The sequence below is a fragment of the Anabas testudineus genome, chromosome 11, assembly GCF_900324465.2.
Source record: "Anabas testudineus chromosome 11, fAnaTes1.2, whole genome shotgun sequence".
NCBI classification, from domain to species: domain Eukaryota; kingdom Metazoa; phylum Chordata; class Actinopteri; order Anabantiformes; family Anabantidae; genus Anabas; species Anabas testudineus.
Genome location: NC_046620.1, coordinates 6,367,091 through 6,435,735, shown reverse-complemented (window position 1 = coordinate 6,435,735; position 68,645 = coordinate 6,367,091). Strand labels below are relative to the sequence as shown.

Here is a 68,645-nt window from a genome sequence, read left to right as displayed (position 1 = left end):
CAAGTCACAGAAATAAGTGAGTCGTTTGAGAGGTCAATTGAAATGAGAGGGCAGGTGTGTAGATTGCACCTCACCTAGCGTCATATGAATCATATTTATCTTCCTTTATGACGCAGAATAAAATGTTAAACTTTTCATGTTGCGCTTTAATCAAAAAATACTCTACTGCTTCTAACTCTGCTAAGAATTTAGGCCATAGGTTGTTTTGAAATCCACAAAATTGTCAGACTTTAAAGGTTTTTTTTTTTTTTCTAAAATGAGGAACAGTGGCTCGCAACAATGAGGGAAGAAAATTAGTGTTTTGGAGGGAGAGAAGAGGCTGGAAGCGTAGAAGACGTAATTTAAAAAGAGATGAGGGGGGAGGCTGGGGCAAGAGAAACGACTTTAGAAGTTTTTAATGAGCCCTGGCGTTACTCCAGGGCACAGGGTGAAGGCGGCGGAGAGGGGAGGGAGCGAAAGAGGGGATAAAGACGGGAGGGAGGGCGCGATGGAGGGAGCAACAGGGTTGCTGACTCCCAGCAGATGTCACACTGCCAGTGACACCCTGATTCTCCCCTTCACACACAAACACACACACACGTACACACTCCTCGTCTGTCCTGTGACACCTTTTCACCTTTCCTCTCCCTGTGCTGTCACTTCAGCCTCTTGTATGTCTCTCTCTCTCTCTTGCACTGTTGTTCGTGGTGTGTTAATGTTGCCGCTGTGTGTGTCACTCCATGTCTCTCCTCAGCTGAAATATCAAAGTCGATAATTAGGAGCAATTTATTTGAAATATGTTGAGAGAGAAGTTGCACTTTTTGTGAGGAAGTTGCTCTTGTGAACTGGGTACTGAGATAATGTACAGTCTCTGACACTGTTTGAGATTATTTATAATTTTGGAGAATCCCCTGGTAAATTTCTTGATTCCTCTGCCGTGCATATCGACAACAGGGTTTCTAAACGGCTTTTACACACGCACTTGTTCATGACCAATGACTGCAAACAGGGAACGTAGTGGTGTGAAGTAGCTGAATCTACACATTTAAAACAGAAAACAGCACGTACAGGTCTAAATGAGTTGTTTTCCACAGTTTGCATTTTGAAAAGGAGCTACGTTCTGTCTGCCATCCGACACAGACACACAGCAGAAGAAAAATAAATGGAAAACAAATTTAAAACATGAATCCTGAATCGAACACATTGTTAACCAGGTTACTTATAATTGCTCTTTTTTTTTCAGCATATTCATCATACTGATGTATGTGGAAGATGTACATTTCTGTAATACACCTGTCTTGTGTTCATTTCTGATCTGTCATATTCGGCCCAACCACACCCTGGCTACTGTTAGGGAGGCTACGACACTGTTCTGCAAGCTTCTCAAAGAATAAAAAACTATTTAAATTTATGTTTAAATGTGGTGTGTTATATGACGCATACCTCATACCAAGTCGTAGCAGTATTATTTTTGGGTCATGTCAGTTTTATACGCTGTCACTAGTAAATGAAGGTTTCAGTTAATTTGCAATGTGCACAGAGCTTTTAGCAAGAACCAATATTCTGACACATGTTAAGGAATGTTATTGTGGTGGAGTTCACCTGCTGAAGTAAACGGTGACTCAGAAAACCTCCTCAGATTTTTGTCCTCAGTTAACACCTTGTTTCATATGGAGCCTTGTTTATAGATGTGGATATTAATCCTCCACCTCCTCCTCTCTTTCCTCTCCACTCCCTCCCTCCTCTGTCTCCAGACTCCGTACCATGTGAACCTGTTGCTGGCGGGCTACGATGACACAGACGGCCCAGGTCTCTTCTACATGGACTACCTGTCTTCTCTGGCCAAGGCCCCCTTCGCTGCCCACGGCTACGGAGCCTTCCTCACCCTTTCGATTCTTGACCGCTACTACAGACCAGGTCAGTGCAGAGAAATGCCTCATGCGTGTTTTCTGCTGTTCAGTTTTCCTGTGGGACTAAAAGAGAAGGCAACAGAAACAAATGGAAACTACAGTAGAGCAATGCAAGTCTGTCAAATGTGTTGACACAGAAAGTTTAAGTGGAATTAATTTACCTAATAGGATTCACTAAAAAAGAAATGGTTTGTGCTAATTTTATGACGTATGAAAACTACTTGTTTAATCTGACCAAAGCTTTTTTTTTAAATGTAATTTTACTTTTTTGCAATTACTGTTTTGTTGTATTCTGCATCTCACTAATACCAGTATGTTTTTTTTAACACTTATTGCATTTGATTTGTAGATCTGACTAGAGATGAGGCAGTGGACCTGCTGAAGAAGTGTATTGATGAAGTGAGTTGAAGTATTGGTATTTTTTATTTAAGTTGATATAATGTTGTTCGCCTAGCAAAGAGTAACTTCGGACAACTGGAACAACTATGGTTTTCTACTAGAGCTAAAATTTATTTAATAAAAATTATTTACATAATATATAAAAACATTGTTGGTGAGTTATCGTAGATCCGTACGTTTGATAAAATCGCTCCTACATTGGCCTTAAGTCATTTTTCTGTTTCTTCTCTACACGATTCCACGTTCCTTTCTGCTCATGTCATGTCTCTTTCCTCAACCTCCAGCTGAACAGGCGCTTCATCCTGAACCTCCACTCCTTCAATGTCCGCTTGATTGACAAGGAGGGCATCCATGACCTGGAGAAGATCACCCTTGGCACCAAGTGACTGCTCACTGCTTAACTACTGACCCTCACGCCCTGGTTTCTCTTTTCTTTTTCATTTCTTTTTTTTTGTGTTACATTGACCTCCTCGCTCTTACTATTCCAATAAAAAGTGACACACAGTTGAGATACAAGCTCTTTGTCCCTGTGGTGCTTTTTCATTGCTCTCTAGTCTACTCATCTGCACATAGAAAGAGAACAGCCTTCTGGCTGTGTACTTTTGCACTTGTACTCTGTGAGACAGTGTGCGTGAGGGTAATGTACACTTGCTCATACACGTGTAACAAAACACGCAAGCACATATGGTGTTACTTGGAGTAAAAAAAAAAAAAAAAAAGGAGAAGCTGTTTTCTGTTTTGTTGTTTTCAGTGTTTTCCCTGCTGCAGAATGAGCAAACTGCACCTAAGTGTTGGGCAGGATTTACTGGGAAGTCAAATATTCATGGTTGAATTATTGTTTAATGATAAATTGTATAAGTTTACAAGCAGCAACTCACTAATTGAGTTGCAGTATGAGCGAAAAAACCATAAACACTTCAGTTATATACTTGTTTTCTCAGTTTTTAAATAGCTTTTTAGTCTTTTTTTTAATTTAAAGAAATAGCGATCCCTGTCTAAATCATAAACCAAACTGTGAACAGGGTACGGCTACATTTTTCCAAATTTATTTTTCAGTTATTTTAATTTTAAATCAATAATAGTCAATTAAATAATGAGCCTTGATTTGAAATGAAACCATTACTAATTAGGGAATTTAAATAATAAGCATCTTGTGAAATAATTAAAAGGTCTTCCGTTTTTGTATACCAGGTGTGTTACAGTAAATGAGCATACTCATACACAGCTGTAACTGAAAACCAGGCCAAGCTGGTTGTGTGTGTGTGTGTGTGCGAGAGAGAGAGAGAGACAGCCCATGTGCTTGTGCACAAGAGAGCGAGACGGTGTGCATGTGTGTGGCTCTCTCCACCACAGACAGGTGATTAATAAACATTAAACAATCCCTCCTCTCTCCAACACGCCGGAATCTGACGGGAAGAGCAGCATATGTTTGCCTGGAGGCACAGAGAGAGATGGAGAACGGCCCCGCTGAGTGTGAGGTAGAGGGAGAGAATAGGGGAAAGGCACGGGTGAGGAGGAGGAGGGCGGGGGAGTTAGGTTACAGAACAGGAGATAAAGGGATGGTGGGGAATTGACACAGGAGGGTAATGAGATGGGAGGAGTGAAAGGGAGATACGGCAGGTAGAAATGAGTGATGTTTGAGTGTGTGTGTGTGTGTGTGTGTGTTCTGTCCCTGGAAAGCAGTAATTTCACTGAGCGTCTCGTCCTGGTTGAATAAAGTGAAGGACTGTGCGGGAGGTGAGAGGAGGTGGTCGGTGGGAGAGCAGCAGAACAGATGGGTTGGGGGGGAGCGGAGGTGTGTGGCTTGTTGGACACAGGGGGTCACACTGCTGCCACTCTTCTCCCAGGTACAGTGTTCAGGGCTGCAGCTGCCACGCTGCCGTCTCCCTGGGCCCCTGCTGGAGCTGTGCATGCTCATAGAGAGGTCCTGATTTTTATTTTGGAGTGGCCCCTTGAGGTAAATGCAGCAGATTTGTCGTAAGCATTAAACACGTAGTACGAGAGAGAAAGAAACACCATGGTTCAGACTTGGGTCAGCTGAATGATTAGTTGATTGATTAGCCTGGTGCCAGAAAAGTAATAATAATATCAGGTAATTATATTTATCAAGCAAAAGATTAGTTTGGTCCTGTTTTCAGTTGGATGTCTTTGATTTATTGTGTTTTTTAATACAAAAAATATAGGATATGCTGCAACTTTGGGTTATTTGAACAAAAGTAGTTGTAGTTTGAAGATGTACTCTTGGAAACTGAGGTGAAGGTTCGTAAATAGTCTATAAATATTTTATAGACTAGTATAGATTAGAGAAATTACTCTCTAATCTCTTTAAAATAAAAGTGGTCATGCAGTGATGTTGAGTGCACAGGATGAACTGGACCCTGCACTCCCCACAATACAACTCAGTCCCAGTCCTGCTAAATTTGTCTTCCAAATCCAAACAGGCTCTATAAGACAAGACAGAAGCTAATGGGTCTGGACTAAATGCTAACTGATGATGCTGATATTCAGTGTTTGTCAGCGTCTTAATTTAGTCTGTCATCCTGCAAATGGCTGCACAAGACACAAAGCTAAAGCTGATGGGAATCTCATCTGTTTTGCAAATACTCGCCAAATTAAAAGCTTGACCTGAAGATTGTGCTGCATGAAAATTTCAGAGCTACTAAAAGTCAGCAGGATTTATCCTCTGGGAACCCTGAATGTCTGCATAACGATCAGTCACATCAGTTTTTCTGGTTAATGTCAATGTATTTTAAAATCTGTGGTGGTTTTGGACTGATGGAAATAAAAAATAAGACATTTATCACATTTGTTGACATTTTATGGACTAAGCAGTGAATCGTTCAAGGGGGGGAAACTAAAGTGACATTAATCAATAATGAAATTAAGTGTTGGTTGTGGCTGTGACCTTTCTCTTGAAGATAGAATAGACTTTGCCTGCAGGGATTTAAAAAAAATCACCATCAGACAGGAAGAAGAGTGAAAGCATCACAATAAAAACACAAAAAAAGAAAATAAATATCAATTATCACCTTTGAATTCAAAAGTAAGTTAAAGTTCCTCCTGTAGGTGCCATTACATTTTATTGTTCTGATATTTCCGATCAAAATGTTAAAAACACACTCGTGAAACTCAACCAATCACTCCTTAATTCTTTAATAATATATTACATTTATGCCATAACACAATAATAATAATAATAACAGTAATAACATTAATAATAAACATACACAGGAAGTACAAAATGATTTGTGTCATATTCTTAAGTTACCAACACGTAGAACTTCAAAATAAAAGAAAACAAATCTTCTTTAGCTGCCTTTGACTCCTCTTCACCCCATCGCTAGAGAATCCAGAGAACCCGATTTCCCATGACCACCTACTAAGAAGAACTACATACGGAGGTTGTCCAAACAGGTGGAGTTAAAAGTCTCCCAAAGTTTCAGAGGAGCAAAGAGCAGGTCGTTGTCTCGGATATGGCTTACGACGCATCCCAGCTGAGTTCAGTCCAGAAAATGTGTGTTTAAGTGTGTGAGTGTGTGAGATTGATAAAGGCAGGGGCTCCTAAAACACGGACATTAGTGACATGTTTACCAAAATCAATAAAAACAGGAAGGGGGGGATTAAAACCATACTGCCATATGTGGGAACTCATCCTGGTGTTTTGCAGTTTCCATCGTGACACAAACCAGCTACTGAGAAGAGAGGTCCATGCGTCGTTTAGAGTGAGGTGGTTGTGGACACACATTACAGTACAGATATCATCGTAAACCCCCGTCCTCCTCAACGAGAGGGACCGCGGAGCTATCTGGGAGGTAAGAGTCTCAGTTTTTATCCTGAGGGCGAAGGTAAAGACGCAGAGGGGGCACGAGCCAGTCTTTTCCCCTCTTTCTCTTCCTTCCTGCCGCTCATTCATCCTTCAACACATCCATCTCGGCCCCCCCCCCCTCTATTTGCGATGCTTCATCTCCTTGTCGTGGTGGCTCTTCCCTCCACCCTCTCCCTTGTCCAGCATTTTGATCGCCTCCATCAGGTAGCTCTGGAAGGCGGAGAGTGCAGCGCAAATGGCTGGAGTGCCAAAGCCGTGGGTGAGCAGGCTGAAGTGGGTGAGGCTGCCTTGGACACCAGGCTCCAGGCAGGGGGTGGGTCGACTGCCGCCCAGTGGAGAACGGTCCTGGGACATCAGGTCCACAAATTCCTTACAGATCTCCCTGAGACAAGAAGACAGGAGGCTTTAGGACATGATACTACTGTAAGCTTGGTAGGGTGCACTCCCAGCATGCAACACACACTAATTAGTCTTCAAAGTGACGCTTCAGTTTTTACAATTCATGTTTCAAAAAGTGTTACTGACTAAAACGTGTCTAAGTTGTGCAGGAGTGCAGGAGGAGCTACTCACTTGGTGGCGAGCAGCATGCTGCGTCGTGTTGGGAGCTGGTCAGGGTCGCTCTGCCTGCACAGATACTCAGCTGTGGCTCTGGCGGGAAACTCTGTCTCGCACACGTAACCAAAGTCCCGCGCCAGATGGACGGCTTCACCTGGAGGAGGTGGAAGAGGGACGGAAATAGAAAAGCAGTCAGAATAGTACAGCACAAAAAGACATCGTCTGAGACAACAGTTAGCCAAAAAAAGCTACTGCTCCTGTGTGTTTGTAGGAGTCAAAGGTCAGTGCTTCTGTTTCTTATCAAATATGTATCCGTATAAATGCTTTTAAATGATACACAGTCGATTGGGTTCGCGACTCAGGTCAGGTCAGGTCAAGACAAACTCTGCAGCCATTTTTCTCACTTTCACTTCTCAAACGGTTCACTGCTCTTTGGCTTTGTGAGGCAGCCGCAGCTCCAGCTTTTCAAAGACACCCTCCACTCGTGTGTGCATGTACGCACACACACACACGCACGCACGCACACAGCCGTCCGTGCTGTGGCTGTTTATTCATGTCTGCTCATGCGAGGAGATTTCTATGTGAATATGTGTCTCTCTCTGTCGGGATGCATGCAGGTCACTGCATATGTGTGTGTGTGTGTGTGTGTGTGTGTGTGTGTGTGTGTGTGTGTGTGTGTGTGTGTGTGTGTGTGTGTGTGTGTGTGTGTGTGTTTTCCCTACCCTCCACTAGAGATGTTAGCAGAGTGACGTTGGCTGCCTTGCGTCGCCCGGCGGGCAGGTTGAGGCCAATCTTCTCCAGACGCTCTCTCAGACACCGGCCACCATTCTTTGACTTCGCCCTGAGGGGAGACAGGGAGACAGAGAGAGCACTTTTTAGGAGATGCTCATCGTATGTGTGCGTGTGTGCGCCCTTTGTTGTGTATGTTCTGTTCTGTATCTCTGGATTACATTTAATGTGTAAACAAATTTGAAGTTGAAATCTCCCTATGTTCCCTGTCATCAGTGATAGCATCCTGAGTTGTCAGGGTTTTTTGTTTCCCCCATTCATCCTTTACTGATTTCTTTTCCCCTCTCTTCTTTATCTCTTATATATTTCAACATTTAAATATTTTTTAATACAAAATAGTTTTATATAAAGCATTGGCTGCAGAACTGAAATGTAAATAGAAATAGAAATACCACACACCCTGTGTTCCCAAGTGCTAGTCCTCTACATTATTTTAGTTTATAATAATATACTATAGGCAGTGATATTACTTTGGAAGTAACGTTTCACTGGTGCCTAATTTATCTCACTCTGTATTTAATTTGAAACACATTTGGACAATTTATTTACAACAATGTGTCATATTAATATACTGATGATTTATTTTGCAGCAGGTGTTTCATGTATATGTATTCAGTAATTTTAGCTGGAGAATAATTGTAGTAAATGAAAATAAAAGTTTAAAAAAATTAATTGGCAGTGATATGTCTAGGAGAGACTTTTGGTTTGTAACATTTACTACCCTTTGGATCTTTTAATTGTGCCTCCATTCTAAATCATAAAGTTGTTCTCCTGCCCCGAGGCTGTGGCTCATTAAACCACATTGCTTCTCTTGTGATTTAGTCCCATGACCCATTTTGGGTCCCAAGCCCCAGCCCCAGAGTTAAGTTAAAGATATTCTGAATAGCTTCATAGAAAAAAGACAAAAATTGGTTTAAAACAGGAAGAATTTACACCAAGAGTCACACTGCTGACGAAGGATCATAATTTGTTTATAATCTATATATTAACTGTGGTGTCACTTTTCTGAAGGAGATAAATTTAGCAGATTCAAAACAAACGATTTAAAACGTTATAAATGCTGCTGAAGTCAATATTCATTTTAATTATTATGCTAAAGTTAAAGTTGTGATTTCTGACATTTTGTCATCAAAAGTGATTTCTTTAATTTCCCGCAATGACTTTTAGCAACATTGAAAACAGGCTATTGTTTGGAGTGTGAGAGAAAAATCCACTGTACGATATAAGATGTACACTGAAAAATGTAAATCATACATGTTTATTTCATAAACTGTAATTTGTTTTAGGCATCATGGCGTTCATATTATCAACGCTTCTGTCTATGGAAAACACTGTATGTTACCTATATGTTCTGTATTTTCAGTATTTAAATCTTTACTTAATTGGTTTCCAGTTAAGACTCGTGATCCTTCATAAGGAACCAGGCCTGTTCAAGACTCCCTATCACTGTTTTGTTTTACTACAGCTTTTGGAGGCCTGATAATAAAACAGTTCATATGAAGAAAACAAAACAATTCAAGACCAACAAAGCTGAGAAGTCTTCATTTAGGGTGTGTTTTTGTTTTGAGCTCAGCCCTAATTAAACTTTTGAGATCATCTATAAAACGACCTCATTCCCTGACTTCCTCTCACCTGCGGAGGACTCCACCCAGCAGAGAAGCATTGAGGCACTCGGGCGGGGAGAGGCGTCGCTGCACCTCCCCAACCGTCACCTTGTATTTGGAGGTGGAGCTGAGCAGCGACAGGCGACCGGGGACTGAACAGAACACCTCAGCTGGGTTGGACACTGATCCCACACCGAGGCCGTCCTTACCGATGGACAGGGCTGACAGGGATGAGCCGTTGAGCTTGGACGGGATAGGAACTGTAGATGAAGAATTGGAAGATGGAAAAGAGGAAGTTGAGAAGAGGAAAAGAAAGTTTTACTTTATTTACATGTACTTTTAGGCTATTTGCATTATGTGTCTTGGGTAAAAAGTGACAGACAAAGATTAACACCAAATAAAAAAACAGGTTGCACAGAGAAAAAAAAGAGCTGCATGATGAATAAAGATGAATAAACATCATCAATGCTCAACATGTCTTGTGCAGTGATTGTGTGAATGACAGCGTGCTCCTCCTCCTCCTCCTCCTCAGATTAATCTATTCAGTGTAATGTTCTCTGCGCCGACAGCTCTAATTCTGGAGCGCTGCTTGTTGATTCTGTTGTTTCAACTGCAGGTGGTTACGTTTTGACTGTGCATTTTCAAATAGCGTTATTTGGCACCTTGACGAGCTCAATTCACGCTCACTTTACAGTAACTTTTAAGACCCACAAGTTTTTTTTTTTCTTCTGAGGAATTGGCTCCAAACCCACTGCAGATAAGACTAGAAAAAGTTAAAGTTTGGTTGTGAACTCTTGTTCGTTACCTGTTGCACCTATAACTGATAAAGATAATTAGTTAAAATCCTAAATCCACTCAATCTGCTGTTGTGTGGACAGAATCCTTTGAATTCAGAAGATTAAACTGAATCTGCCTTTTTTATTCTACCAAATAAGAAGCTTCTTTTTCTTTTAGGATTATATTAAAGTGTGAAATAGTTCTTGTATAGATTTATATCATGCATCTTTTTTATTCGGATTTTCTGCCTCCACTTAAACACAGTGGAGCAGAATGGAAATGTGTTGTCTTTCTAGAAACTATCCACCGTCTGCACAGTGGAACAACACCGTGTGACAGACATGTGCGGAGTACAGTATGCTGATTTGTTTGTCACAACAATTTGTTGCATTAGGTAAAGAAAAATAAGAATATAGTTTTGGGCAGCAGAGATTGGACAGGGGATCAAATCAGTGTGTGATGTTGGAGATTATTTTAGCCAGTTATAGTGTTATATGATGTGTAGAATTTAAAAGAATATGCAGCATGTGCAAAGGATTCTTCTCTATCTCTTGTCTCTTCTTTAAAAAAATAAATATATATATAGTGTCTGTACAACTGTGTAGTGTGATGCTGCCTCTCCCTCAGCTCTCTGAAGGCAGTGGGTGGCCTCTTTGTGACTCCCTGCTGTGCAGCAGATTCTCCAAACTCACTCTTAACATCCCCTCATTCACAACCAGCCGATCACGCAGTCGTGGAGGCCGCAGAGCAGCAGAGTTTCCTCCAAAGCTCGCTCCTCTTTGTCGTCTGCCTGCCCCTCCCGCTCTTCCTCCTTTTCTCTTATCATTTCTCACTCTCTTGCTCGACTCTTTCTTGTGCCTCCCACTCGTCACCCCCCCCTCTTTTTCCCTTCTATATTCCATCTTGTTCTCTTCTCCCTATTGGATTTTCTTATTCATGAGGGCTCTAGGTTTGCTCTGCTATCTTACTGTAAGTACTTGCTGGGGAAGAGTCTCGCTGATCAACTGTGAGCGTTTGGCAAACAGAATTACTGTCACTTCATCAGATGACTCCTGATTTGCAGCAGCAACAGGATTCAAGCGGCTCGAATCACACTAGGAATGAATAAAGCTCCTCTTCAGGGACTTGATTTGGAGAATTACACCCTTGTTTTTGTGAATACTTTAAGCGTGGAGGGGTTCAGGCCGTGAGAGCTTTGAATAGGGGGAAAAAATACATTCAGAATGTGAATATCTGTTGTCTGTTTGTAGTTTTAATCAGTCAGAAACAACAGTTTTTGATTAGAAATGACTAATAATTATCTAAAGAAGCTCCTTAGTCAAGAGAAACTTTAAAATGCAGAGTATTTGATGTGTCTATGTGTCATTTTATCAGCAAACGCACCGTTTTATAACACATCAGGTGTCATCCTCGCTAAGTTTCTTCGCTAAAAGGCCAAGGGTTTTAAAAAAATATTTTAATTCTTTACTCCTTTTTGGCAAAGCGAGGTTTTTCACAGTATCACACTGCAGCAGCTACAAATCCAGCTTGAATTTTCTAATCGTGCCCCTGTGTCTTCTGCCACTCAGAGTCTGTAATATTAGAGCGATCATACTCTGCAAATTTCCCCTCAACTCCTCTTTTATCATGTTCCCCTCCCTTGTCTTCTTTGCCCCACTTCTCTCTCCTCTCCTCTTCACTCTAATCCTTCTCTCTCTCTCTCACACACACACACACACACACACACACACATTCACACACTCTCTCATATGACCATGAACAGTTCATTAAGAATGTGTGCCTTTGGGGTGAAGTCTGCAGCTGAGTATTAGAGGACTTCTTGACTTCAAATGAAATAGCAAAACAGAATTATTTATAGTGTGTGTGTGTGTGTGTGTGTGCATGTGTCTCTGGATGTGTGTGTGTGTGTGTGTGTGTAAGTGAGTAAGGCAGTGAGATAGACTGGTGTTAGAGTGCCCCTAAACACAAAACCCCCTTCAGCATGTATAGCACAATTATATAGGTGCACACTTGGACACACACACACACACAGCTCACCACCTCTTACCTTTTTTAATGACAGAGTGGTCGAGGATGCCCAAGGCTGATCCTTCCTCCATTCCCTGTGTCAGACAGACAGACAGTCACTATCATTTATCCACCGACCTCACAGCCAACACACACACATATATACTAGTATATAAATATATAAATACACACACGCCCAGAGCTTGTCTCTCTCTCTGGACGAAACAAGATGGAGGGTCCAACACTTAGTTTTCCCTTGGAGACATATAGACAACTATCCACATCTGAGTAAATAATAAAATCTGTTACTCAAGTCAAATTTGATTCAGTGCAAAACGGGAAACAGACCATCAATTATTCTACATGTTATTATTTGTTTAACAAAATGAAATTTCTTTTTAGGCCTCCTAATTTTTCAGTGCTACAAATGTTCTTATTTACAAAAATACAGCCACAATTACATTCACTGTTTAAAATGACTAAAAACCCTGATTATAGCCTGTATTGTATTTTTAAGATTTGCACTTAATATTTTTAAATGTGTCCTATTTAGAAATAAAACTGTATTGTGTGTAAGAAAATAGGATTCAGTTAGAAACAGCAGCCACCAAAGCGCGTTCAAAGACGAAATTAAAACCACTGCGATTCATTTGATCTTTTCATTCACTAAGAATAAAATTCTCCTTTGTGCTGAATTTATAAGAAGGTTCAAACGCGCAGGATATAATCCATTAATCAAAGAAAAGTCCTTGTCAAGTGGGAGCGTTTAACAGTAACATGCCCGGGTTGACTCCTCGCCTGGCGCGTCTCTCCAACGTTTCTTTTCTATTAATGACCGTGCACATCAATTGGTTTCGCTCTGTTTTTTCTGCGACGAGGCAACAAACAGCGTCTGCAGCTGCACCTGCTGCAGGGAAGCTGACTGCTCAATAAACCATAGAAACTATTCTTCCCCCAGAAACCTGCAGAAGGCAAAAGGCTGCAGAATGAGCACAATCACTTTGTCTCCGTGCGGGACATCGGATAATACTGGATGCATTTAAGGGTGAATAATAAAGTGGCATGCGTCCAAATAACCATGAGTAACTTTAAAACTAAAATCTTATAACGTGAAAGAGTTTTATTTTTATTGGATTTAACTCAAAACCTGAGTTCAAGTCATTTATTGCAACTTTGGCGTAAAATACTTGACAAACGTGGCCAAAAAACGACATTTATTATTCCTAAATTATCACAATAACTCCTAAGAAAACAGCTCATTTTGATTTATGATTTTCTGTAAATATACAAACTAACATTTTAGAACTGATATGTTGAACAATAATCATCGCGCAGCTGTTTTTCTTCGTGTTTTAATGTCAGACAACAAAACAATGTTTGTTTTACATAAAACTGGTTAAAAAACCTGCAGGTGTTTTTTTTTTTAATTAACAAGTGCAAATTTGCTAAATTTAGAAAAACGCAGTGGTTGTAAATTAGAAATAAATAAAATAAAAAAGAGTTTTTACTAAAAAAATATGTTTTGAATCTTTGCGTCATTTGGAGGCAAAGAGCAAATAAAACATCGGGCCTACATCGCCTTGGGCCCCTGCTGCCAGCATCCATATATTTGTTTAGGCCTTTTTTAAAGTAACTTATTATTACAAACGATTTAAATAGAAAAATTAATTTAAATCGAAGGAGATTTTTCATTAAGACTTCTGACGTCTGACACCTGCTTGTGCGCAGTGACTTTTAAAGACGGTCTTTCCAATGCGCAGCGCAAACGCCTGCGACACCAAGAAACCACAGAAACCCCAAATAAAGAAACAAATGAAGTCACCTGAAGATCCTCCAGGCCGTGATGTCCCAGGTGCATCCCGAGAGGACCGTCCCCGAGTGCGGCAGCCCCTTCCCCGAGACCGTGCAGCAGCCGAGGGACAGCTGGATACTCCCGCCGGGGGTCGAGGCTCAGAGCCCGGTGAGACTGTGACAGGAGCCCCCCCTCCTCGGAGCGCGACCTCTGCGAGTGCCATGCCGCTTGCTGGTGCTGATGGATGGAGTTGATGGAGGGGTAGGGGTCTGACAGGTGGGAATAGGCCGAGTCCTGGCTCTGAGAGTATGGCAGAGAAGACTGGGGGTAGGGGGGAGGGAAGTACGGAGGCTGGAAGTCGGAAGCCGGCGTGTGGCAGAGCGGGGGAGCCGAGGAGTAGGCTGCCTGGTTCAGGGAGGACAGCTGGGAGAGGCGCCCGCTCGGCGAAGAGCCGCTTAGTCCGTCTGCGCGGTCCTGCAGAAAATTAGAAGGTGTGCTTCACATGAGGAGCTCCAGTCCTTATCAACGTGTTCTCCCAAAGGTGCAAAAAGGAACTGAGCATTTCATCAAACGACAGACAGATGCCAGGAGTTATGAGCTCCGGGAAATGAAGCCTACATGTTTTTAAACTGACAGGAAATATTCAAGTTTAAAAAGGGATTAGGCCTATACACAGAAACAGACTCTAAAACTTTTCAGGCAACACAAAACCAATCCATAAATAAATATATTTCCATTTTAATAGAGAGACAGAAATAGCAGCAGCGCTTGAAGTGACGCGCACTGGCAGAAGACGCCACCGGCATCGCTGCACTACAGTGTCAGAAAGGTCACGGCCACCAAGAAGCTGCACAAAGAACAGGTAATGCACTACAAAGACACATCCCTTCGGGAGGGAGGGGGGGCTCAGTGCATCTGTAAATAACCTGTCATTGGATGTGCGAACCCACACTGACCCCACGAGTGGAAATTGAAGAAACGTCTTGATTCACTCTGACAAGTCGCAAAAAAACCAAGTGAGATTTCAACTTTACGCGTTTGTCAGCATCATGTAAAAGAAACAGCGGCGCGTCACAGCGTGGGAGAAGACCCGTAGTCCACTAGCCTACATTTCTGCTCATACATTTCCTGGTGGAATTGGATTCTTTTAAAAGCTGGGTCACCTAGATCAATGGTGCTGTGGGTGAACAGTGTCCATTATCTGGCTGCCAAAGAGGGCCGCTGTCAGGTTCAACACACACTCACACTCACACAGACACAGCAGCCACTGTGTAACTGTGCGTTTCTAATGTTATTCCAAGAAGGTTTATACTCAAAGCTGTAAAACACACTGACCCAACAGTGGAAGATCCTCTGTCGCATGCCAATCTGTGCAGTGAGTGGACACTTTACTGTCAGTCGCTCTCACTTGATTTGACACTTTGCAGACAAAGACCATCTCCGCAGACAGATGCGCAGCGCCGCAGCACTAAACTCTGTCACACACATTCACTGGATTCAAAATAATCACAATTATTATATATAGGAAAATAAACAAATTTATTACTAATGTATTTAAATGTAAACCACAACACAGCGACTGACCTTTATTTTAATGAAGCTGCCAGTTACTGTCACACGCCCCAAAAAGCAAAACACTGATCAAATCATTAAGTATTTTTTCTACGCCTCGATAAAGATGAAACGATGTGTTGTTAGGCGATAATATCAAATGTTACGCATGGTCTCTCAGATGGAGCATGTCCACACTCACATGAACTCGTTTTCAAAACTGAGTTACAACAAGAATCAGCCCCCAAAAACACACTCAAAACACCAGAGTCTATCAAACTCACCATGGCAGAATAGGTGTGGATTAACATCTGGACCAGTCTGGATGCCCCCAAATTTAAAATTCAACAGGACGCGCAGACTGTCAGCGACTGAAAGATGTCACCAAATGCTCCGGGATGTAATCCAGGCTGCTTCAACGCTCCATTCAACTCAGAGGTGTTATTCACTTTTCCTTATCTCCCTGTTTACGGAGCTCTTTACGCACAGATCAAAAGCTGCTGTCAGATACTCACTGGCGCGCACAACACTCACAGAATCCTTCAGCCTCTCCATGAGCGCACTACTTATAGTGTTTGCGCGCACCCGGCAGAATGAGGGGAGGGGTCGACAGGGTCCACTTCTCTTAAAGAGATATATTCGTTCAATTACTGCTTGTTAATTCATACACGCAGCGGACTTTAGTTAGTTTTTACTCTTAAAAAAATCAGCACTGAATTGTACTGGATATGTTAAGTTTTACGCATCAAGCGACACAAGAATGAACTTTTTGTATTTACAACTCTCTTAAATAAAATCAGTAAACATCAGTATTTCCTTTAATAATTTCACCTCCTGGAATTAAAGATCGAAAACTGTTCACCCTCTTTTCAAACAATCCACCATGTGCCGCCTTTTACGCAGTGATGGACCTCTCCACCACATGCCTAAATCTACATCTGCTGACCGTCTTTACGCACCAATCAAAACAAACACAAACAAACTACATTTAGTGTTTCATTTACCTGGAAACTGTCAGTCTTGGTTCGGGATTTCCAGAGCATAATGTCGGTGGCGATGGTGGCTCAGTCTGTGTGTGTGAAGCTGCAGATGAGGGGTTAATGTGACGCGGTGGATGGGCTGAAGGTACAGAGAGGAGTGAGTTAGTTTAGGAGGCGATGCGGGAGTTTTTGTGTGGATGAGTCAGAGAGAAACAGAAGGGTGTCGGGGGGTAAAAAAAAAAAGAGGGAGGGAGGTGACACGAGTCGAGGAGAGGGCAGCTTAAACTTTTTCACGGTTGGTATATGGATTATAGGATCAAGCGTTGAATAAGAAAAATGGAAAACAAAGAGAACAGACACAACATGAACACAAGTGCATCTTCCTTCAATTAAATTTTTTTCTGGTTCTGGTTTGGTTTTAATTTCAGTCTTAAAAAAGAAAATGAAAAATAGGAATTCGTCCAAATGAATAATAAAACATATGTATATAAATACTAGAAAAAGTAACTGCAAAATGCACATGTTGAGAAGAATTACTTGATGCACTTGAGATTATAATTAATTCCATTCAGTTAACTGACTTTGTACTATGAACTCTCAGTAAATTTGTATTAATAGCACAACCAGCCCATAACTGTGGTCGTTTTTTACGTTTTTATATTTTAATAATCCAAAAATGTGTTGTCATTCAGGGTCATTTGATAATTAGTTATTGAAAATGTGTTTTGAGAAAATGAAGTTTGTGGTTATAACGAACTTCAGCACAGACTGTAGCCAAGTGTCAGGGCGCCACCTTGTGGTAGCTTAGAGAAAAGGAACAATAACTCCTGTCCCACCTGTTGTTTCAAGTTGTTCCACATTTTACCACCTTCATCATACATATATGCACTCACTGGCCAATTTATTAGGTACACCCATAAAAAAAAGAGTTCATAGCAGATGGTGGAGTCGTAGTGGAGCTCATCATAATAAGACATGTTTCTGTTTTGTCCCTCTCACTTATGTAAACCGGATGGCCAAAACAGTTCAGTGATTAGTGAGTGCACATACTTCACACGCTGAAACACTCAAATGTTCAGGCAAGAAAGGGAAACTAATAATGGCAACAGTCTTTACTGTTCTCTAGCAAAATAGTTCTTTATTAAATGAATTTACATTTCAGCATTCACAGGTGAGCTTGTGCGTTTTGCAGCAGATGATCTGCTGTCCACTTGATTTTTACACCTTTTTCAGTCTGATCATCAGAGTTAAGTTAGACTGATTCCACTGAAAATCATGATACACAGAAACACTTAATTCCCTCTTTTCTATGTGCATTTATTCATCTTGGGCTTTTTTTTTTTTTTACCTCATTACAAAAAAGAGTAACAGTTTGACCAGCTGAGCCGCTTCACATCTGGGTAGGAAATGGTCTCATTTAGTGCACAATGTCTGTTAGGAGCAGGTTTTTCTTACTTCACTCCAACTGACTTCTTAAGGTTCCTCATGCCGTTCAATGCTCCTTTATCATTTCTCACCATCATGTCTCCAATCTCCTGTTTACAGAGTGGACACTGCTCTGCCATGGCACACAGCGCTTCCTCTAGCGCCTCTTGTGTGTGCTTGTCAGGAAGTGCGCTACACTGACCCAGCATGGTGAGTATGTGCTTGAGCCAACCTTCCTCTCTGACCAGTGTGGTGACCCAGGGCTGACTGCGGACACAGCCTCCCAGAGCCTGCAGACCCAACCTCCAGAGCTCTGCAGCCTCATCCCAGCTCTCCTCCCAGCTGTGGCTCACCTTCACTGGAGCGTAGCTGGAGCCAGAGTCCAGGGCGCTTCGGAGGAAGCGGAGAGCTGCGGAGAAGAATCGTCTTTGGCCAGCTTCAACTGATCCTGAAAAATAAAATAGTATAGGTTAATGGTGGAGTCTATCATTTTTTTAACAAAACTACTAACAAAGAACTTTCAAAAGACATTTATCATATACAAACTGATAAAAAATGAAGGGTAATCAATAACAGATTAGCAAACCACTGTCTACTTTAACACCGTCTACACACAAACATTACAGATTATGTGGAGTTGTGTTACAGAATTATGTGAAAAAGACCAACACTAGTCAACACTGATTACGATTTAGTCAGTAACAGCAGTGTTTACAAATCTGCTGCTTGTTCACAGTCCACATGATCCACATTCCCGCAGGCCTTTTTCCAAAAACAGTTACAGAAAGAAACACACAAGAGTAATTGATCAAATTATTATTTATGTAGATTTTAGCAGATTCACAGTCCTGATATATGCATCATTTCAGAGAATTAAAAACCCTAAAGCACTAAAATTAAATAGTAGTTTTGCTGTATTACACTGCAGACGACTATGCTAAGAATAGCACACACTGTTTATATGTTATTAACACATTAATGGTGGTTAATGTCACAATAAATGAAATGATACTAAGTTTGGGAATAAGCTAAATCCATTTCACCTGACTCAGATGATTTGAGTCGGCCCATCATTAGACCCAGTGTGCAGTAATTGGCTGCCAGGACCAGCAGGTGGGATTTATGCACCAAAACAGGAAGTGTCTCACTCAGAAGTGCCTCCAGGGTTCTGAAACATGGGTCCTTTCTACATAACAAGAGGAAAAAGTACAAATTTAGTCAGTTAGTATTGATGGATAGAAATAAGATGCATTTGATGTTAACTTAAAAACAACAAACCGTTTATCTTTAGATTTCAGTTGAGTAAACCACTACCTGACTCTTTCTGGTTCTGTAACAGTGAAGTTGAGCAGGGCCGAGCAGGCCGTTTCCATGCTTGGATCCCTAGCTGACACCACGCCGCTTTTCCCCTTGAGGGAAGTCCAGGTCTGCGACAGAAAGTCCACCAGCAGGGCCGGAGTGTCGAGGGTGAGCAGCACCTTCCTGGGACCTTCCTCAGCTGACAGGTGGCACAAAGCTGGGAGGAGATACCTAGAGAGTGGAAAGAGGACGTGAGGGAGGAGGAGAAAGAAAAGAGGCGCAGAATACATGGAATAAATGATCTGTTTTCATATTTGACCGACTAATTCCCTTTGATATGTTTAGTCCCTTTTTACCTCAAAGGTTCTGTGCCCGTCCAGGACTCTCTCTCCACGCTGACAGACATCTCTGTCATCCAGTCAGAGAGGCGCCGCTCTGGGCTCTCATCCTGTAGGTGCCTCCGGGAGTAGCCAATCAGAAATGGCAGCAGTCTAGTCACTTCCTCCTTCAAACAGGAAGTCTCCTCAGCCAGCCATGAGCACAGAGATCGGAATGTGGCAAAGACAAAAGGATCCTCATAACGGCTGGGATTGACCTTGGAAAACAGGCAGAGATGAGGATGTATTTTCAGGAATGGGCCTAGACGGAGCTCTGTGTTTTTACAGTATAGATAGCACTGTTATATAGAACTAATCTACAACAGAGCACCACTAACAGAAACTCTGTCATCCTCTCACCTGTTGCAGGTAGTACATTACAGCAGAGAAGGCCTCCTCCAGCACCCCGAGGACCTGCCTGCTTTGCTGCAGACTGAGTGACGAAATTGAGCTCTGAGGAGATGCAGCAGTCGTTGACAAGCCCACACTGCAGGCCTGCTCTATGGCAGCCTCCATGATTCGGTAACAACCTGAGAATGAGAAGATTCTGTTTAAAATAAAGGACAAAAGAAATTTGAATAGTTACTAATAGTTTCTGCATCCAAGTATTAATTTGTTTAGATTTCTATGGTGGTCTGAATCTCATATGGCTGGCTTTTCAACAGATAGTATACATCACATGTATGCTGCGTGCCCACAGTAGATAAAAAAAATGAGATGCTATAGTCAACCCCAAAATAATCAAATGATGAACTACCTGTGAGGGTGTGCTGCAGCTCTGGGCTCATCTCATCACCAGGTGGCTCCTCCAAACCCAGTCTAACCTCCACACAGGCTCGATTCACCAGTAAGCAGCAGACCTTTGGCGGTCCCACCAGCTCCCACCCATACAAATCCAGCAGACACGCACTGAGGACCAGGATTGGCCCGATCTGTTTCGCTGTCAACTTGGCCTGCACCATGGGTCTCAAAACTCCCCATACACGGCTCACAACGTCCTTCAACTGCTCACCCTCTAATGCAACCCCTACTGGGGGGAGAAACTGTACCAACTGGGAACACATATCCAACCTGGTCTGGTCTTTGGACTGGCAGAAGTCTTTCGAGAGCCTGACTAGTAGAGTGAGGAGTTCTACAGGATGTTTACTCCAAGCTTTGTCTTTTGTTTTGCCTGTGAGAAGGCAACCAAGCAAGGCAAGCCCCTTCTCACAACTGAAAGTCTGGTTTTGTTCTACTGCTTGGCACAGAGCAGGAACAGCCCCCCTGCTCAGCAGCTGGTCAGGACCCCTGGGTAAGGCACACACAGCAGTCAGAACCTGGTAGCAGTCAGCAGCCATGGCCTCATCAAGCTTGGAGGATGCTGATGTCTCTTTAGATGCTGACACTCCATTTGATGCACTGCTGTCGTCGCTCTTTTGCTTTCCGGTCTTGCTTTCTTCTGCCGAATTACTTTCTAGGTTTGAACTATCTGCTGATTGGACTTTACAATCTGGAATCTCTTCGGCTTGATCCTGGGGCTGTTTCTGCTGGTTTGACACAGGACCATTAGCTAAGATGCCCAGCAGGAGTGGGATGGTGCTGAGGAGGTGAGGATGTGAGGCCATGTCTGGGTCTGTGCTCAGAGCAGCCAACAGAGCTGTCCCCAGTGAAAGGAGTTCATGAGGGGGTAAGCCAGAACTCTCACCCCCTCTTACAGCTGTCACCAAAAGTCGAGCAGGAAGGTTCAGTCCCACAGCCTCGAAGACGCATCTCAATGTGGGTTTGTCTAGCTGGCTTGCTGGACACAAACGGGTAATCTAAGATATTGAGAAGAACATAAAAGAATCTAAACCAGATGAAACAAAGTACAAACATATAAATCCATATCCATATTAATACAGAGCATCAGTGTGTTATTGGATTTTAACAGCAGAGCCTGTAAGTCTAGTCCAGATTCAATGTTCATGTAGGTAGAACCAATAAAAAAGGCACCAACACTTACCAACAGAAGAGCGGCCAGTGTGTGACTGTCATTTTTAGCATGTCTGAGTGCATGGAGACATCTCTCCAACACCTCCCTCTGGGCTTCAGTCAAACCACCTCCACCTCCAGCATCCCTCTCCGAGTCTCCTCCACCTTCTCCTCCTCCATGCTCCTCTTTTCCAGGTGTGTGGCCGCTCACGACAGGTGTAACGTCGGAACTGTCAGCCATTGTGACCTAAATCTCTAATCGAGCGAGAAATAACAAGTAAACAAACTTTAAAAAAAAAAAATTAAGTGAAAATCTAACAGAAAAGCATGGTATTAGCTGGTTCCACAACCTGAAGGACATCAATGTAACGTCACGTCTATCTTGACGCTAGTGATTATGAGTTGGTTTGCTGAGACATAACAGCTGATAAGAATTTTAAGCAAACTTTTTATTTTAGTTTATTGACGTTTATAAAATAACTTACTTCAGTAACAGCGCTCTCACGTTCCGCAGCCCACGAACACTCTCCGGAAGTAAACTATGAAAATAAAGCCACAATAAACCAATGAAAGCGGGCGAACAATGTCAGAGAACCAATCAGGAGAGAGATAGTTGGAAGGTGAAGACGCCATTTTGGCCCGTGTAGCAACGTCGAACAAGTGAAGCGATGTCCTTTAGGGGTCAAAGAATATATTCATATACATTTTTGTTAAAATTATAGCACAAAGGTGTGCCACGAAGATTACAAGTTCAGTTTGGCGAGTGATTTCTGTTGAGCTGGACCTGTTCGCCATTGATAGTTGGTCGGTAGGTGGCGCATTGCGGAAGAAGTCGGATTAGCTAGCCAACCGTCTTCCGGTTAACTTCCGATGCAGCACATCTAAAATTAGAATTAGAGTACCTGTCTATGTAATATAAACTTTCAGATTATTACATAGTATACATATTACATAGTTATTCACACACGTGTTGTCAATTTAAACAACTGTGCTATTATAGGCCACCAAACGTGCCAACGGTTCTCCAGTAAGTATCTTATTTTGAAAATCCAGCCGCCGGTGTCGTTATTAATCACTGTGCCTGACTTGACTCTGGTCACTGAGGCTCCTCAGCCGCACAAGCGACGGGAATACTGACCCAATTTACAGTGCAGGGGACAACAACATCAGCGACGACGACACACAACGCTTCACGGTGGTCTACCGAGGTGAAAGACCGAGTTATTCCTGTCCGCGTAAGTCCCTGTGCACTTCTGTGTTTTTAATGGTGTCGTGACAGTTGCCATTAAAACGCACTGGATGAATCCTGCACGGTGTGTAATGAAGGAGAGATGCCAGCAGCTGTTAGCCTCAAGTTGCCTTAAACGGGGGTGATCCGGGATTATACAGGTGAATTATGTGACGGTGTTCTACCTCGACCTTCTTATATTAGTGCTGTGACCTCGGGATGCTTTGTTAAAAGCAGTCTTCTAGATACAGTCATGCTATTGATTAGACGTCAGTCATTTGTACATTTGTGATAACGCAGTGGAGCTCGCAGCCTGTCGCTATCGGCCTTTATTAAATGATCTGACAGCTACAGACATGCTGTTTTGAGTCAGTTTGGCTGTGTCTTTTCAAGCTGGCAAATGCATAATGCACGAACCCACCATTTTGGCTGAGAGAGTTTATCCTAGTGCTTCTCCTCATGCATTGTATTCATGCAGTCAATCATGCACTTACTTCACTTCTAATCAGTTAATCCCTATTCTGTAGGATTCAATCATCCTTACACACTGACTCTTTTTTTTCTTATTTTGTTTTATTAGTTAGGGACATAATATACACCATAAAATGTCACCAGAATCTGAAGTGGTTTTCCTTTTCATACATTTTATTCACTAGGTCAGTCATCCTCTTATTTGCATGTTGAGTAAACTAATGAATGTTTAATGTATAAGAATCAGAATGAAGTTTTACTAGTTACATACTCAACTAAATTATTGCATTTTCTGTTCCTTAATTAGTTTTCTTAGCTGAGGATTTATTTAAGAAAGTATTGATGTATCCCAAATGTGTCCCATCACAGGCCATCAGAGCCAAATTATAATATTTATTTAGTAAAAACAAAAGCTTAGAAGACCTTTCCATCTTTAATATGAAAATGGTAAACAGTCAGGTCTGGTCTTTGTGGGCAAGTGTCCTAATGAATAACCTTTACGCTATATACTATTGATCCGCTATTCAATTTGTTGACAGCGCAGTTAAATCTTTATTGACCTGCAGCAAAACAAAGACATTAAAACAGGCTTGTCCATCTGATAGAAAAAGTGATATTCAGAAGCAATAAAAACAACAGGTGACAGCTAACGCTGTTTAAAAGCAGTTTAGTGTTACACATACTATCAGTGTGTACATAAACATGTTTGTGTCTATTGCCAACAGTGTTTATTATTTATGCTGTTCATGCAAGACAGGATGATTTAGAAAAAAACAACTGATGAATAAGATTATTAAGCAAAAGCAATCTGTATTAGTCAATGACTGCTGCATGTATTAGAAAGTAATAACATATTTCTCATGTAGTCAGAAGTTATACTCTTTATTTATCCATTCATCTCCTATTCCAAACTGAAATATTACATTATTACAACTACTTGAATAGTTGTGTGTTGCTGTGAGGTTTATTATTATTTTTTGTTGTTTTCAAGGTCTCTGTCTGGGAGAGAAATACAGCCGGACAAAACTGTGTTGGGGACTTAACAGAGAAAAGCCCCACCAACCTGTCTGCCCAGAAGCCAGTACAGCTCTGGCAAGTTTGCTGTTGACTGCTGCAACTAAAAGAGAACGAGAAGAACAAGTAACTGAGAGAGACAGATGGACAAAGAGGGAGAGAGAGGAGAGAACTTGTCCTCCCAAGATTTAAGAGGGTTTTTGGTCACAGAGACCATTGTTCTGTTGAATATCCCCACGGGAAAAGTAGCCATTGAAAAGTCTGTAATGGCTGAGCTGTCATCAGCCCAGGTGACCGAGTGCACCTGAGGGTTATTGCTGCTGCACAAACTCAAAATCACCACTAGCCTCTGGGCATTTACTTCGCAGTGAAATAAGGAAAAGCAGATTGCTGTGACTTAAGAGAGGAGGAAATAACGTTGCTGAACCTCTCACATTTCTTTGACTGGATTATTTTTACCAGGAACTTTTTTATTTTATTTAGTATTTCGGTGGCTTACTGGGGAAGAAAGAACAAGCATAAGAGCACAAATGAGCTGTTGATTAAAGCGAAGGAGGCTGCTGGAACCCTGCATCTGTGTGTGTGTGTGAGGATGCAAATTCAGATATGGAAGCTGGCAAAGCAGGTGAGTACCAAGGTCAGAGCAGGTCATCATCTGAAAGACTTGTTTCTGTTAGTACAGTATTTGTATATTACCAGGTACATGTGTATCAAGTCTTATGTTTTAATTCAGTTTATTTCCATTTTAAACAAATATTTTTTTTTGTGAAACCACAGAAGTGTCAAGCGTGTATTTTATACTTGACTGACTTAAATACACACATACATTTCCGGTGATAAAAGATATACAACATATATCTAGCTACAGAAGCATTAATAACATATTATTAATGCTGAAACCTGCCGATCATGTGTTTTAAATCGTCTCCTGCTGTGAGAATTTGAAGGAAATTATGAGAAAGGAAAAATGCGCTGTTTTCATCAAATCATAAATTGGCCTCACTGAAAAGTAACAAACTTTACCTTTTGTATCTAAGACAAACCATGTTACCCTGTAATAATACAACACTCTGCATCTTACTCCTTCTTTAAGACTCATTCGGAGAGTTAATTACTGTCTAGTATGATTAATTATCTTTGCTGCATTACTTTGAAATGAGAAACTTCCTAATCACATTTCCTACAGGAACCGGTCTGGATGGCTTGTAACTGTGTCTTGAACATACTTGAAATAATTGTGATGTTCCTTTCAAGTCAATGATTCCTGTTCAGTCTGTGTAGCCGCATGCTGGCCCTTTGTTACCAAAGATGATTTACCAATGGCAAAAAAACTAAATCAGCACTATGGAGGAGCTGTTAAAGTTGCAGTCATGTGGCAGAACTGCAGATAGTTTTGTTATTACTGTGAGGATTGCTCAGGAGAATGATAAGAAATTAGGAAAGAGTAATATTTAAATATATTTTTTGCATATTGCAGCTACATCAAGGTTTATTAATCCCAAGAATTAACCACTTCTCAATTTTGTTTTTATTATGAACAAATTGACTGGGTAAGAGGTTGTGATTCTCTAACACATGTAAGACAACAAAGGAGTGATTGCATAGTTAAGATTTTGAGAATGGCGTTACGTTGTTAACTGTGCCTTTGGCTAAGAGAGAGTAACTAGCCAGCTGGGAGTGTGTACCTATTCTTGTCTTTTCATTTTCTCTTTCATTTTTGTGTTGGTTCAGAGGAAGGAACTTGCAGGACTATGAGTCATATTATAGCTCCTCAGCAGTTATTGTCAACAGGAATTGTTGCATAAGGAAACAGATGTGTTTCCAAATGTTATAAACAAGGAACATTTCTCTGTCCTTCTTTCAAAAGCAGGACTAGAGTTAATTCCTAAATGGGGAGAAGTTGTGCCTTATTTATTTTCAAATGGCCAGAAACTTGACTTAACTTTAATTTGCATAAGCATGTGTCATCAAGCTGATGTGTTATAGGTTATTGAACTTTAATTAGTGCAACTTTAGTGTGCTTCATTATGGAGCTGAAGCACTATTGACTGTAGAGAAGGAGAGCCTTCTCTTACCTTAATAATCTAAAAACACATTTTCTATTAAATGTGCACTTTAGTTGTGTTAAATTTGAGACAGTTCCTATAAATAATTATATCATAATCCAACTCTGCTGAAAGTCAATAAACACCAGTGTTTCTGTGTCGACACATTACTCTAAATCTGATGTTAATATTAGTTGATCAACGTTTAAAAGTATTCCTCTCTCTATCCTCCCCTCTCTAGTGAAGTGTTTGATCGTCTGAGCTTGTGAAGGCCCCGCAGGCGGCCATGTTGGATCTCCTCCTCAGAGTGCTGGTGTTGACCCGTCTTCACCTGTCACGTCACAGCACATTGCTGCCAACTTAACTCGACACTCCCTCTCTCTTCCTGCATCTTTTTCTTCCACTGCCTGGCTGGGAGTAAGGTAATCAAGCTATGTTTTACAGGTTACAGGTTTTGTTTAGTGGGTGTGGTTGGTTACTTCTATCAGGTATTAAGTAAACCAACTGTAAATTTAAGTCATTAGTTGGATTGATAGTTTCTCACTTAACTAAAACCTTTTAGTATTTCTGTGAGTACATTAGTATTACTGTATTCCTGGTGCTGAAAAGGAAACATAGTGGTGATTATTTGGGCTTCTTAACACTGGTTGTTTTACACTGAAGTGTATTTGGTTATTTAATTATTAAAATATTGGTAAGCTTTATGAAGCACCAGAAATGTTGCATAAAATCAAGTCCTTTGTGTTGTTCACATGAGTTTGCACTTAGATTTTAAAATGTCTTTGTTTTCTCTCCCCCAAGTCCTTGTCTTTGTGGAAAATGTCCTATGCATACCACCAGCTGCTCACCTGGAGATTACCTCACCTCCTACCACTGACCTTCATCTGTCTCCTGGCTCCTCCCACAGGTAAAATAAACCAATTGACAAACTGCAATGAACCAGCAAAAACACATTTGTTGACAGAGAGGTGATAAGGAGAGTCACATCTGTGCTTGCCACAGATAGATTCACACGCCTTTGCTTACTCAAGGAGGACCTTCATCCTTGTCAGAATCTTAACTTAAATGATATTAGGATGTTTACTGTTCGCCTAATATGAGGCAGGCAGATTGAGGACTGTTAGCACCCCTGCTGTGTGTGCGCGCGTGTGTGAGTGCGCCTTCTCTCTGATGCCACTCTGCTCAGTGGGTTACAAAGTAAAATGGGACAATAAGGGCTCTGTGAGTAGACATTGTGTATGTGTAGAGGGGTGGGGAATGCAAAGACTGAACAAGGGCTGGAATGACTAACCAGGCCAAAGGGTCCTTTATCAAACAAACTAGAGTTCTTTTGTGTGTGGCAAGACCTGTATTTTTCCAGACTTGAGTTACACTGATGTCCCACGATCTCAGCCAGTCTTGGCTCTGGCATTGCCATTATTACAACAGTTACCTGTGTAGCACTACCTGAGTTGGTCTAATAAACTCTATTTTGTATCTTCAACTCTCAGTTTAATTGTTTTGAGGTCTCAGAGCCTCACCATCAGCCACACACGCTTGAAAATATCTCAAACTGTTTCAAATACAGGCACAAGGTCATCAGTTTGATTTGATCTTCACCAAAGTCATAAATATCAACAAATGGAACATTTCAAGATGACAGACAACAAGCAGTCTCGATCTTTCATATCTTTATTGAACACGCCCATTAAACACAGAGTGATGGTTAACCACCTTTAGCAGCAATAACCTCAAACAAGCGCTTCCTGTAGCTACGAATTAGACTTGCACAACACACAGGAGTAACTCATTCTTCCTCATAGAACTGCTTCAGTTCAGCTATATTCTTGTCTGGTGTGAACGGTTCTCTGGAGGCCATTCCACTGCTATTGGGTTGAGGTCTGGGCTCTGATTAGGACACTTCAAAAGCCATTTTGTAATAGATTTATTTCGATGTTTAGGGTAATTTCCCTGCTGCACCCCCCAGCTTCTTCTGATCTTCAGCGTGCAGACACCCACCTTGACAATTATATACCTATACATCCTACCTTAAGATACCTAAATCATGATGCTCCTCCCACCAAACACTGAAGGGATAATGGCTTGATGTTGCTTTACAGTCAACAGTGACATTATTATTCTTGCAACTGTAAGTGTAATTTTTACTTGTGTCCAGAACAAATGGCTCAAAAGTACTGTAGTAGTATCAAATGTGATTTGATGTGATGTGATTCAGTAGTTTTGAAGTGACTTAATCCACCATTCACACACTGAATTCAAATTGTCTTCTTTACACATGATTCACAGGAAAATAATGCACACATGTAATGCAGCATTAGTGTAATTTTATTAAACACTGACATTAGTTCCAGTCCGGGATTAGCTTCAGAGTGCTCAGAGTTTTATTAAGTTACTCCTAATACAATTCAAATCTTTCCCCTTTGCTGTGAGTTCACATTAAGGACATTCATCTGGTGGAACATAAGATAACTTTTATTGTAAAGCAGTAAGTATTATTTTCCCTGTGGTTTAGTGCAGACAGCAATCATTAATGAAAACTGTACTACTTTTTTCAAAGAATGGCATTTTTCTGACAGCGGGTCAGTTTTAAATATAGCAGAGCCCAACAAAGAACAATGAGAAATAGCCACAGTGAACTGATCTAGAGTTTTACTCTTCTACTTGACAAGTAAACAACTGTTCCCTTTTGGAAATCAGATAATAGTAAGTGATCATGATGACACTCCAGATCAACCTGATTTATAAAGGTGTGTAACTTTATAGAACATTCTCAGCGTCTGTGGGATAAAAGAAAGAAAGCTGCTCCAGCTCACTGCACCTTCAGTTATTTTTTCATTGTAGTTGTAGTTTTTTTAATTTACAGAGTGACTCAGCTGTTCTTGTCTTATTTAGAGCTGTCTGTAGTTGAGCATCTGTTTTTGTGTGGACATTTAAGTACTGGTAAATATAACTCCCATTGCTTTTACATTATCTGACACTTTATGGTATTGCTGTTTTATTATATCTGGCCTCATATTTCTTATCTGGGACTGTGGATAGATTGAATAGAACTCAGTACACTATGAAAAGTTAAAATAATAATAGTGTCATCACCTAGAGCAATGCTGTTCAAGAGTAACACTCACATAGAACAGATAACTGTACCAGCTCACTGCAATGCTGATATTAGTCTGATATGGTTTGGCTCAGAGGGTGGAGTTCTGTGTGAACGGCATTCTGTGCTTTGGGTTTTAATCAGTGTCTTGTTTTGTCAGAGAAAAGCCTCACTTCCTCTCTCTGTTGTTGACTTGGCTGACTGCTTACACTGCGGCTCCATGTCGGCTTTTCTGAGAAATGTTCAGTCAAATCCTAATTGATGAAAAGTCTCACTAGTTGGGACTGAAATTCAGTGGGTGTTTTCTTAACCTCCCTGTCTGTGACACCAGCAATATGTATGTGTGTGGAATTTTGTGGTTTTCTTTATGGATTTGTCACAAAACATGATGTGATCTTCATCTAGTCAAGAGTATTAACAAATATACTGTACTTAAAGTAATAACACAGAAGAACACTGATCTTTCATGTCTTTATTGAGAAGAAGGAATTTTAGCCCATTCTTCCTGCAGAACTGCTTTAACTCTGTCATATTCTTTGGACGTCACGTGTGTGTGGCTCTCTTCAAGTCGTTCCATAGCATTCTTATTGGGTTGAGGTCTGAGCTCTGTCTTGGCCACTCCAAACAGTGGATTTAGTTTTTCTGAAGCCATTCTGTTGTGGACTTGCTCTGGTGTGGAGACCATTGTCCTGTAGCATCACCCAACTTCTACAGAGTTTCAGCTGACGTACAGACAGTCTCACATTATACTGAAGAATTTTTAATACACTTAGGAATTCATCTTCCGCCCAATCACTGCAAGCTGGCTAGGCCCAATTCACGGTGTTTCCTCCACCATACTTTAAAATTGGGATAATGTTTTCATGATGTAGTTCTGTGGTATCTTTCCAAATAGTTCAATATAGTTTCATCAGTCCATAAAACATTTTGCCAATACTGCTGTGGAATGTCAATGAACTCTTTGGCAAGCTTCAGGCAATCAGCATTGTTCTTAGTAAGCAGCGGTTTCCTTCGTGGTGTCCTGCCATAGACACCCTGCTTGTCCAATGCTTTACGTACTACAGTTCTAATGATGCCTTCAAATCTTTTGCTGTCACTCATAGTTGTTTCTTTACCTCATTGATGAGTGTTTTGTTGAGCTCTTGGGGGTTCACATACTTTTTCTTGCTATTACCACTGTATAAACAAACCAAGTGTTTCCTAGGAAACACTGTCCAGTGACAGATGGTAAACTCTATCTAGAATTTTTCAGTATGGGAACCAGTTCATAACCTTCAACTTATCTGTTTTTTGTATTCAACTGTCAACTCCTATTTCATGTACAATTTCCCACCTTATCTTTTGATTGATAGATTTGCTTCTTAAGTCTCAAAGTAAGGGTAAGTGTGACCATCAGTATGGCACTTAATCATTTTCCCCTTCTTTCTGACCCTTTTCAGGTGTGTCAGCAGATGTCTGTCGCGTGACTGGCGGGGTCCTGGGGATCCACTGGAGCAGCATCATCAGCCTAGGATGGCATCCTCTTGCGGATGGGAGAGGTGGGGCAACATGCTGGGAGTCCTGCTGTTTAAAGCCAAGCTGCAACGCTGTGTGGAGCCTTGGTGGTCGCTGTGTGCTTCTCAGCTGTTCCCTTAAGAGTGGCTGCCACATCTCCTCGCTACCCCAGCCACACCGGGAGTCTCTGGGCCTCTTCCAGATACTCTCCAAGGTATGGTGTTCAATCCTGTTTAGGAAATATTATGTTAAGGAATGCATTCAGACTTATTAAATTGACTTTTATAATTGATTCATTCCTTTTGTTTTTCTTTAAAAGAAATATTGGGCCCATACCCTGAGCCCAATTGCAGCTAGCAGATTGACTATATGCTGTACAAAAATGAAAAACTTTAACGTTAAAAGAAGTTTTTTCAAAATATCTTTATTTTAAGGTTCCCTTCACAAAAAGAGCTAGAAAACCTCGCCATGTAGAGCATACAGGAATCTACAGACCACACAGAAGATACCTTACCGGCACGGTATTTTACCAACCTTTATCAACCTGTATTCTTTTAGGCAAATATTAAAATTCATATTATTTTAATAAAACATTTGAACTTGTATACACTATGAATTTGTATCTAAAATTCTTCTTTAGGTACTTATTTTTATTCTGAGTTCACAGCTACAGTTTTTATACTTTATACTTCTTCAGGAGAGTCCCAAACTGGAAACAGCTCATCAAGCTCCAACAGTACCCGTCACCATCACACTTCAAACTGCCCAAAAGAACCTAAGCCAGTCAAACAGTGGAACTTCAGTTATCGCTCCAGCTCCTTCACAGCAGAACTCAACGGTGGGCAACTCTGTTGATATTGCTGCGTCTTCCAGTAGTGATGATGATGTCAGCTCACCCACAGTGACTGCGGTTTCTATCATCACAACACCAACACAGGCTGGTAAGGAAGCAGATATCTACAGCAGTACACGTCACAGTGTCTCATGCCCCGGCAGCAATCATCTATTTCCAGCTCATTCTGAATTATGTCTAGTCTTCATGTATTAATTATGAACTAATATATTATTTAGCAGCCTTGGTGGAAGGTGTCACATGGTTTGCAGGCTCTTTCTTCACCAGAGTTTGCACATTCTGAATTTGCTAAAGATCCCTAACTACTGCATCATTGTTTTTGCTTCAGCTTATGTTTGACAAAGATGTACTTTGCCCACAAATTTCATGGCAGACTGCTCAAATGTTATTTTACCCGAGTGAAAGCAGTGTGTGCTGTGGGATTAGAAGCCAGATGGAATGTGCTGAGATATGTAAACCTTCTGCAAACAGGAATAACTTGAATTATAACTTTCTCTTCCGGGAAGGACAGTATTACCTTTCTTTCTACCATTAAGTAAAAAATGGTAACAAATTTAACAAAGGCTTCTGTAAACATGTCATTACAGAAAAATGCTTTTAGGTCTTATAGCTAAAAATAGCAAAAGCAAAATGAAAACACAGAACTTCTACAATGATTAACACATTTTTTATAGTAATAGATCCATTAGATCCATCCATGGTTATAAAGTTATAACACTTTGCTGCCATACCAACCTCGTGGGTACCATATTGTAAATTTTGCATCATCTTTGATCCTGTGTTGTTTTCACTGCAGTGCGGGAGCTGGTGGTGTCAGCAGGACAGAGTGTGGTGGTCACCCTTCCACGCAACAAGGTTGAACTCAATGCCTTTGTGGTCCCAGCACCCCCACCAGGTGAAACCATGGATTTCCAAACATATCAACTGTAGATTATCGTTGTTATTTTTTTATAGATAAAGATTACACAGTTGAAAAGAGGAAAGCACATCATAATTTAGCTTAATCAGTTGTTTTCCTCAACGTGCTCCCACATTACAAAGATCAAGTTTTGTATAATGTGCTTATATGTTAAATGTTGCTTGCTGTCTACAGAGATAAACTATGCATTTGACTGGCGTCTGATAACTCACCCTAAAGATTACAGTGGGGAGATGGAAGGAAAACACAGCAGGACACTTAAACTCAGCAAGGTACAAGTCACAAGTTTAAGTTTCATGTTCTGCTAAAAATAAAATACTCAGCTGGAGCTCTGTAAGCTTAAGACAGAAGGTTTCATTACTGCATAAAAACGCAGTACATCTTAAAAAAGGAAGGTCACTTCCTCTTCATGCTTGCTTGATTGGTTCTCTCTCCTTCTCTCTCTCTCCTCTCTCTCTCTCTCTCTCTCTCTCTCTCTCTCTCCTCTTTCTCTGTCCCTCTCTCTCCCCCAGCTGACTGTGGGCCTGTATGAATTTGGGGTGACAGTGGATGGGGAGGGGGCTCATGGAGAAGGTTTTGTCAATGTCACAGTCAAACCAGGTGAGCCTTAACACTCCACTTTATAAAATGAAATTCATGAAATTCTCCTTTTCCTCTTGGTTATCTAGATTTCCTGCAAGACTGACAGGACTGAATAACTGAATCACAAGTTGTATAATGTAACACGCGTTAACACTAATATTTAATTGCATTTCATTTCCTGTCAGTGTGAATGGTGTGAAATTAATAGGATGAATCCACCCTTATGCCTCACTTTGACTAAATAACCTCAGATCTTATTGTTGGAAGATGAGCCTGCTTTCCTCCCACACACAGTTGGAACCATGACTTTATCTAAGGCAGCTGCTGACTTCACACTGCCTCAGTTGATGTGCAGCTCAGTAAGCCAGTTAATTTCTTGTTTTCCACGTGACAGAGCCGCGGGTAAACAAGCCTCCTGTTGCTGTAGTTTCACCAAAGTTCCAGGAGATCTCCTTGCCAACCAGCTCTACGGTGATAGACGGCAGCCGTGAGTGTGCTACATGACACACAGATAAAAATACGCAAATGTGTTTCACACCAGCTAAAGATAAAGAGAGATTTCCTCTGATGCTGATCCTCTGGTAAATGTGTGTAACTGATCGTTTTGCCTCTGGTCCAATACGTCCTCGCTCTTATCTGTGTTCTTCAGAGAGCACAGATGATGACAAGGTGGTGGCGTGGCACTGGGAGGAGGTGAAAGGTCCACTTAGGGAGGAGAAGGTCTCTGCCGACACCCCTGTCCTCACTCTCACCAGCCTGGTTCCTGGAAACTACACGTTCAGGTACAGGTGGACCTCACTTACACAGATGAATAATGATTTAAATGCAAGAGGTCCCAAGGTTTTAAATATATATTTTTATAGTTTTAGAAAAATGTATGTCGGTTTCCGTCGGTGTCGGAAAAAAGTAGTATGTCAGGATAACCCCCTACATATGAACCATCTAATTTTCTATGGTGTGCAAAGACAAACACATAGAAACAAAATGCAAAAATAAAGCACAATACAAATCGTCATTACAGTGTTATACACTCTTTATTATAAGTCACAGATGACAATGTTTATATTTTGTCTGAAGTCATTGAATGTTCTTTCTCAGCTTGACAGTGATAGATTCAGACGGTGCCACAAACTCAACACAGGCCACCCTCTCCGTCAACAAAGCCAAGGACTACCGTCCTGGGGCCAATGCTGGCCCTAACCAGGTGTGAAGTGTTTTCCATGTTTATGGCTCTGCATTATTTAATGCACCAAACCACTTAATAATCACATGAATGTATAGTAGGTTTGGAAATTAAAAATTATAGAATGCAGTTTTATTTATCAAACCGACATTGCTTTATCAAGGTCATACAGTTGCCGCGCAACTCCATCACTCTGTATGGCAACCAAAGCACTGACGACCATGATTCCCTGTCCTACGAGTGGTCCCTCAGCCCAGAGAGCAAAGACAAGGTGGTGGAGATGCAGGTGAGACACCTGAAGATTATGCACAAAATCTTATGTTTCTGCTCATTTATCCCCAGATAAAAACAGCATGAATGACAGTGTGACCTCTTCCTTATTGTGCTTTGCAGGGTGTACGGACACCAATTCTGCAGTTGTCAGCCATGCAGGAGGGAGACTACACCTTCCAGCTGACTGTAACCGATTCAGCTGGGCAGCAGGACACCGCCCAGGTCACTGTCATTGTGCAGCCAGGTAAACAGCTAGACAAGCCAGAAAGCACCTGGTATTTATACTGTCTCAGGGCTTTTGAATATTGTGTTCAGTGAAAATTTGGGAGGAATCTTTGGTTAATCAGCTGCTGAGTGCTTTAATTGCAGACAGCTTCTTCTTCGTCTGTCACTTATTAACTCATGTCTTAATTCTGTTTATTCAGCTGTGTACACTTGTGTACCTGTGGTTAACGAGAGCCTTGAATCAAATTCTGTGTCCACTTGCTCCTTTCTTAATCCTATTTTATACCTTGTTTGCGCTTTGTGTCTGCCACAGGCCTTATACAAATATATATAATGTAGCTGTGTTTATTCTTCACCCTCTGTGCTTTGTACAGCTGATGTCAGTACTTAAACTGCTGAAAATTTCTATTTACTAAACCTGTGTGAACGTTTTTGCTGTGAATGGGAGGTCTATGTGTAGTCTCTACCTGATAAGCACCCAGTAGCAATAGTGTGCAAACACACACTGGTAAGATGTTCCTGCAGTGTTTGAACAGGACCTATGATATTAACAGACATCAATCTTCAAGGTCAGACCGTTTCTACCAAGAAGACAGTGTTTCTAGTCACATTCTGTAACCCCAGATATTTGAGATCAGGACTTCTGTTCTTTGATAACACACTTATGATTTGAAGGCAGATGTCCTACTTATAACATAGTGTAGTTTTTTTATTAACTATAAATTTTTAATACTGATTTCTCAGACACTGATCTGATTTGGAACAAAAGTTGTTTGCTTAATTTCACAGTTTGAAAGACCTTTAAGGCTAAATAAAATTATTTATTTAGTTTTCATTTAAGCTAATTTAATTAATTCTTCTTTAATCCTCTAGAAAACAATAAACCACCAGTAGCAGATGCAGGACCAGAGAAAGAGCTGACGTTGCCAGTGGACCGAACCACGCTCGATGGCAGCAAGAGCAGCGATGACCAGAAGATCGCCACTTACCACTGGAAACAAACCAGGTCAGTTAGTCACAGTCACGCACAAGTTTTGACAAATTTACCTTTGCAATAAAGAAACTACTTGTTTATGTAGCTGAAACAAGTGAACAGGCCTTTTTGGTTTGTAATGTCACACTGCAATCGATTCTACATTTCCTGTAATGCAAGATGCATTATAAAGATTCCCCATGTCCAGGTTGTCCCAGGGGAGTTGACATTAAATTATTCTTATAAACATAATAAAACACTATTTGCAGGCTGAATAATACAGATAGAAACTTTGTGTTGAAGTATAATGTTGTAGAAACAGAAACAATAATGATAACAAAAAACATTTTATTTGTTTCTATATTGTTCAGTGTCATCAGGGTTTATATGTCATACTGCAGTAAATAATTTTTGACACTTCCTCTCTCTGTTTCTGTCTGTCTGTTACTCCACTAGTGGTCCTGCTGATGTGAAGATTGAAAATGCAGACAGTGCTGTTGCCACTGTGACGGGTCTCGAGGTCGGCAAGTATGAGTTCACCCTCACAGTAACCGATGAGAGGAAGCTGCAGAGTACTGACACTGTCACCGTCATCGTCAGAGAAGGTTAGGAGATACGTGTGTGTCTGTGTGTATGTAAACTAATCCTCTTGAAAAGTGGCTGGCTGGCTTTGGAGTCAGACAGGTGAGGATTATAGATGTTGTGAAATGTGGGTTGGTGCTGCATGCTTGGAGCCCTGGTAAGAGTGTTTTAGGGCAGAGTTGTTTTACATCAGTATTTCTGTTTAAGAATAGACAATAGTAAGCTGTACGTATGCATGTTTTGAAATTGACTTTGTTTTTGTAACAGTGTAAGTAAAACCCTTGTGGAAATTTTAATTTGGGCACTTTTAGCTTCATCCATTATAAAATCCATAATTAATCCATAATCCATAGTAAAATAACAATAAAACATTCCCTTACGACACACTTTCTTATGCATACTCATCCTAAATGCACATGATGTTAAGTACACACGCACAAAAGCAGATGTAATTTGCGCTGGCTTAAGATAAGATATACAATTACACACACTTACACATCCATTGGCACTCTTTCAGTGCAATAAAACATAGTCCACAATCCATCAGTGTTATAATTCATGCTATAAATATACATTATTACATTAACATCCATAAATTAAATAAGTAAATTTTCTTCATACATTATAATCATCACCTGTGTGACGTGTTTTCTCTCACACTAACAAATGTCTGTTCTCTTTCATGTACACTTTTTATACCTTTTATATTTTTAACATTTTGCAGATAATTAGATTCAGTGTTGTCTCACATATCCCTCTACTGTGTGTGGGATCCCATTATATGCTATACCTCAGAGGCAGTGTTGACAGACACAACAATCACAGTATTTGCACATGGAAATGGTTGTAGGCTGTAAACATGCCATTACAGGCTTATAAAGTAATACGAAGCCGCACAGACATCAGCTGTTTTGATAGTATGCCTCATTTTCTTACATTCAAAATTAAAGCATGGGTATTTGTAGTTGCATAGATATTAACATCTAAAGGCTATAATGGATAGTAATGTTAACGATGTACAAATAACACATTGTCTTTAATCTTTAACCTTTATAATATATATATATATATATATATATATATATATATATATATATATATATATATATATATATATATATATATATATATATATATATATATATATATATATATATATATATATTATAATAAGCACAACCAGGCAGGATAATCCAATCTTAACATGAATCAACAATATTGTAAGAATCTCTATGTATTTCATGTCTTCTGTGATGTTTTCCACCAGAACTGGACCAGGCACCAGTGGCACATGTTGTGTCGAGTCCACCGATCTCTCTGCCTGTCAGGACCGCCACTCTGGATGGATCTCACTCAACTGATGACAAAGGTGGAGTCAGCTACTTGTGGACCAGGGACGACAGCAGCCCGGCTGCTGGGGTGAGCCTCACATCTTTATGTATCACCAATCAGTGATGAGGCTTATGACTTTGGATTGGAAATACTTGTTTGCTCTGGTCTTGTTAATTAAAGTTAATGGCAGCTAGGTTGTAACAGTAAAGATAAAACCTATCACATAAATCTTTAAACAGCCAAACTCCTCTACTTATAACGTAGCTTGGAAGTAAATTTTGGATATTCTGTGTTTAGGAAACCCAAATTATACAACAGCTTTTCACTCCAACAGGATGTACTGAACAACACTGACCACCAGGCAGTGCTGTTTCTGGGAAACCTTGTGGAGGGGAAATACAGCTTCACTTTGACAGTAACTGACAGTAAAGGACAGACCAGCACTGACAGGGGCACAGTGGAGGTCAAACCAGGTAAAGTGAACCCTGATTAAAAAATAACTCTTGGTGACGCACTTTACTTTTTAGTCTGTTTGTTATCGTTTGGTTGTGTAACTCAGGTTTTAGTGATATAATAGCATTGCTGAGTTTGTTTTTCCTTTTAAAGTCAAAATGTCTGTGTATACAAATGGTTTCCACACAGCAAGACACTCTGCAACCAACAGCAGAAGGTTGAGCAGGTCGGTGTGCAACATACGGTGCACAGACACACACTCAGCCAGAAACTAATCCATCACTTGGTGCCCTGGCCTCTTTCCCAGATTTCAGTGTCAGATGGATTCTGCAATCAGCCAGTTTTTCCCATGCCAATATCTCTCTTTCCTTATTTCTCCTTCCCACTATACTCTTCCTTCTAGTTCATGCCTCTTCAGTGTTTTAATCTCTTTTTTCCTTCTGTCAGACATAAGGGAACGTGACCTGGTGGAGCTGGTGTTGGAGGTCTCTGTATCCCAGGTCTCCCACCGGCAACGTGACATGCTGCTGCGACAGGTTGGGGTTTTACTCGGCGTGCTCGACAGTGACATTATTGTGCGAGAGATCAGTGCATTTAATGAGCACAGGTGAGTGTTTCCATGCCGCTTTTTGATTTATTGGTGTTTAGCTTTGTTCCTGGTCTTTAAATATTGTAATACTACATATATTGTAAGCTTGACGTTTACAGCTTTTTTGAAAACCTCAACTTTTGATTGATTGGTGGACATCACTCTACACTGGAATTTATCCTTCTTTCCTCCCTACTCAGCACTCGTTTGGTCTTCCTGGTGTCAGGTGGTCCAGGACGCCCCCCTCTGTCTGGCCACAGTGTTGCACTTGGTCTACGCAACAAACTGCGAAAACAGAAGAATGACTTTCTCATTTACAAGGCTCGGCGAGTGGATACAGTCAGTGAGTACCTGACAAAATAGATCCACAGGGCAGTGTAAAGAAACCAAGCTGCTTTCACCTCGTTTATAGTTTATAGTGAAATAATTACAGGTCTCAAAGATCAAATCACTACATCTTGTGCCATCTTCGTCTTGGCACATTTTCTCTCGTCTCTGTGAGAAGACGTGCCAAGTCTGCTTTCTGCAGGATAATTTATCATTCAGGGATATTAAAACTCTATAAAAGTCTCATAACCCATCTCCCTCATTTCTCAGTCTGCCAGCTGAACTGCTCTGGTCATGGCGAATGTGACTCATTCACACGACGATGCGTCTGTCACCCTTTCTGGATGGAGAACTTCATTAGGGCTCAGCTTGGGGATGCAGAAAGCAACTGTGGTGAGTTGAGATGAATAATGAAATAAGAGTCTGATGGTGAATCAGATGTGACGGGGTAAAACTGTTTCATTTGCAACCTGAGTTTCAGATCATGTCATATATTCAGACCTCAAGCATGCTTAAATATGTAACATTTATTTCTTTAAATAGTAATAACATACGTGTGTCTAACGAATCTTTTGTTTTCAGAGTGGAGTGTGCTCTACGTGACTATTGCATCCTTCATGATTGTGGTTTCCATAGCAACACTTGTCTGGGGAATAGTGTGTTGCTGCAAAAGGTGAGTTAGAAGTCAACTTCAAAATTTTAAATACTGTGGTATTATTATTACCTATAGTACAAGTATTCTCATATAGCTTCCTTCCTTTCATTGTGTTCTCTTCACTTTCTTTACTAACTGTATTCTCAACACCTATGATGATATTTGGTGTGTGTTTTTTTTTTTTTTTGTCTGTGTGTGTGTGTGTGTGTGTTCTGGAAGACGAAAGAGCAAAGTGCGCAGAAGCAAAAGCAGATATAAAATACTAGAAGCTGATGAGCAAGACAGTCTGGAGCTACAGCCACCTAGAGCTGGTAAGACTGACTGGCACACAGCACAAACCCCCAGTTTTAGTTCACTGTATCTGCACAGCTATAAGGTTCTGTTCCATATTAGCAGCTGGAAAATACAGTGTGAAGGAAAATGTAAACGACTACCAGAAATCATACAACAAGGTGCTCACATTTTAGCCACCGTGCACATTTCTACCAACTAAGCCAATAGAGGATTCCTGTCTTAAATGAAGATGAAATCTAGTGTGTATTTTACTGTAAATCTACTGTAAATAGCATTTTGAATGTTACTCATAATAGTTTTTCTTCATGTATAACCACTGTGAACCTTGATAATAGTGCTCCTTTATCTTCTCCTTCATCCTTTCCTGTAATCACCCACCAGCCCGTGTGAAGCCAGGCCCTGCTCCCACCTCCTCTGCCCTCATGCACTCGGACTCTGACCTGGACAGTGATGATGGGCACGGCGGGGTCCCGTGGACGGAGCAGGAACGTGGGCATCTCCTACGCCCTCAGAACGGCTCCTTGAGAAACGGCCAAGGGCCGACCAGAGGCAAGAAACAAAGAGAAGAGCTGCTATAGCGAGAGAGGAGGAGGGAGCTCGCTGCTGCCCTCACACACACAAACACATGCACCTCCTCCAGCTGTCACACCTCTCTGTTCCTCTGTTCCTCACTCTTCCTTTTAATCTTTTGTTGTTCTTCAACACAAAAACCTCACACCTCTCATCCACAAAGACAGACTATGATACCTGGATTTAGGAAGAACAAAAGAGGAGGAACAGGCTGGAAACATGTCGTCCCACTGACTCAGAAAAACTCCACTCTATTGGAATTTCCCTGCTCCCGCACTGAGCCAACGTGGAAGGAAAGAAAACTACCCTTTCACTGAGAACTAGTGGTGAACGATGTTTTGAATGGTATAAAAAGAAAGTCTAGACACCAATTATTTAACAGAGAGACATAGAGAATGTGCTTTACCCCTCACATTGGTTAGTGACTGTGGGAGAGAAGACTGGATAAAAAAACAACAACAAAAAACTCTGCTGCAATGACATGAAAACCAGCCACCTGACATCCTCACACCTTGCCTCTCGTAGACATGCATGTACGCGCACAAACACGTCGAGTTCACTGTTTCAGGTCAACGTGATGCTACCAAACACTGCCATGTTAAAACCAATGGTCAACTCTGCGCTAATGATTTTGTTGGTGACTTGTATGAATGAGAAAAAAAAAAAAACAACCAAAACAACAATTGACCCTGCTCCAAATCAAAAAAAAGTGCATGATGAGCGACTACAGTTTGCAGTTCTGGTTGGAATGATCGCCTGCATGTTTGTATGTTGGGTGTATGTGTTGAGTTTTCTGGCTTTCTGTGCCAAAAGATGTTTGTTCAGAGCAGTTTGTATGTTTCTATCTCTGGTATTAACCCACTGAACAGTCACTGTGTGGTTGGTTATGACCATGAGAGGCAGGTGAACTTCAAAATAAAAGTATGCTGTTTTTTTTTTTTTTTAAGGCTTCTCTGTAGATTAACTCACTGGGCAACACAAACACTGGAGTACACAGCATTAATGAGTTTGGTCTCCGTGGGGAAGATTATGAGGAGAAAGGTGACAAATTGAACATGGATGAGGTGAACACACTCATCACAATGTACATCAGACTACTAACCACTTTTTTTCTTTTGTTTGTTTTGTTTGTGTTTGTTACAAACAACCTTTAGGCTGTGATTATACGTCGATGCACTTTGATTTTATGTCTGTCAGCTTCAGATTAATTTTGTCTTCTATTGATTGTAAGCAGGGAGGTTAATATGTGATGGTTAAAGCTGAAACATGCTGAATTTCAAACCGTTCACATTCTTACTTTCCTTAACGTCATTGATCAAAAGGAAGGATGTGTTTTTTGAATGGAGCATCTTCAGTTGTTACATATCTGCAGACTGGAAGGTATGGCAGAGTAGGACTTTGGATGGGTTGCTGCCATTTCAATGATCTGTCTTTATGATTTCTTTCATTTCTTTCAAATCTGTGTCGGTGATTAAATATTTGCATTAAACAAATTACTAAATAAAGTTGTGTTCAGAACAACATTAAACTGCACTAAATCCTGAAACACAACTTTTTACTACAAATGGCTGCAAGTACTCAGACGAGAACCAAAACAGCCGGATTTGCTGTTTCAGCTTCCTGAGTTTGGCTGTACTTTAACCACAGAACTCAACCTTGTAGCATCTCAGCATGTGATCGCTTCATTTTGTTGTTGAATGTTTAAAGGGTGTGTTGTCGTTCAGTTCATTATGTACTCTGTGTGTACATAATGCGATCGTTGAAAAATGTCTATTTCTCTCTGTTAAGTCATCTCATCTTTATGTCAGTTCTGCTGCACTAGTTTGGTTTTGAAGCACCCTGTCCAGAGCACTAGGGTGATTTTTTTGTTAGTAATTAATTAGTTTGCTAAATTTATTTTCCAGCTTGTGTAAAGCAAACTAAAAGCAAGTGCACCCAAGTGCCAAGTCTGTAAAATCCTTCTTTAACATAATTCTTCCCATGTTTTTGCACATCACTGAAATTTGTAATTACCAAGTTTGATGTTGATTCACTTTTATTTGTTTGTGTGATTACATTTTCCCAAGTAAAAACAAACAAACAACACATTTAAGGTCATTTTTATATATTCAACAATCCAAAATTCAGCTGTCCTTCTGTTACATGTCCAACATTTACTGGTCACGTTTGGGTTTTATAAAAGCGAATTGACCTCAACTCTGGTTGAGTCCACTGTGAAGGCGGACAGAGAAAGTGGGGAGCTGTTGTATGAAAGGAGTTTAGTTAAAGTTGTTTAAATAAGCTTTTAGTGAAGAATTACCCCTTATTTTGTTCTGTGTGACCAGATCTGATGCAACTGGATAATCTGTAAATTAAAATAAAATGTTTACGTTTGTTCTTGAGAAGTGCCTTTATTATTATTGCAGGTTGATCATTGGCTTCACTCACTAATAACACACTGACTGCAGTTCTCTGCTATTGTTTAGTTCCTCATTGACATTTAGCAGCACGTTACCCTCCATCGTGGTCCTTTGCTGCTCCATTAACCCCGTTTGTGAGATGATGGATAATAGAAATTATGTAATTTCACCTCATGATGACACCAGATGGATACAGAGGTCAGTAAGCCGTGTCTAAGTCTAATAGTCTGTAGTGAGGAAACGTCCTACCTCCCATACCATTAATAATGCCATTTGTCTGTGACCCGTGTTTATTTATCCTGTTTTCCAAATAATGTTGCTAATAAAATTGCACTTCTATTCGTTCTAGAAGAGGAATCCCTCTTTAATTGTTCTTCTTGAGGTTCATTAATGGTCATTAATGGTCCCTAGATGTCCAGGGTCACTCCCAGAAAACCAGGACCTTGTTTTCAGCAACATCTAACGTACTGAGAAAAAAAACAAAAGAAGCATCAGATGCAAGCTCAGCGAACATGTTCAGGCACAACGAAGCTCAAGAAACATGCAACTGAGATGTTTTCCTGCTGTGTTTATGCAAACTGAACATGCACGCGTGCTGATGTATTAGTGAGTTTTCTTGGTGAAGTATTGACCTCTTGTGTTCTTTAAAACAACAACAACAACAACAACAACACTATAATAAAAACAGAATATATACACAACTGGCCAGACACTAGTTAAATGCTTAAAGTAGACAAACGTACACAAAGTCAATGGTTGAATAAGATCTAAATAAAATTACAGAGCTTTCACGTGACAGGTGAGGTAATACTTTATTTGCCATGGTTCTGTTGTCTCTACTCACCATACAAAATAAAACATTTTAAACTACTGGATTCTCCTTATTGATGTGTGATTAATAACATCACTGATGATGTTGTTTTAGCCACTTTATGCACCATCAGGTGGTTGATCCATAATAAAACACATCATTTATTAGCATTTACTAGCAGCTAAAGCTGTCTAGTTCATGTAGAGGAGTAAAAAAATACAATACATTGTAAAAGTAACATGAACTTGGAGGGTGAATGAATTTCCACCTCTGCAAAACAAACGATTGCATGCTGACATCTGTCAAAGTGAGGGTTAAGTGCTGGATCAGTGAGGTGGCCACACTTTTGCATATAACAGTATGTGTTGTGCACGGCTCGATCACACACGCACAAGTCACAGGAGGAAGTAAAGCAGTAGTTTCCCCGCGTGTTTGCCCTCTGCCCCTCGCACACACACGCTCCTTATATGGGAAAGGATTCAGCTGCGCGAACAAGGCTCGGCCGGAAGCGGCCGTGCGGTGTCAGCTGGGTAAATTCAGCGACACACACACGGGGAAGAGACGAGACTCCGCTCCGCACAGACACGGCCGAAGTGACAGCGACAGAGAGGACCGAATCACTGCTCGACCAGTTTAGCAGGTAGGCGGCGTGCAGCCGTGGCCCTGTGCGGGCTGTAGCTGGGTTTAACGGGTTCGCTTGGCCGTTAAACGGAGCGAACGCTTCGCCCGCTTCCTCCTCGTCGCGGCGGCGAATCATTCAGAAATGATTAATTGTAATCGGTGTGATGCTAACAGCCGGTTAGCCGGCGCTGCTGCACTGTAAAGCAGCAACATGCAAGCGACTGACCCGGTCTTTTTCAAACGATTGAACGTCTAGTTAATCCGCCACTTCTTCTTCCTTGTGTAAGAAAAGTCTGCTCCGTTGAAATGTGGAAACTGCTCGACTAGTGCAGCATTAGCTAACACAGGGAGGGGTGTGTGACAGAGAGGAGGAAAAATCCAGGAAATGCCGAAACAGCAGACACTTATCAGCAGGGATATCACCTAATTATGCTAACAGCAATTACAACAACAATACAATATGATTATACTTGCTGCTATAGACGGGGACAGTGTGTCAGGAGATGCATCAGCTAGCTAGCTTTGTTTTTGTCGCCGATGGTGTTATGACACATTTTGCATCCCGTCCGATTTGTTTCCTCGTCCACGTTATTTGGAGACACACATTAGACTTTGAGTAAAGGTCAAGCACTTGACATGTGTCTTATCACCTCTCATTTCATTAAAGCTGCTCATGCAGGTAGCAGTTTGTGTGCTACGAGGGGAACGATAAGCACAGGGGACACAGAACTCCCCACAACACCCATGCTAGGTTTAGCCACGTTAGCATCCCCGGCTGTCTGATTGAAACCCCAGTGATCGCATTAACATCAGCGGCTTGGACTTGATTTGTTGCAGTCTTCAGCCCACCGAAGTAGGACTGTGAGGGAGGTCGGAGCTCTACGCCACTGCCTTGTCCTACTTCTGCCTCTGCGGCACAGCAGAGCCCATGTGTTTTGTTTTATCCGGTGTAGAGAGATAGAAAAGGCTGCAAACAGTGACTTGGACGCTTCCTCCTTTTTATGTCTGAACGTCTGGCCCCAGGCAGGAAAACAGTCCTCACACAGGCCTAACCTACTTCACTGTCCCTGCATGCTGAGGGTGCTTTATGCACAACATGTCTGCAATGTGTCCCTAGAAGTAGGTCTCTGAAAATAGTTGTTTGGGTTTTACAAATTATAAAGAATGTAAATGCATCTTTTCCAGATGTCAGGGGCCAAAGCTGGATTATAAAGATTGTCAGGCGTACTCCACTTTATTCTGTCTTTCTAATCAAAACCTCAAGGAAAACCAGGAAGCTGCAAGGAGTTATTCATATTTAAGAAGCTAATGTTGGTAAACATTTGTTTAAACTATAAAATAATGATTATAAATGATGAAACTGTGTGACAGCAATCAACGAGAGACATCTAGGAAGTGAATCCCATGCATATTTATCATATAAGAAATCACATTTGCTTTGTTAGAGCTATGATATCAAACATTTCTTTGAGCCTAATGCATAAAATAGCAATAAAGTAAAGTGCTTAACATGTTTATTACTTTGTAAAATACTCTTTTTTACATCTATTAGCTTTGCGCATGTTATGCTGTTACTTTAATATGCTTTGTTTAGTTTTAAGTTTAACAAACCAACAATGTGTTGAGTTGTCCTCTCCTGGAAGATGACAGATATGTTGGTGCAGAAATAGAAAATAAATAGAGATATAATTAAGTATGTGAGACTTATTGCTAAAACAAATGACTCATGTTTGTGGTAATTCAGAAACATGTCACCCAGTGAAGCAGTGTGTCAAACAGTTTTTTATGGTTAAGCTGTTAGTTCTGTTTTTTTTTCCTGTGTTGACGAATGCAAAAATGAACATTGTCACCAGCTGTAACTATAAGACTTGAGCTTATGCACATGTATATTTTCCTAAATTCTAGTTGTGGACTCTGCTTCTACCAACTCTCACATTGTGGTTAAGCTCAACTTTCTTGCCTTTTATAGTGCTGAAATCTAAGAAAAATGTTATGGCAGGCTTTATTTCCTGGCTCGAGTCATTGCTATATCTGCCCTCATGTCTCTGGAAAGTTGACATCGGAGTTTCCTTAATGGTCAGCACAGCATTTGGATTAAACTGATGTGGTCGCTTTACTCCAGGAAATGTTCTCCAGAGTCACTCGTGGATATAAAAATTGCTAAAGGCAAAAAATAAAAAAACAAAAAAAAGTCACGGCATGTAACCATCTTCTGTACCTTTTTCTAAGCTCTTAAATTATGTTGCTTGTTTATGGTGAACATTACTCCCACAAACACCTTTAGGGGCCACTCCCTTCCTGTATTGCTATTGCTGGTGAGTCATGGCTCAGCTGAGACCAGTAAAAAAATAGCTGAACTCTGGTGGCTGCAGGTGAAATAGAAATGCAGCTGTGGTGCAGCGCCTTTAGGCAAGAGTTTGCCCTGCTATGGTTTAATTTATCCCAAAATCATGTGGAGAAATATATAATTTATTCTTAATGAGAGAGAGGAAGTTGCAATATTTCTAAACTGAGGTAATTGGAGTAGTAAGTTTTCGGGGTTTAATGAGATAATGCTGCTGAGACTCTGGTCTGTTGATATATCATTAAACAGCAATAGGGGTGACTTGATGTATAACCTGCCAAGCATTACTATTACCATACTTACAACAATACAATAAATATGAGTCATATGAAATCTTAATGCACTTTGAGCAACTTTTACAACCTGCAGCAAATAAAATCTGGAGACAACACAGCATCTCCTTAAAAGGTTTTAACTTAACTAAGATTTTTATATAACAGTGTATCTTAAATGTTTAATCTGTGTAAATACACATAGATCTACAAGATCTTTATGAGCTAAATTTAGTTTAAAACCCACATCTGTCTCATGGAGTAATAAATAAATTCAATTATCAATCTGAAAAGATGTTTTGATACAAAAAGCTGCCCTTGAATATAAAGGTTATGTTTCATTTCTCTGTCCTTTCTTTGTAGAAGGACACAAATTAACACATTATTTTACATTATTATTATTTTAATAGTAAAATTGATTTTAAAAAAGTGCATCATTTATTAAGTACAATGCATTGTCTTTTTAAATTTCTCCAAAACCTGAAGATAATTATTCTTCATTATCTCACAACAGAGAAAAGAAGCTCATTCTAATTTTACATCTGATGTTTTTGCTTGAATAAACAACTTTTAATTTGTAATTTAAACTTGTTAACATCAGCAGTTTGTTTGCATTTTTTTCTGGTGCAGCCATCACAGCCAAAAACATTAAGCGCTCTCTCAGTCACTAGATATCTGAAAGTTTAGCTCAGGACTGTGAGATGGTCTCATTAGTGAGAGTGGTCTCTGTGTGGTTCCTTTCACTGCAGCCAGGTGTAAGTACCTGAGACTGGAGACACTTTGAGCCACACCGATGAAGTCGGTGTCCAGTTACAGCTGTCTTATGTAATGTTCTCTGTCTTATTAGGAGACTGTAAGATTATACCAGACTTGGATTGAAGTTAGTTAATCATGTTCTTGTGAGGGGGGACTAAGGAGTATCGGTTTGCCCACAGTTTTGCTGTCATCACATTTAGTCCTGTCTTTAATGTTTGTGCTATGTAACTCTTATTTTGGTCGTGTAGCTCACAGCTGAAATAGTCAGGTTAACACGACGTGTATGCAGTCTGCAGGGAGTCCGAACTGACATGTATAGATCTACATATTTTCACTCAGCAGGTCCAAACCTGCTTACAACACACCCATTCTTGCTCTTTTCTCTTACTCAACCACTCTGAAGGTGGAACGCAGTGTCTTGTGTGCCCGCATTGACAAATACTTCCTCAAAAATGTGCTCTTTAATTAGACACTAAACGTTAAAAAAAACAAACTGTAATCACTTATTTTAAATCCTAACCCTCAGTGTGACAAATGAGGGTTTGGTTATTTGTAGAGCTGCGTTTATAAATGAGGAACATAACTTAAGAACTTATCTTGAACCTGGGACAACTCAAATATTAATATAAATACAATATATAAATAAGTTCTAATGCTATTTGCAGATTGTACAGCAGCCTTAACAGTGACAACATATTACATTTTAGTAAAGCATATTCACATCTGATTTCTGGACGTTTCACATTGGTTTTAAACCTCGTGGAACTAAATCGCTCAACAGCAAATGAGATGAGCATCCAGAGCACCACTGTTGTTATCCTAGCCTAGCAAAGCTGCTAATTATTAATTGCAATAATTGCCTTCACCTTGTGTCCCTGGAGTAATTCAGTCCCAAATTAGAAGGTTTCAACAGAAAGTACAGCTGTGCTCAAACACAGTAAACCAGGGCCTGTACAACTTTTGTCTGTATGCATTTAAATAACTAACCCTCTAGCTGCTGCATTTTGATGTGAGATGATGAAATTCTTACTTTGTCTGATCATCCTGTTTCTTTACTTCTCCACCTGACAGGTATGGCAGAGTTGGCAGGTCTGGTGCAGCGGCTGGAGGTGGCAGTGGGCCGCCTGGAGGCCATGTCTAGTGGCTCTGGAGGCAGCACGGGGGCAGGTAATATCTCACATCACATGCACTAATAAGATGTCTGATGACTGTGTCTATAAATCATATATAGTTGTCCACTTGAAGATACCAAAGTTAAACAGCTTTGAATTAAATTTTAAGCCTCTGTACCAAATAACCAACCCATGTCACTAAACACTGAAAGCAGACGACTGCTGCTGCATATAAATACTGTGGTTTTGTAGCTCTCGTAACTGTCAACTGTGAAACATCTGAGGATGTAGTGGTGCTCGTTAAACCGTCCACCTGCTGATACTGTATCTCAGCGTTCACTGCTTCTACATCTAAACTAAACATCTCATCTTCCTTCAGTTCATTTTACTACTTTACTTTTATTTCCTTCCACCATTTGTCTTATTTGTTTAATTGCTTTTTGTTTTTATTATATTTTAGTTTGTGTGAATGAACTTGTGACAACCTTCCCCTTCTTTACAGGTGTATCGGTGTACGTCGAGGCCTTTGATCAGATCGTCAGTGGTCCTGTGGCCGAGTACATTTCCCTCAGCCAGAAGATCGGAGGCGATGTCCAGAAACATGTAGGTTCCAGTTTTAGACTCAAACTGCATCAAGTCACCAAGTAAATGTTTAATCCGTTTAAACAGAGATGATCTTCAGTTCTCATGCATCTCTCTGAAGTTTTCCTTTATTCCTCTTTTGTCTTTGCAGGCAGACATGATGAAGCAGGCATTCTCTAGTCAGAGACAACTCCTCGTAACAGCATCCTCTTCCCAGAAACCCTCTGATGTGAGTAAAACAAGAGAGTTCATGAACCCAGATTCGTATTAAACGCAAGTCCTCCTTCAGATGTCACTTTGTCATCAATGATGCAACCTACAGGGGCTACATGCACTGTATGGACACTATACATAGAGCTTTAGTAAGGACCAGGAAAAGATGAGTAAAAACATCAGTTAATAGGAAATCATGATATAAATGAACAGTTTCTGTTTGGACACAAACGGTCTGTAAATCTTGAAAAACTTGAACTGAAAACGTATGTTGTCTGTTTCCTGTTCAGGCAGTCTTGACGACTCTCCTGCAGCCGGTGTCCAAAGCAATCCAACAGGTTCAGGGGTTTCGCGAGCAGAACCGCACCTCGCCGTTCTTCAACCACCTCTCTGCTGTCAGCGAGAGCGTGCCTGCCCTCGGATGGGTCGCCATGGTGAGACAGGGGATAGAAATGGGCTGTGTGTGTGTGTGTGTGTTGGAGGATAAATGAGTTTATAATGGCTGGAAACAAGCCTCTCTTTGATTCTGTCATCACTGTCTGATGAGCGACGGTTTCTTGGCTGCGACATGGCCGGCAGCAACAGAGCTCCACTGTTACAGTTTAGAAGATTAACTCTTTGTTTGTTGTTGTTGTTTTGACTTTTATGAATAATACATAAACTTTTCTAGATGAATTCGTTCTTTGTACTCCTACTCTGGCATCTGAAAAGTTTGACATTTTGTAAAATACATGGAGCTTTTTTAGTCAAGAGTTAGCTGAGAAGTTCTTATGTTTGTATCCTTTATATTAACTTTCACCCCAGAGGCAATGAGCCAACTATACATTTTAGAAGATAAGAAACCAGAAAACTGAAGAGAGAAACGATTATGAAGACAGAGAAACCAAATATCCTTGTTTAAAAAAAATTGTTTGCATCTTGAATCAGTATGTTACTAAATCAGTGTATCATAGCAAAAAGAAAGTGAAATGGGACAATGTACATTAAAATGTGTCTAGCAGTAAGTGGCCCTCATTTCTTACAGTGTAGTCATAAGCTGGACAGTTTAAGCAATCAAAACACATTTAAATGCACATCTAGCCTGAAAGATCAAGCACATCTGCCAAACTATAGCAAGCATTTTGTGATGCTGTTTTATTTATGTTGCTTTGCTGTATTCCAGGCTCCTAAACCATGCCCCTATGTTAAAGAGATGCAGGATGCCGCCATGTTCTACACTAACCGTGTTCTCAAGGACTACAAGGAGAAGTAAGTGAAGAAACACTGAGTAAACCTGTGCACACACTAATTTTAGATGTAAATTCAGTCATCTAAAGCATTTTTTTAGATGACTGAAACATTTTCTTCCAGTTAGCTTTTTTGATGCTGCGTCATTTGTTTTTAAAACATCGTCACGTCATAAGTAAAAGCATCAGAGGAACTTTATTATGCAGCCAGTCAGTTTGTAGGACCCCATCTGTCTTCTATCTTTCTTCCTCTAGGCTCCTTTAAATGGAAGTATCCCACAGTTTGACTGAGTCAGCACTGCCACACAACACACTGACGCACGCTGGCGGTAGACTTCCTGTATTTAGAGCTGATATCAAAGCCTTCGTGTTTGAGTAGACGTGTGCTACCGTCAAGGGAGAAGTTACTCAGACTAGAATTGGCCTGGTCGAGATTAACAGTTGCACAAGCTTGTATTCAAATTTGTCATTGAGCTATTGCAGTTGGTTGAATGCAAAACTGAAATCCTCTACACAAGCAGTCTGTTTATACAGTGTGAGATCATGGCTTCGCATTACATTTGGGTAGTAATATGTTGTATTTTTAGCAGGAAATCTGTTTTGTTTGTGTGTGCAAAATGTTGTATGCATAGACTGTTTCCCTGTGGGGCCGAGTAGAATAAAAGGAAAGGGAAAAATAAACTGCTACACAGGGAAAAAGGAAATATTGAAGTGTGAAGATCAACAGACACTTATTTGTCTTCTCACAGGGACAAGACGCATGTGGACTGGGTGAAAGCCTATGTCAACATCTGGACTGAGCTTCAAAACTACATCAAAGAACACCACACCACTGGACTGACCTGGAGCAAGACTGTGAGTCCAAGATTTACAATTTAAAAAAAAGAAAGAAAAGAAAATGTAGAGTAGGATACGTATGTTCTGGGCTGGAGAGACTAGAGACAACATTTGATCCACATCTGTGATGTTGTCTGCTTTAAATAATCCTCTCCGCCTGTTCCCTCTTGAGCTATTTACACGGGAATTTAACATCAGGGAATTATTGGAAATTGAAACAATACCAAACTGAATCAGGAAAGAAGCAAAGCAGAAGTGAGCTGGTCGGCAGGTTAAACCAGAGAAATCATCTAATGAAGGGAATGCATAATACATCCATTGAAATCTTCTTTCCACCTCAGGGATCCATAGCTTCAGCTTCTGCAGCTCCCCCCAGTGCTCCTGCTGGTGGATGTCCTCCCCCGCCTCCCCCTGGACCTCCCCCACCCCCAGTGGACTTGAGCGGACCTTCAAGCGGCGGTGGCGATTCTGGTGCCGACAATCGTAACGCTTTGTTCGCTTCCATTAACAAGGGAGCCGACATCACAAAAGGTAGGTAGCTTCCCCGCTTCCTGCTGCTGTTGCTTCATGAAATGCACAAAACTACTTCAAACACATCATAAAGGTGGTTTCCCTTTTAAATAACATCATGAAACACATTTAACTCGGCCAGAAACTGTAACATTACTTTACAACATAGCCAAGAGTCACTGTACCTTAGATTAAAAATTACAAGTTCCACTTTATTTGTATTTATTTATCACATTTCTGAAGATAAAGCAGCAGATTTCAGAAAGCAAAAAAACCTGATCGATAATACCCGAGTTTGGTGTGAGGTGTTTCCTTGAGGCGCCCTTGAGAAAGACTTTACTTTCTCATTGTGTTTGCAAAGCAGATTTTTTGAATATTTAAAAACCTGCACGAGTCTTCTCCTAGTGAACTTGTTTGGGTTTTTTCCTTGCATGACTGAGCCATGAAAAGATCTAGACTTTTGTTTAACTGTCTTACTGTCCTTCATTTCTACAGGACTGAAGCATGTGAGCGACGCCCAGAAGACCCACAAGAATCCTGCCCTGAAAGGTCAGGGTGCTCCAGTGCGCACCGGACCAAAACCTTTCTCATCCGCTGCCCCCCGACCTGCTGCATCTGCCACTCCAACCCGCACACTGCCCCCTGTTCTGGAGCTGGAAGGGAAGAAGTGGAAAGTGGTAAGTTGTTGTTTCACCCTCAGTACAGAAGTACATGAGAAGTTACAGCCAAACGTGGTCGGAAGGGAAGGAAGGAACGATTTCAACAGATGCAGACTTGTTGTTTTTGTTACTTCTAGCTGGAATGATTAATGTATGAGCCTGTGAGGACTGGCAAAATGAGTCATGTAGTCAGAATAGCTCTTTGTAAAACAGTTAATATTTAAAGCCAGCCTTTTGTGTATTAACATCAGTGTTAAATCATGATTTTAAACTCACTGTTGCGTCAAGTCTCGAGTATTTCTGTTCATTTTGTTGTTTCCTTGTTGTCCTCTGCAGGAAAACCAGGAAAATGCACAGAACCTGGTGATCAGCGACACCGAGCTGAAGCAAGTGGTTTATGCTTTCAAGTGTAACAAGAGCACACTGCAGGTCAAGGGAAAAATCAACTCCATCACTTTAGGTAAGAACAGAATCAGCTGCTAGATTTTAACAAAACTTACTTCGTCTGAAACTCACAGTTCCTGTCCTCTAAATGTGCGTTTGTTTTTCTCTCCATCAGACAACTGTAAGAAAACAGGCCTGGTGTTTGATGACGTTGTGGGAATTGTGGAGATCATCAACTGCAAGGATGTCAAAGTCCAGGTGTGTTTTAAAAATTAAATATGCAGCTCTAAAAAAACACAAGTTGCTGGTAAAATGATTTCTCCCCTCTGTCACCAACACGTTGTTCATTAAGGATAAAGGAACAAATGATTGTGCGAACACAAGTGAACCCCGAACCTCCGTCCAGAGTTCATCATCGTGCTCAGAATCGGATAAAATCCTATTGATCTGCTGAGTAACACTGCTCAAACATCGGAGGTTTGGGACAGGCTCTGTAAAAGATTATTTCTGTTAACACCAAAGTCTAAGAAGAAAATAGAGTTGCTGATGGATTCTAGCAACAGCTTGTGTGTGCCAAGATGCAAGTGTCTAGAATCAATCTTCTGTAGTTTTATACTGCTGATCAGTCTATTTTTCATGGGCGTCTTGATTTGTATGCGTGTAGTTACACAGTGACAGCTGCGAGCTGCTCAGCCTTTGCTCAAGGATCAGTAGAGGAGTGAGAATTGTGTGTCTGCTCAGATACAACAGAATTAAATCAACATTTGTTCCAACTTATTAATTAGCAGCTTTAATTATTTGCATCTTATATTTTTAATTTCCATATCAAGGTCTTGGGTAAGGTCCCCACCATCTCCATCAACAAGACGGACGGTTGCCATGTTTACCTGAGCAAGGACTCTCTGGAGTGCGAAATCATCAGCGCTAAGAGCTCAGAGATGAACATCCTGGTACCCAAAAAAGACGGAGAATTTGTGAGTATCCTCTCAAGAGGGAAGAGAGATCATTTGCATAGTTCCAGATGCTTTATTAGCTTCTGTAGCTTCTTTGTGGATTAGGTTTAAATGTACTAAGCTGCAAAACCACTGGCTTAATTAATTGGATAAAGAGGTTTTACGAGCTTTGCTAAATCCCACTTTGAGACAAACAAGGGGTTATGTAAACGTAAAGGCAATTTAACACGACAACGTTAAAGGAATAGTTCCAACATTTTAGGAAATATGGTATGGTACAGTAAATGCAAAGATGGAGGATTAGTTTAGCATTAAATCTGTAAACTGGGTGAGACGGTCTCAATGTCTGTCTAGGAAACTGTCCAGCACCTAATCCCCCATCGTTTTCTAGTCTGGCTTATAGTAGAGTGACATTCAGTGGACCTAGAGTATATGATAGAATCTTTATCTTCTCATTACACACTGTGATATTAATTAAAATCCCAAAATGTCCAACAAAATACGTTATGTGTGAAAATTTGATTTTTACCAAATCATTTTGAACATTATCTCTCTCTCCCTCTCCCTCTGTCAGACGGAGATTCCTGTTCCCGAGCAGTTCAAGACTGTCTGGGATGGCCAGAAGCTTGTTACCACAGCAACAGAGATCGCTGGTTAAACAGGGGCAGCACATGAAATGGCCGCCTCAACACCATTCCCACCCCACTTTTTTTTTTTTCCCCCCCTTTCTGCAGACGCCTACCTTACACCCCATCAGCTAACTCTCACACTGTAGACTGAGATTTGTACCTCATGCGTTTTATCCACTTCCCTTTGTCCTCATCAGCCAATCACAGCTTAAGCTGTCCCTATCATAAGCCAATGAGAGGACTGCTCACTTGACCTGGAGCAAATCCTCCAGCCAATCAGCAGGGAGCAGCTTATCTTTCACATTGGTTTTCCCTGTGGGCACTTTTCAAAAGCAGCCGTGGGTTTTGCCAATAGCTGGAACGCTCTGTATGACGTTTTTTTTTTTTTTATCTGGATAAAGCTAAATTTAACATGTAGAATAGCCATCATGGGGACAGGGACTCCACTGCAGTTGATCAGGCTCTATCAAGATGCTTCATGTTATATTCTTTTCCTTCTCCTCCGCCTGTGTCTAGGGAGGGGGTGGTGTTTTTAAGTTGTGGCCTGACAGGTTTCTGTTTCATTATATGCAATTCACTGATGAAGCACTTGACGAGAAAAAAAAAAGCCCATTTATAGAGGATAATGACATCCATACCACCTCCACTGATGACTGTAACGGCATTAATATTCATAGTGGATATTGATATAAAACGTCTGCACTCTAAGCACATAAATAGGAGTAAAAACAAAACCACTGAAGTTGCAAAACAAACAAAAAAATATTCCATGTGCTTTTCCTTAAACCCACACATAGGACATTCGAGTAAAAAACATTCCATACAAGGAGGCAAGTAAGAAAAGTTTGGGATAAAGAGCAAAGACATGTTGATACAAAGTGGAAGAGAGGAAGAAATAGAGACATCATGTAGTTGAATGCTTCACTTCCACCTGTCTCTAGATTGGAAACATCTGTACAGATAAGAATTAAATATTAGCCCTCACCATCAGCATCTCTCCACTCGCTCCCATCATGTCTGCACTCTTTGGTTATCTGCAGCTCCTGCAGCTGTGAAGCTCTTTTCTGAATTTTCTTTTATATTGTCTCTTTATTTTACCTCTTTTTGTCGGGGGGAGGGTCCAATATCCTGTTCATTAGTACTGGAGACATCATTAAAGATACTGCAGTAAAATGAATGTATTCTGGTCTGTGTTTATTGGTTTTCACATGTACAGATTTTTGTATTTATTGCACTGTTAAGCTTTAGTTGTTACTTGTCAAATGTATATAAAAAAAAAAAACTTCAAAGTAGCTCATGCTTTACAAAACAAACATCTTATCAGCAGTGCAGCAGTAGACCAACACAAATTAGCTGCTAAAAATAACATGACATCACAGAACTGGACAAATGATCAGTGCAAAAGGAATGAACTGTGCTTCCCAAATCCCTGCTCTAGTAATTAAGCTTAAAACTCCTGATTCTGTTTTAGTTACTAAAATCTGTAAATTTGACAAACGTATCTTATCCTTCAGCATTTAAACCTGTTTAACGTAAATAAGGCAGCAGGTTGGCATTAAACCACTCGTTGGTGAACTGGAGGTGGTCTCCCTTAGAGGCTAGAAAAACCAGCTTTTTAGCCTTGTCCATCGCTGCCAGGCCCAGACGATCCTGTGAGTAGATACAGTCGTATATGAAGATGTGTAAAGGTTTGATACAACCATAGCAAATTCATGGATTAGAAGACTGACTTGACTCTGTTATGTTAGTGTAACCTGGCTCCAGCCAAGAACAACAACAAATTCCACCTACCAGCAACATTAACACTCAGTAAAAAACATTTTCTATCTTGATTGTTTAGTCTGTAAAAAGCCAAAGTACAACAGCGATAGTACACTAACTGGAGTGGAAATGTAGGTGCTGGCTGCAGGTCCGAGCACAGCCGAGCAAGTCGCTCTCCTGTGTCTGACTTCACATTAATGCTGAGCTCATGTCATGTTGTTCTCGTCATAATTACAGGCAGCACAGTGAAAAACATTGTCACGAGTCTCAGAGCTGTAATTTCAAGTCGGGCCAATCAGCTTAAGAGCAAATAGAGATCTGAACTAAATACTGTATACAGTTGTATACTGTCTGGTTTCACTTTGTACAAACACACAACACAAGTCTATCATTTAGGCTGCTAATCTGCTGTGACTACAAGTTACCACGTTGAAATAATGAACACTTCTGCAGACAGTGATAAGCAAAATCTAGCTGACCGCAGATTTGTAAACAGCTATAAAACTATGTCAATGTTATATCAAACAAAGCTACTGTAATTAGCATTATTTGAGTAATTTATAATAAAATGTACAACCCTAACTTAAAATATCTGGACGTAGTATTAAAATAATTGGAATGAAACGACATCAAAGCAGAAACTAACACTTCACTAAAACAATGACAGAGCAATAGAAGCTATTAATGTAGAGATCACACAAACACAGTTACCTCTTTGTAGAGAACACTCTCCTGTAGTGTCTCTGTCTCTTTAGCCTGACCAGTTTTCAGGAAGCCGAACCACTATAAGAAGAACCAGAACAACTCAGTTTGACGCAGTGATGAGTGTAGAAGGTTGAAAGTGATGACTCTTTAAACTAATGAAAATAAAACCCTATAAAATGAGACGGTGGATATTTGGTTTGTTACCTCAGAATCAACAGGATCCACAACAGTGTCCTGCAGGAACTTGACCATGACAAACTTTTCCAGCAGCTGAAGATTCTTCTTATAAGTCTCGTTTACACCCTTTAAAGCAAAAAACAAAAGTGGAGATACAAGCAGATCAAAGCCAAAAGGATTCAGATGAACATAAAATGTATAATTGTCGTCGTTAGATCTGCTGATGAAGACTACTGATGTGGTTTTGTAAAGTCCTGCAGGCTCATACTGACCCTCTCCTGATTGATGTCAGCCAGGAAGAGACTGTGCTTCTTGTACAGGTCATCATTTAAGGGGTCGTGCCAGTACTGTGCCTGCACCAGGCTGATAGCCACAAACACAACGTAGAGTCAGTGGTACACAGATCAGGACAAGAACAACAGGAATGCGATGACAGCGGCACCAACTTACTGTTTCTGGACCAGGTCAGAGTAGGCGCCACTGTTCAGAGCTTTGCGTATCATGTCACAGATTGCAGAGTGCTCTCCAGGACATCGAGGCAGCCCGTACACTCCTGGAAATTTGAAAAACATGCAAGTCTGCCTATTAAAGGGAACTAGTTTTATCTGGTTGGCGCATAAAAAGTGCCAAAGAGCTAAAAATAAAAAGGCCAAGACACCACTTGTCAGGAGATTTAAATGTCACTGCTGTCCCACTGGCCTTAAATTCATGAAACTTACAGGACACCTTCCTTATTACTCAACATGTTTCACTTCAGCTTCTTATTAATAACAGCAGATTATTTATAATTACATATAAAGATGTTTTAATAATTTGTCTAATAATGAACAGTATACATATAAATAGTAGTGTCCATTAAAATGAACCACAAAAAGATTTAGATGATGAGTGTTTCTCTACAGTATCAGTGAGCTGATTTTTGCTTTGAATTAATCACAGACCAACTAAACTCTAAAGTCAACACGTCATGAAAAGACCAAAATTAAATCGTTAATCTTGCTGTACTTTCTGACTTTCCCATCTGTGGCTCGCAGCCTGAAGCCCTGAGATTATTTCTGTTTAAAAACAACTGTGTTATCTCATCTTTATAAAACAGCTGCTACTACTACTTTCAGCTGTGCACTAATACACACTTGTTGCTCCTGTGAGTGTTTCAGCAGCAGAAAGGTGGATGAGGATTTAGGAGGAAACAAACTAACGTGCTCATGTATATTTTAATTGAATAACCACAGCTTCACGTTCTTTATAATGGCGTTACCTTGGTGCTGGCCTCCAACAGAGATCAGGTTTTTCATTGGTGGGGAGGGACAGCGCTGAGCCACAGCTCTCCTGTGAAGAGAGGAAGCAGAAAGAATCACAACAAGCTTCCTCATTCTCATCAGAACATGGGCAGCAGCCTGAGAGAGAAACTCAGGACCTGAACTTTACGAGCTTGACTTACTGAGACAAACAACAATGTGCCAAAGAATAAGGCAAAAAGTGAATCTGCACAAACACAATTTCTCTCACATGCTCCAAACAAAACCACATAGTGTCCAGAATAATTACATACAGGAACTGAGCGCCCTGGGAGAAGCCCATAGCGTTGTATCCTCCCTTCAACTGTGGGTCCTTGGCCAGCTGAGTGCAAACCATGGACACCTGCTCATTCACATCCTTGAAAAACCCATTTTCTGTGTCCTGCAGGAGGAGAGACATGAAAAGTTGGAAGCATGACTGACAGATTAAAAGAAGAAAACGAGTCATGGTGTCACGACGGATCAAAGCAAAAAGCAACAGAGTCATGCTGGTTTGCTATGAATATTAACACTGAAAAATGACACAGTGACGTTATAAAGGGGCCATTTTTCTGATGTAACATTCGCCAGTAGCACTGCAAATGTCACAGAATAGGAATCCTTCCATGTCATGTGGATGTATCAATCAAAGCTGCTGTACGGCTGCTCACATGTGACATTCCTGGCTAAACATTTTGGATTTGTGTGGTTGTGCAATGAGAAGAGAGGCCAGTGAAGCTATTTATATACTGTTACAGAAAATAAAGTCTCACACATAGATTTTGTGGGTTAAAGTAAAAGTTAGAGTAACACTGTAAAATAACCATATGTGACACGAATATTTAAAGCTGAATTTTTTATAGAATCCATGCACAGAGTACTCTGTATGTATTTTATCTAAATAAAAGGCTTTACAGTGTGAGAGTACCTCTACGACATTTTTCCCAATCATCAGTGAGAGAACGTAAATGCCGGGGATCTCCTCCTCGACCATCTTCTTTATCGCCCCCATGCTGAGAGGGTTACAACAGCTGTCGCCTGGTGAACACAGGAACATTTACCTCGTTACTATTAAACAACTGGGCACGTTGTGTACGCTGGTTTTCACATCATCAGCTTAAGCATCTTATCTCTATAACAAACATAAGTTTAAAACCAGGTTCAGAGGGGAACAACTGCTGGTTTTGGCAAAGAGAAACCTGTTGTTAGACTCTGAAAACCACTAATGAAACATGTAAAAGTCAGTCTGCTATAATCACTATGTGCATTTAAAGCATGAGGTGGTTAGGCTTCAACAACAAATGGATCCTTGTAATAGGTGTTGTGAAAGCTTTATATTAATATTCCTGTGTACGACTGGGGTTAATTGTCTGAAAATGTTAAAAACACATATATAGGATATTTATTATGAACATGGGCATTGTGGTATACAGAGAGAAGGCTTTTTTTCCCATATGCATCTAATTTTAATCAAACTTGTCTTATTAAACTTTTCTGTTGTATTGATTATAAATTTTAATATTTTCTTATTATGGTATTCTCCTTTGTACATTTAACTCACTGTTATATGTTTTTGTTTGGTGTGTCTTCTCTTCTCTTTGGTTCCCTATCTCAGGACAGGAAACAAAGTCAAACACTAAACCCCCCACTAATTATCCACAGTAGGTGTATATGTCTGTGTCACAGGCATGTTAGGCGACTAAGACACTGAAGGAAACTAAAATAAGAGAGTTGTTCTGTGCTTATGTTCCAAAACACAAGCAGAAGAGAAAGTTATTTTTGTTTCACTTCTCCTACCTGTATTTCCCCGGACACCACAGGAACAGAACCAATAACCTTAGAGTAATAATAAGCCGGCCTAAACCACAGCTTACTTATTTCACATTATATCATTCGTCTTAATTGTTTATGAGACGTGATGCTTTGTTCTTTTACAAGATAAGAAAATATGAAGAGATGCTCTCATCCAGAATAATGTTCCCTTTCTCCTCTGGGATATAACAGAAAGATGACATTTCAGTTTTTTGTCCCATCAGAAGTCTTTGATATTTACATCTTTTTTAGTTTCTTGTCTTCTTACAGCCTCAATTGTGATGCAAAAAGGAACACTACGCATGCACTGTACATCATACAGTGGAGAAAATGTCATCAGAGGAAACTTAAATCAGTAATTGTTTAATTATTCTATAATAATGTAATAGTCTTAGTTGTATATTAATCTCTTACCAGCAAATGTTTTAATGTTAGTATAAAAACTGTGGAACACAGCCACTCACCCATCCCATGCCACAACACCAGCGGTACAGTCTTGTTGTTAGAGTCATGTACTGGGCTGCCAGCGACCAGCAGCACTGGAGCAGCAAGGAGGAAACACAGGAGGGTAGCTGTCATCCTGGACCCTGAACGAAGTTGCAAAGAACAAGCATTTATTCATACAGTGCAGAAGTTATAGACAGCTTAGGAAAATAAAGAAGAAAAGGGAACTGCACAGAAGAGACAAAGAATATGAAATAAACATGGAAAAGCAAGTTAAAAAAAGAAGACGTACACTGAATTGGCTTCTCGAGGCTATTTCAGATTCAAAGAGCAACAACAGCAGAAAACCTTTTACTTTCCGTTTTAAGTGAGTCTCCTTAAACACACAAAGCTCCTCCCATAGATCACAGGACACAACAAGTCTCTAATAAACAACAGATCTGACCATGTGATGCAGCGCCTGTCAAGAACAACCCTAAAGGTGACAAGGGAGCCAATTAAAACTGGTGGAACTGGTGTTGTTCAAAGTGGTGCTGGAAATCACACAGGGCTTTTCTTCAGGCGGTGATACAGTAATACTTACAATAAAAAACTGTCAAAATATATAATGTTCTGCAGACAAACACTTACAACACATACAGTACTGTAAACTATACTTAAATAAAGGTTTGTTTACTTGTGGTACAATAGCCTGACAAGACAGTAATTAATCCGCCATAAGAAGAACAGAAACAAAACACAGGTGTTCGCATTTCCTGATACCTACAGGGATTTCACAGCTTTATAACCGCACCAGCATTTTTCAGATACAACAGTGATAAAGATGAATTAACGTTAGTTCAGACTAGAAGGTAAAACACATGTTCAATGGATGAAGGATGCACAGGTACATTAACAGTGAAGTTAGCTAGCTCAAACAAGCTAGCACCACAAGCTCAACATCAAATAAACCCACGACTAAATACATGTTCACCAAATGTTATTACATATTTAGGCTATGAAACGGGCTGTGGTTAACTCAACATTTAATAAAACATATAGTTGAGATATAACAAGCACAGATAACGTTACAAACATTATTCATTTCAAACAACATTACTCACCGTACCTGGTTCTTCCGCCTTCTGTTGGACTGATGTCACATGACCATGTTTATACCAAACGACCAATCGGATTTAAAGGGCGGGGCGGAACGCTATGCGTGGCAGTGTTGCCAGTTTGGGCGGTTTTCCGCTAGCTGAAAGTTTTTTCTCCATTAAGGTTGTTTTGACCAACTAAAATTTAGGCTTTATTCTATAATTTTATTCTGAGGAGTCCAGAGTGAGAGGTAAAAAGGTTCCTGTGGTGATGGGACAGAAGGATGCAGGTGTTCTAAAAGCGGGAACAGTTATTGCAATTATGTCCATTTATCCCTTTAGTTCCTAATTTCGGCAATTAGTGTTAAAACTCTGACTCGTAATGTGAAGACATGATACAAATATAATAACATTCAGTAAGACCTAAACTGGCCAGGACTTATTAGTTCTGATTTCCATCATAAAAAAATCTATTATAGAAAAACAGACTACAGAACTTGTCTGAACTTGTCTTTTGATTTTTTCTTTAGTGTCAAAGTAATTAATTGACAGCTCACAGTATACCTAAAGCTACAATGCAAATATGAAACACCATTAGCGAACTCTGCATATTTATTTTACTGACATGTAAAGAAATAAAGGCTCAAATATGGGACTGAAGTTGTAGCCCACAATTTAGCTGTAATATTTCCTCTTTATTATAGGTTTGTTCCCATAAGTGAAGACATGTAATGTTCAATGTAACTTTATCCAAAATAATATATGTTTAATTATAGGAATATTTAATCTCATGTTTTATTAATAAATCACCTCTCCTTCACTTACTTTTTTTTCATTGAATCTGGCAACCCTGACGTGGGAGGATGCGCTTAACTAGTAGCTATCCTCCTTATAACTTGTTTTACTTTTATTTTGCTTTAACCAACAAAACTTAAACCAGCGTTACTGTCATTTACAACCACTTAGTAACCTTCATTATAAACCTTATGCAGATACGTTACTCTGAAACCTGGCTTGAACACTGAGCTCCATCTGCTAGCTCGTTAGCTAACCATGCTAGCTCGTTGTGAAGCCCGTTGAGACTCAGCAACATTAAACTCAGAGTCTGAAGAGCTGAAGACAACAAAGTGAGACAGAAAAGTCCAGACGACAAAGTCCAGCATGTCTCTCCAGTGTGACGAGCCCGGCTTAACGGGAAGTTACGGTGTCGTGGGGTCGTTTCCCAAAAGTTTTGGCTACGGGGTGGAGGAGCCCGACCTGGAGGAGAGCTCCACATCAGCTGATCAGCCGAGGATACTGCTGATGGGTCTGAGGCGAAGCGGAAAGTCATCCATTCAAAAGGTTTGGCTGATTTTTACTTTATTCTCACGTCTGTTACCTAATGAATAATAGAAAAATACTCTAAGTTGCCTGTTTACTAGGACTAATAGCTTTCGTTATACCTGTATTTAGTGTCTTCTCCCCCTTTAACTCTATGTCTGCATCCTCTTCATCACACCAACTATCCTTATGTCCCCTCTCTCTACATCCATAAATCTTATCTCTGGTCTTCCTCTAGACCTCCTGCCATCATAACAACATCTCACATGGTCTGTCCCTCTGATGGACTCATTCCTGATCCTCTCCATCCTCGTCCCTCCCAAAGTGAACCTCCACATCTTAACCTCTGCTTCCTCCACCTGTGCTTCCAGTCTTTTCTTCAGCGTCGCTGTCTCTAAACTGTACAGAATCGCTGGTCTTTTCCTTTTATTCTCACTCTTTTATCATGCAACATGTCTGACACTCTTCTCCACCCGTTTCATCCTGCTTGCACACACCTCTTCACCTCTTTTCCATGCTCTCCTTTGCTCTGAACCATTGACCCTAACTACTTAAAGTCCTGCACCTTCTACCTCCTCCTTCCTTACTCTTCAAAGCACGTCTCATTTCACTCTTATTAATCTTTGCTACTTCCTGCTGCACAACAGTCACCTCTTCTACTCTTTTGTAATCTCTTTAAAGTCTCCTTCCATCTTCCCATCACACTTCTGGCACTTGTCAATACATCTTTATACATCTTTAATCACCCTAACCTGATGCACATCCTTCCCATCTCTATCTGTTTGCTTTGCCAACCTGTACAAATCCACCTCTCCCTCCTTACTGTACAACCTAGTATACTAGTCCTCATATGCCCTTTGTTTGGCCTTAGCCATCTCTACCTTCACCTCCCCCCCTTTGCTCCTGTCTACTCAACAGTCCTCTCAGTGTCCCACTTCTTCTTAGCTAATCTCACCTGGACTTCGTCATTCCAACACCAAGTCTCCTTGTCCACTTTCCACTTCCCTTATGACACACCACCCTTCTACCCGTCTCCCTGATCACAATCACACCTCCTGACTACCCAGTGTGTCTCTGCTACACACCATGTTCACCTTCCACCACTTCATTCTCTGCTCTGTCTTCGTCCTCTTCATCTTCCTCACCACTATAGTAATTTACACACCACCATCCTGGGTTGTCTGGCTACACTCTCCCCTACGGATACTTTGCAATCACTGATCTCTTTCATATTACTTAGTCATCAGTTGTAGTCCACCTGAGTGCTCCTACCTCCGCTCTTATACATCACCCTATGTTCCTGCCTCTTCTGGAAGAAAGTATTTAGTACAGCCATGTCCATCCTTTCTGTCTACCACCATCTGTCCTTCTGTGTTCCTGTCCTGAAGACCAAACCTGCAATTTCACAATTTCATCACCTCTGTTTGATCCGTTATCCGGCTTTAGACGAAATCTAAACTCATAAAATGAAGACTGAAAATTAGAGAATGAAGTTACTTTAGATTTTAAAAATAATCATAATGCACCTCTGCACAGGTTGTATTTCACAAGATGTCACCCAATGAGACTTTATTCCTGGAGAGCACCAACAAAATCTACAAGGACGACATCTCCAGCAGCTCCTTTGTCAACTTCCAGATCTGGGACTTTCCTGGTCAGGTGGACTTCTTTGACCCAACCTTTGACAGCGAGATGATCTTCAAGGGAGCTGGTGCCTTGATTTTTGTCATTGATGCTCAGGTAGAGCCATATTATTATAATGTTTACATTTTAGGCTTTTACATCTTCCGTATGAGATGATTGAACCTTTTTCTTCTCCTTGCTGAATGTGTCTCTGCTGTTATTAGGATGACTACGTCGAAGCTCTTGGGCGGTTACATCTCACGGTGTCTAGAGCTTACAAAGTGAATCCAGACATCAACTTTGCAGTGTTCATTCATAAAGTAGACGGTTTGTCAGATGACCACAAAATAGAAACACAAAGAGACATTCATCAGAGGGCCAATGACGACTTAGCCGACGCCAGCCTGGAGAAAGTTCACCTCAGGTGAGTGTCTGAGAAGTCTTCACAACTGAAACACCTCAGGTTATCAAGTTCATGTAGAGAACTGCTGCTGGTTAATGCAGAGTATTAAAAACGACTTACAAATGGAAAAACGCATAACAAAAGAAAAACAATGCACCCATTAATATTAATAGTCTTCTCCTAATCTTTCTCTTGTCAGCTTCTATTTGACCAGTATCTACGACCACTCCATATTCGAGGCCTTCAGTAAGGTCGTCCAGAAGCTCATTCCTCAGTTACCGACGCTGGAGAACCTTTTGAACATCTTCATATCTGTATGTTTTATATTAAAGTCTGAGGGTATGTCCTGTTTGCACCTCCTCTTATTAACATCCATCACATTTTTCAGCATTCTGGGATCGAGAAGGCTTTCCTGTTTGATGTTGTTAGCAAGATTTACATCGCCACAGACAGCTCTCCTGTGGACATGCAGTCCTACGAACTCTGCTGCGATATGATAGATGTTGTCATCGATGTCTCCTGCATTTACGGGTGAGAGGAACCATACTTCATGAGCGCTGGCAAAGATTCTTTGCTTCTTATTCAGAGCTTAAAGATGCTTCTTTGTCTTTTTTCTCCCGGCAGGCTGATGGAGGATGGCAGTGGCTGTGCCTATGACAAGGAGTCTTTGGCTATCATCAAGCTCAACAACACAACCGTGCTTTATTTGAAAGAGGTCACAAAGTTCCTCGCTCTGGTCTGCATCCTCAGAGAAGAGAGCTTCGAGAGGAAAGGTTTGGGATTTCAGTTTTACTGTATAAACTCTCACATTGACATCGATTGTTATAGAAGATGAGTGATGTAAAAGTAATGTAATTGTGTTTTTTCTGTTCATGCCTTATTTGAATACATTCAAATGATCCAAATCAGATTTCAGACAGTAACTTTAGCTGTTTACGGAGAATCTTCTTTCAAACCAAACTGAGAGAAGCATCGTAACCAATTATTATTATCATTTGTTGTCTTTGCAGGTTTGATAGAATATAACTTTCACTGTTTCCGAAAAGCCATCCACGAAGTGTTTGAAGTTGGCGCCGACTGGAGACCAGCGTGCTCGTCCGGCAGCGGCTTGAGCGGTTTAAAATATGCTGCACTGAACGGAAGTGCAGTTTAAGTCACATTCTGTGATTCTGGGATTTACCTGACGTGCTGAGTCGTGGAGGAATAGTATGAAAGCACATGTGCCTCTTCTCCTGCAGGTGTTTTAACTGAATGTGAATCAGTGAATGAGCCTTTGGACTAAATGTGAACTGCTTGTTTCTCTTCTTCTGGCTTAAGAAGAAAAACACTGTTCATGCTTACAGGTGATAAAATGAACTTTCAGCACAATTATCTGTATGACAGTGTTATAAAATCTGTCCTGGTACAGTTTAAATACTTGGCATCAAACTCAGCAGTGTCCGCTAAGTCCACCAGGACCTGGTTCTAGCTGGTCTTCCACAAACTGTCTTCTAAAATCTAAACTTCTTTCATATTCCTGCTCATTTTATCTTGAATTATAGTTCCTTTAAGTGGCTTTAATCAAAGCTGGTATTTACTGTTGGGCCTGGTGTTTGCTCTTTGCTGTGTTTTCTGTTGATAATGACTCATGCGAGCAGCGGTTCAGAACTGTGCCAATTACCCCATTAGAGCCTCGGTTAATTCAGAGGCTGCGACAGCGTGTTGGTCTTAATGGAGTCTGAAAATAACTGATGATGCTTTTCACTGGAGACTTTATGTAGCTTGATGAACATTTTGGCCAAGTTCACTACACAGAAACTTAGTTTTTCACTGCGAACATTTGGATTTTGTTTTTTTTATTGTGTATAATTCTTTAATAAAATGTTTTTTTGTATTTTGCTGAGTCAGCCTTACAAATCTTTACTTTTGTATAGAAGCATTTTTCTGCCAATTGGAGAAAAATAGTTCTCCGCCTAAGATGTTTTATTAAGCGTTAGTATTTTTGTGCTTATGATTACATAATATCGAATAATTACAAAACAAGGCTAATAAATATTATTAAATATTAGGTTTAGCCTCAGTGTTTAGCCTCATAATTATTATTTAGTGTTGTCTAAATTCTAATAAAATCTCATACATATGGAAGACATTTCAAATTAGTTAAAGTTCATCCCTATTATTTGTCTTTATAATTATAAGATACTGATTAGTTAGTAGTAAGCCTTTTGTAATTGTAACAAAATTAACATAACTATGTATGTATGTATACCGATATATAATATATTTTAGTATTAAAAAATAATTATAGAGCTAAATGTGGCAGCATCCGGCTTCTGTATCTTGATTAATTTAGTTTTAACCTGTCCATGTGAATCCGCCTGTGCATGATGTGTTGTTAACAATGGGCATGAACAGCAGGTGGCAGCATATTTACATGCAGCCTAAAGAGATATACAGATTGTTTCACCCTCACTCACATTTGTGCAGTAATTCCGATGAAGACTCTGTGTTTGTTTTAGCTCAGCAGGCCATCAGTGGTTTTCGTACATGAGCTTAAAACTACTACACATGAAGTAAAAGCCTTCATCACATCATCATACTCGTGTAGTGTACATCCTGACTTAATGCGTAGTGGCAGGATGGAGCCTCAGCTGAAGCCTTTAATCGTCCCCAGACCTCTTGCTCACCACTGTGGAAAATGGAGGTCAATGAGGGGGGAACATGATATCTTGCCCTCTGGGATTTTTTTTCAGGGCCTTGCAGTTTGCTTCAAACCACAGAGAGACTTCAGAGTTTGTGGGGTTTAAAGCTGTTGGTCAGCATCATTATTCATGTTTAATGGATGGTAACTGTGCTGAGATATGCCATATGGTAAAAATTTATTTCAATCTACTACTAGGTCTTTAAGAAGGACACAAGGAATTACTACACTCACTATAAATGTGGCTGTATGCAGATATAGAACAACTGTAAGTCTGAATTACCTGCATTATAAATGATTGTTGTTAATTAAAATGGTAATTTGAACTTCTCAAAGTTACAAGATGCAGCTGAAAGCTCTGAAGGAAATCAAACGAGTGGACTTTTGAGCTAAGAATTTCTATTATTTCTTTTCATTTTCAACATATAGTTTCTTTTATTAGTTCTAATCACATTTATAAACAGTTTATAGCTCATCAAGATTAGTGTATGTGCATAAACAATTAACATTTTGTGACATGATAAGATTTAGTCACATGCATAATGTTAATAAACAGCAATAAATACTTTAAATCATGTGTAAAAAGGTAATAAATGCTGTGTATCAACAGTTAATAAATACTTTAGAGCACACTATAGGGGTTGTTTAAATTATGCATATACAATACTTTTATAATACAACAC

At 40.5% G+C, this 68,645-nt stretch overlaps 7 protein-coding genes across 11 annotated transcripts in view; 4 read left to right on the top strand and 3 right to left on the bottom strand.

The window, feature by feature from the left end:
• The window catches only part of psmb2 (proteasome 20S subunit beta 2), a 9,459-nt gene extending 6,655 nt beyond the window's left edge, over nucleotides 1–2,804 (top strand). The window contains exons 4-6 of the mRNA XM_026349375.1: nucleotides 1,734–1,896; nucleotides 2,239–2,288; nucleotides 2,573–2,804. Coding sequence (XP_026205160.1) covers nucleotides 1,734–1,896; nucleotides 2,239–2,288; nucleotides 2,573–2,674 — 315 coding nt within the window. The 3' untranslated portion in view covers nucleotides 2,675–2,804. The remainder of the gene's footprint in view (nucleotides 1–1,733; nucleotides 1,897–2,238; nucleotides 2,289–2,572) is intronic.
• A 2,632-nt stretch (nucleotides 2,805–5,436) lies between these two features.
• Nucleotides 5,437–16,321, bottom strand: tfap2e (transcription factor AP-2 epsilon). 2 transcript variants are annotated; one of them, XM_026348820.1, is made up of 7 exons: nucleotides 16,194–16,321; nucleotides 13,669–14,112; nucleotides 11,887–11,941; nucleotides 9,091–9,322; nucleotides 7,392–7,510; nucleotides 6,685–6,823; nucleotides 5,437–6,496 (listed from the first exon to the last, which is right to left on the bottom strand). In XM_026348820.1, the coding sequence occupies exons 1-7, from the start codon at nucleotides 16,230–16,232 to the stop codon at nucleotides 6,235–6,237; spliced, it is 1,290 nt and encodes a 429-aa protein (XP_026204605.1). In that variant the 5' UTR covers nucleotides 16,233–16,321; the 3' UTR covers nucleotides 5,437–6,234. The 2 variants fall into 2 exon arrangements, with proteins under 2 accessions (XP_026204605.1, XP_026204606.1); XM_026348821.1 differs by lacking the exon at nucleotides 16,194–16,321 and adding an exon at nucleotides 15,474–15,525.
• A 1,160-nt stretch (nucleotides 16,322–17,481) lies between these two features.
• ncdn (neurochondrin) lies at nucleotides 17,482–21,754 on the bottom strand. Of its 2 annotated transcripts, none has more exons than XM_026349946.1 (8): nucleotides 21,706–21,754; nucleotides 21,252–21,475; nucleotides 20,028–21,066; nucleotides 19,631–19,800; nucleotides 19,250–19,488; nucleotides 18,909–19,124; nucleotides 18,638–18,780; nucleotides 17,482–18,042 (listed from the first exon to the last, which is right to left on the bottom strand). In XM_026349946.1, exons 2-8 carry the CDS (start codon nucleotides 21,459–21,461, stop codon nucleotides 17,621–17,623), a joined length of 2,439 nt encoding a protein of 812 aa, XP_026205731.1. In that variant the 5' UTR covers nucleotides 21,462–21,475; nucleotides 21,706–21,754; the 3' UTR covers nucleotides 17,482–17,620. The 2 variants fall into 2 exon arrangements, with proteins under 2 accessions (XP_026205731.1, XP_026205732.1); XM_026349947.1 differs by lacking the exon at nucleotides 21,706–21,754 and adding an exon at nucleotides 21,571–21,685.
• A 205-nt stretch (nucleotides 21,755–21,959) lies between these two features.
• kiaa0319l (KIAA0319 like) lies at nucleotides 21,960–42,757 on the top strand. 2 transcript variants are annotated; one of them, XM_026347843.1, is made up of 25 exons: nucleotides 21,960–22,455; nucleotides 23,911–24,558; nucleotides 26,220–26,400; nucleotides 26,780–26,885; nucleotides 30,512–30,780; nucleotides 31,001–31,087; nucleotides 31,264–31,507; nucleotides 32,216–32,314; nucleotides 32,513–32,610; nucleotides 32,851–32,938; nucleotides 33,315–33,407; nucleotides 33,570–33,702; nucleotides 34,019–34,124; nucleotides 34,267–34,389; nucleotides 34,497–34,620; nucleotides 35,475–35,607; nucleotides 36,031–36,179; nucleotides 37,424–37,575; nucleotides 37,823–37,961; nucleotides 38,389–38,548; nucleotides 38,731–38,873; nucleotides 39,128–39,250; nucleotides 39,440–39,530; nucleotides 39,732–39,823; nucleotides 40,188–42,757. In XM_026347843.1, the coding sequence occupies exons 4-25, from the start codon at nucleotides 26,798–26,800 to the stop codon at nucleotides 40,382–40,384; spliced, it is 2,931 nt and encodes a 976-aa protein (XP_026203628.1). In that variant the 5' UTR covers nucleotides 21,960–22,455; nucleotides 23,911–24,558; nucleotides 26,220–26,400; nucleotides 26,780–26,797; the 3' UTR covers nucleotides 40,385–42,757. The 2 variants fall into 2 exon arrangements, with proteins under 2 accessions (XP_026203628.1, XP_026203627.1); XM_026347842.1 differs by having other exon boundaries at nucleotides 21,960–22,609.
• Nucleotides 42,758–44,075: 1,318 nt separating this feature from the next.
• cap1 (CAP, adenylate cyclase-associated protein 1 (yeast)) lies at nucleotides 44,076–55,365 on the top strand. Its single transcript, XM_026347533.1, has 13 exons — nucleotides 44,076–44,226; nucleotides 48,651–48,746; nucleotides 49,194–49,294; nucleotides 49,425–49,502; nucleotides 49,777–49,920; nucleotides 50,649–50,734; nucleotides 51,462–51,567; nucleotides 51,891–52,080; nucleotides 52,555–52,736; nucleotides 53,055–53,178; nucleotides 53,278–53,360; nucleotides 53,933–54,076; nucleotides 54,630–55,365. The coding sequence occupies exons 2-13, from the start codon at nucleotides 48,653–48,655 to the stop codon at nucleotides 54,711–54,713; spliced, it is 1,416 nt and encodes a 471-aa protein (XP_026203318.1). The 5' UTR covers nucleotides 44,076–44,226; nucleotides 48,651–48,652; the 3' UTR covers nucleotides 54,714–55,365.
• ppt1 (palmitoyl-protein thioesterase 1 (ceroid-lipofuscinosis, neuronal 1, infantile)) lies at nucleotides 54,775–62,055 on the bottom strand. 2 transcript variants are annotated; one of them, XM_026347534.1, is made up of 10 exons: nucleotides 61,964–62,055; nucleotides 60,881–61,003; nucleotides 59,533–59,642; nucleotides 58,880–59,007; nucleotides 58,586–58,656; nucleotides 57,778–57,880; nucleotides 57,600–57,690; nucleotides 57,355–57,453; nucleotides 57,157–57,228; nucleotides 54,775–56,334 (listed from the first exon to the last, which is right to left on the bottom strand). In XM_026347534.1, the coding sequence occupies exons 2-10, from the start codon at nucleotides 60,993–60,995 to the stop codon at nucleotides 56,212–56,214; spliced, it is 912 nt and encodes a 303-aa protein (XP_026203319.1). In that variant the 5' UTR covers nucleotides 60,996–61,003; nucleotides 61,964–62,055; the 3' UTR covers nucleotides 54,775–56,211. The 2 variants fall into 2 exon arrangements, with proteins under 2 accessions (XP_026203319.1, XP_026203320.1); XM_026347535.1 differs by lacking the exon at nucleotides 61,964–62,055 and adding an exon at nucleotides 61,153–61,260.
• Nucleotides 62,056–62,785: 730 nt separating this feature from the next.
• Nucleotides 62,786–67,164, top strand: rragcb (Ras-related GTP binding Cb). Its single transcript, XM_026346628.1, has 7 exons — nucleotides 62,786–63,277; nucleotides 64,793–64,996; nucleotides 65,104–65,303; nucleotides 65,482–65,596; nucleotides 65,671–65,813; nucleotides 65,907–66,055; nucleotides 66,293–67,164. The coding sequence occupies exons 1-7, from the start codon at nucleotides 63,098–63,100 to the stop codon at nucleotides 66,433–66,435; spliced, it is 1,134 nt and encodes a 377-aa protein (XP_026202413.1). The 5' UTR covers nucleotides 62,786–63,097; the 3' UTR covers nucleotides 66,436–67,164.
• The last annotated feature ends 1,481 nt before the right edge of the window (nucleotides 67,165–68,645 follow it).

Bases quoted from the DNA above. Each gene is read 5' to 3' on its own strand.
- kiaa0319l (XM_026347843.1), top strand. From the start codon at position 26,798: ATGTCCTATGCATACCACCAGCTGCTCACCTGGAGATTACCTCACCTC. The intron at 34,621-35,474 runs GTAAACAGCTAG...TTAATCCTCTAG, and splicing joins CACTGTCATTGTGCAGCCAG to AAAACAATAAACCACCAGTA. The intron at 36,180-37,423 runs GTTAGGAGATAC...GTTTTCCACCAG, and splicing joins CACCGTCATCGTCAGAGAAG to AACTGGACCAGGCACCAGTG.
- tfap2e (XM_026348820.1), bottom strand. From the start codon at position 16,232: ATGCTCTGGAAATCCCGAACCAAGACTGACAGTTTCCAG. The intron at 14,113-16,193 runs GTAAATGAAACA...AATTTTCTGCAG, and splicing joins CCAAGACTGACAGTTTCCAG to GACCGCGCAGACGGACTAAG. The intron at 9,323-11,886 runs GTAAGAGGTGGT...CTTCATCTACAG, and splicing joins CCACTCTGTCATTAAAAAAG to TTCCTATCCCGTCCAAGCTC.
- ncdn (XM_026349946.1), bottom strand. From the start codon at position 21,461: ATGGCTGACAGTTCCGACGTTACACCTGTCGTGAGCGGCCACACACCT. The intron at 19,125-19,249 runs GTAAAAAGGGAC...TCCACTCTCTAG, and splicing joins ACGGGCACAGAACCTTTGAG to GTATCTCCTCCCAGCTTTGT. The intron at 18,781-18,908 runs GTAGTGGTTTAC...CTTGTTATGTAG, and splicing joins ACAGAACCAGAAAGAGTCAG to AAAGGACCCATGTTTCAGAA.
- ppt1 (XM_026347534.1), bottom strand. From the start codon at position 60,995: ATGACAGCTACCCTCCTGTGTTTCCTCCTTGCTGCTCCAGTGCTGCTG. The intron at 59,643-60,880 runs GTGAGTGGCTGT...TGTGTTCACCAG, and splicing joins GGTGTTGTGGCATGGGATGG to GCGACAGCTGTTGTAACCCT. The intron at 57,454-57,599 runs GTCAGTATGAGC...TTTGCTTTAAAG, and splicing joins CTGACATCAATCAGGAGAGG to GGTGTAAACGAGACTTATAA.
- rragcb (XM_026346628.1), top strand. From the start codon at position 63,098: ATGTCTCTCCAGTGTGACGAGCCCGGCTTAACGGGAAGTTACGGTGTC. The intron at 65,304-65,481 runs GTGAGTGTCTGA...TTCTCTTGTCAG, and splicing joins CTGGAGAAAGTTCACCTCAG to CTTCTATTTGACCAGTATCT. The intron at 65,597-65,670 runs GTATGTTTTATA...CACATTTTTCAG, and splicing joins TTTTGAACATCTTCATATCT to CATTCTGGGATCGAGAAGGC.
- cap1 (XM_026347533.1), top strand. From the start codon at position 48,653: ATGGCAGAGTTGGCAGGTCTGGTGCAGCGGCTGGAGGTGGCAGTGGGC. The intron at 50,735-51,461 runs GTAAGTGAAGAA...GTCTTCTCACAG, and splicing joins CTCAAGGACTACAAGGAGAA to GGACAAGACGCATGTGGACT. The intron at 53,361-53,932 runs GTGTGTTTTAAA...TTCCATATCAAG, and splicing joins GCAAGGATGTCAAAGTCCAG to GTCTTGGGTAAGGTCCCCAC.